Source organism: Papaver somniferum, chromosome 4 (genome assembly GCF_003573695.1).
Source record: "Papaver somniferum cultivar HN1 chromosome 4, ASM357369v1, whole genome shotgun sequence".
NCBI classification, from domain to species: domain Eukaryota; kingdom Viridiplantae; phylum Streptophyta; class Magnoliopsida; order Ranunculales; family Papaveraceae; genus Papaver; species Papaver somniferum.
In genome coordinates this window covers 20,553,173-20,625,261 of record NC_039361.1, presented here as the reverse complement: position 1 = coordinate 20,625,261, position 72,089 = coordinate 20,553,173, and the positions used below count along the sequence as shown (strand labels likewise).

The 72,089-nt window shown below is 35.5% G+C and overlaps 4 protein-coding genes and 1 long non-coding RNA gene across 6 annotated transcripts; 4 read left to right on the top strand and 1 right to left on the bottom strand.

Moving 5' to 3' along the window:
* The first annotated feature begins 23,940 nt into the window (after positions 1-23,940).
* On the top strand, positions 23,941-25,912 carry LOC113273590 (acyl-coenzyme A thioesterase 13-like). The gene is made up of 3 exons (XM_026523258.1): positions 23,941-24,325; positions 24,432-24,578; positions 25,576-25,912. Exons 1-3 carry the CDS (start codon positions 24,053-24,055, stop codon positions 25,717-25,719), a joined length of 564 nt encoding a protein of 187 aa, XP_026379043.1. The 5' UTR covers positions 23,941-24,052; the 3' UTR covers positions 25,720-25,912.
* A 147-nt stretch (positions 25,913-26,059) lies between these two features.
* On the top strand, positions 26,060-28,404 carry LOC113273589 (acyl-coenzyme A thioesterase 13-like). 2 transcript variants are annotated; one of them, XR_003322497.1, is made up of 4 exons: positions 26,060-26,335; positions 26,422-26,568; positions 26,839-27,442; positions 27,751-28,404. XR_003322497.1 is itself a non-coding variant. In XM_026523257.1 (3 exons), the coding sequence occupies exons 1-3, from the start codon at positions 26,090-26,092 to the stop codon at positions 26,980-26,982; spliced, it is 537 nt and encodes a 178-aa protein (XP_026379042.1). In that variant the 5' UTR covers positions 26,060-26,089; the 3' UTR covers positions 26,983-27,606. The 2 variants fall into 2 exon arrangements, 1 of the variants encoding a protein (XP_026379042.1); XM_026523257.1 differs by lacking the exon at positions 27,751-28,404 and having other exon boundaries at positions 26,839-27,606.
* Positions 28,405-29,874: 1,470 nt separating this feature from the next.
* Positions 29,875-30,327, top strand: LOC113272143. The gene has a single exon (XM_026522036.1). It carries the CDS (start codon positions 29,875-29,877, stop codon positions 30,325-30,327), a length of 453 nt encoding a protein of 150 aa, XP_026377821.1.
* Positions 30,328-30,358: 31 nt separating this feature from the next.
* Positions 30,359-31,213, top strand: LOC113272142. Its single transcript, XM_026522035.1, has one exon. The coding sequence runs from the start codon at positions 30,359-30,361 to the stop codon at positions 31,211-31,213; it is 855 nt and encodes a 284-aa protein (XP_026377820.1).
* Positions 31,214-61,889: 30,676 nt separating this feature from the next.
* Positions 61,890-63,622, bottom strand: LOC113273588. The gene is made up of 3 exons (XR_003322496.1): positions 63,437-63,622; positions 62,435-62,502; positions 61,890-62,238 (listed from the first exon to the last, which is right to left on the bottom strand). It is a non-coding gene; the product is annotated as an uncharacterized LOC113273588 (long non-coding RNA).
* Between the last annotated feature and the right edge of the window lie 8,467 nt (positions 63,623-72,089).

Sequence of the window (72,089 nt, the reverse complement as noted above, 5' to 3'; positions counted from 1 at the left end):
TTCATCTAACGATGAATATTGAATGCTTTGTTACAAAGGTAACTTGGATTGAAAACCCTGATTTGAAAACTATATAAAGGAGAACTCTAGCAACTGGGAAACCTAATCCCCACAACTCCTGTGTGCTACTAGTTGCATAACTAGAGTTGATTCTCCTTTAACCTTAGGTTTCTTCTCGAGACCATGTAGGTTAACGACTTGAAGACTTCATTGGGATTGTGAAGCCAGACCCAACTATTCTCTATGTAGTTGCGTGATCTCATCTTGCTGTTTCTATCGTGATTGAGTGCAATTGGCTTGAGATTTATATCTCCGATAGGCAAGATAGAAAAGTAATCACAAACACCTTCGTCTCATTATTTGTGATTCCACAATAACTTGTTTCGCTAGTCGATTAAGTTTATTGTGAGGTGATTGATAATACCAGGCTGTTCTTCGGGAATATAAGTCTGGTTTATCAATTGGTTCATGTTCACCTTGATTTATGAAAAGACGGAACAAAAAATCTTGGGTATTTCCGTGGGAGACAAATTTATTCAATCCTATAGACTTTTCTGTGTGAGACTGATTTGTTTATCAAGTCCTCGACTTTGGGTCGTAGCAACTCTTAGTTGTGGGTGAGATCATATAAGGGAATCAAGTGCGTAGTATCCTGTTGGGATCAGAGACATAAGGAGATCAAATGTACCTTGAATCAGTGCGAGATTGATTAGGGTTCAACTACATTCCAGTCCGAAGTTAATTGTTAGTAGACTAGTGTCTGTAGCGGCTTAATACAGTGTGGTGTTCAATCTGGACCAAGTCCCGGGATTTTTCTGCATTTGAGGTTTCCTCGTTAACAAAATTCTGGTGTCTGTGTTATTTATTTTCCGCATTATATTTTGCTATATAATTGAAATATCACAGGTTGTGCGTTAAGATCAATCAATTAGAATATCCAACATTTGGTTGTTGATTTACATTGATTGACACTTGAATATTGGTCTTTGGTACCATTCAAGTAATTCCTCTTATATTCAATCGGGCTCGCAGATTTCTATTTGTTGACTGCAGATTGAATTAAGAGTTAGAGATATTAAACTCTTTGATAAACTTTATTCTAGATCGTGTCTGAGTGTATAGTTGATTTTCTAGAAAGTGTATTGGAGTAAGTCCTCTCAGATTTCCAAACTAATTGCTGGGTGTGGTTGTTAGACCCCCGCATTTTCAATTGGTATTAGAGCAGGCAAACACATTAAAGACCTTACAAGTATGTGTTTGTAGCGATCTGATATGAACAAAGGTGTTATCTCTATAAACGTACCACCAGTCTTCGATGACTCAAATTACTTGTGGTGGAAAATTTCTATGCGTTCCTTTCTTCAAGCGCGTGATTTTCAGTCATGGGTCTATGTAGTTAATGGCTATGATGCTCCCGTTGTGGCAGTAGGGAATGCGACCGTTCCAAAGAACATTGGTGCATACGATGCTGCAGAGATACTTGCTGCAAAGCAAAATTCCGACGGTTTGAATGCCATCATACATGTCATTACCCATGATCTTCAGCACCATGTGACTACGTGTACTCGGTCTAAAGATGCTTGGGATATCTTAGAAACCGTATTCGAAGGAAATACCAGGGAAAAGGAAGTTAGGCTTAAAAACCTTAATTCTGATTGGGAAAACCTTCGTATGAAAGAGGAAGATTCATTTGATGAGTTTAATCACAAAGTATCTGAATTTTTTAATGCATCTTTTGCATTGGGTAAGACTATTACTGAAAAGTACATTGTAATGAAAATTCTCAGATCGCTGCCATCTAGATACGATTCTAAGAAGCATGCCATCGTTGAAGGAAATAACCTTGATGCTCTCTCCAGATATATGTTGGTTGGGAAGCTAAAGATCTTTGATCATGAGCATACATCCAAAAGTGGAAAGGATGTTGCCTTCAAAGCACAAAGGAACACTAAATTACTTGACAAAAGTAAAAGTGTTTATGTCTCTGAGAATGATCTTTCTGAGACCGATTCATCAGATGAAGATCTTGACAAATCAGTTTCCATGATCACAAGAAAGTTTAGGGATTTTCTATTGAAGAGAAGTAAACGGTTTTCAAGAGGTAAACCTAGGTCGTCAATTAAACCTCACAATCGCATTTCTCCTAAAAACAGGGATGCTGAAGAGGCTGATGACGAGGGTGTGCCATAGTGCTTTAAGTGTAAAGGTTTTGGTTATTTTGCGAATGAGTGTCCGAACCGTAGAAAATACACTGGAAACAAAGGTCTTGCTGCAACCCTTGATGAAATGTCTGATCACTATGATTCCAACGAAGACGAAAAATCAAGTGTTGCATTTCTTTGTGAAGATATTGATTTTGATAATTGTAGCAATACATACATCAATCTTGATATCTTTCCCGAAGAAGACTCAACCAATCTGGAAGAAGGAATTAACCTTTTTGTTGGAAACTCTATGTTTGATTTTTCAGGTTCCACTCTGTGCCTAGCAGCTTGCACATCTCGGCGTCTAAATCATCTTATCCAGTGAGATGTTCTTATTGTTCACTCAAGGGTCATAAACTTTCAAAGTGTTTCAAGTACAAACACAAGATGAGACATGTCAAGAGACTTCAAAGAAGAGAAAATCGCCTAGAAAACAAGCTCAAACTTGTTCAAAAAAATGCTGAGGTATGTAAGATTTTATCCTCTTCAAAGAATTTGGGTTCCAAAGATAGGTCAAGACCACTAGAGAAAAGAGTATGGTTTAAAAAAATTGACAGACATGGTTCTATGAATTCCTTTCAAAAAGGGGATGGTGGACAAATTGTTGTTCACCGCAGCACAACTTGATTGTGTTATTTTCGTGCATCTTGTCTCTTGTGCCGGATCAAAAAGAGACAAGATTATGCACATCTCAAGCTTTAAGAAAAGAAAAGTAGTTTTTCTTTTTAGTTTATTTTTGCTTTGTTTTGCAAATTTGGAATTCTTCCTTTTCAATTGATATTGGAAGAGACTTACCTGTGTATTCAATAAAAGAGGGTTATTCTCGACAATTCTACTCTCTCTAGAGTTGTGAATTGTGCGTGCGTGAACCTGTGCTGTTTAAGGTTCCGTGACCCTACATCTTTTTCCTTCTCTGAAAATATTTCCATCTGAAGACTTCCTGTTGAGTTTAAACTGTGATTTCCTCTCACAAACCCATACACGTATGGAGACTCCAAGCATCATGTGTTCTGATGGAAAAAATGTTAATATGATTGTTAAGCCATCAATCATGAAGGAAAAAGAAAAATCTACGTTACCTCAAACTTTGAAGAGAAAAAGAAGGAATGTGAGGAAGCCAAGAGCTGTTCCTTCAAATTCTCAGAAGTTTGCTGATGTTCTTGAAGAGTTGAAGAAAGCAAGGAACGAGATTCAACAAATAAAGGCTTTTATTATGAGAACTCTCAAAATTCAGAAGGCCCTGGTTCGACATCATCAGCCTAGAAGGTTTGTTGGAATTGACTCCTTTCTCCATGAACCTTATGTTCCCATGGCTGTTGACGACAAGCAGTTCGGGGACGATAAAGAATTCTTCATATGTCTCAATGTCTAGTAAATCTTCTTTTTATGTTTTAGAAGAATAACTAGGGTTTGGAATAGCCATTATTGTGAGTACACATAGCTATGTCCAACGTTTTTCATCTTCAATGTTTTTAGATTTATTTATTTAAATTCTAAGATATTTGGAAGATGATTTTTTGCAATTTTAATCTTTATGATTTTATATATTGCAAATTGTTATGGGATATGTTGTTTACGTCCGTGGGCCTGTGACTGTCCCATACTTGTTCAAAAGTTATCTCTATTATGTCGGTATGAAAGTATTGATAGAAGATACAATGAACTTTTGACATTACAAAAGTTAAAGCCTTTTATGTCATTGTTTTGATGGAAGAAAGGATAAACTTTTGTTTACAAGGATTAAGTCTATTGTATGTCATTGTGCAAATAGTGATGGAAAATAGAATGAATCCTTGTCTATTCCGCAGTATTGGTCGATCTTCGATCCATAATTTTGTGCATATACAATGTTTCTCCATAAGTTTTCTTATGTTTGAGCATGACCAATTGAATTGATCATTCTCTTATGGTCAGCTTAGTTGTTGCTCCGTAAGTTCTCTTATGACGAGCATGTCCAATTGAATTGATCACTTTCTTGTGGTTAATTTAGTTGTGTAATTCCAGTTGAATTAGTCATGGGTTTTCTTGTGGTTAATTTAGTTGTGCATTTTAATTGGATTAATCATGAATTTTTTTGTGAATAATTCAATTGTCTACTTTGGACTCAAATTCATGTTTTCATGTGATTTGGTTATGTCTAAAGAAATCCTTATTTTCTTGTGAAAGTAAGGTCCATTTTGTTGTTCTTTCGGGAATGACATTTTATGGGGGAGAGTTCTTTTTTGAACTTGTGCTTAATTGCCAAATGTTTGTGGGGAGTGTGGCTGTGGAATATTATAGGGGTTATCTTGTATCTTTATAAACTCCTTGATGAATGCATTTAGTTTCGGCTTTATGATGGCATCTAAATAAGTTGATATGGTATTCTCTTTTGCTCATGAAGTATCTCTATGAAAATTTCATGAGGATCCCACTAGTTTTCATACCTTTGCCAATTTATATTGACAAAAAAGGGGGAAAATTAATGTGTAGTGTGATACTACAAATACATATGGTTTACGGATCATTATGTAAGGGGGAGTGGTTTTCATGTCGAGATGAAGTATTGACTAAGGGGAGTGATACATATCACCATAATATTGTTGTCAAAGTTGTGATACAATTGAACTTTGATGCTGTGTAATAATACTATGACATTGTATAACAATGATTGAGAGCATTTGTTTTCTCATTGTTATCGCTACGGATCTTCAACAACTATGATGCTGACCTTACAACCTTTAGGATCATGGATTACTTGGAAGTGACGAAGATTTCGAGTCGCGTTGAAGATGCCAAGGGGATCAAACATTTGGATGAGAAGGTACAATTTTTATTTATTTTGTAATCCATATGTATTGATAGTTTTGTCACTAAAATTGAGAAAAAGGGGGAGATTGTTAGGGCACTGCTCGGTCGAACAAACATGCGTTGCTATCTCAAGCATGTTTGTCAATGTTAGTGATCAAAGCTATAAGTCTTGATTTCTAGCCTATTTATAGATGTCTCGGACTAGGAAATAGTTTGTGTTGTTGAGCTTAGACTTCACGACGCTCATCACTTTAAGACGAAGAACTACTAAGGAGAGATTGTGGAACTTCATCGACAAAAGGTATGTGGGGACTTAAACTCATCTATCACTTGGAAAGTCTATTTCTACTCTATCTCCTATATTGAGACATAAGTCGTGTTACGATATAGTTTTCTCTATACACATTTGAGATTTCGAGATGAGTATATCTCGCTTACATATTTCTCGAAATATGTGTTGGTAAGTTTTCGCTTCGACCAAGTTCATCTTATATCATGAGAAAATTTCCGAGTAACATCTTACATGGTTTGTGTGATACAATTATTTGGTATAAGACTTGGAATGTTTCGGTAATGGTTATTTCAATATCTTGAAAATTGGTTTGATGCCAATAGTGTGTGAAAACAGCTATTATCATTATAGAAGAATGTTCCAATGATTGAAATAAAGAGTTTAGAATCTTGTAACCATCTTTGGATATAAGCATAGTGTGTTTGCACATTAGTGTATAAGTCCAAAAGCGGGAGCCTAAAGTATGCATACTTGTGTGTATACAAAAAGTTTGTAGGAGACTGGGTAAGTATGCGTACACGTACGCATACTGGCGGAATTTTACGTCCGTGAATTTCTGCTGAGTTTGAAAACAAAACCAAACTCATCCGGTTACCTAAAGTACGCGTACCTGTATGCATACTGGTGGAAAGTTCACGTCCGTGAATTTCTGATGAGTTTGAAAACTAAAACAAACTCAAATTCGGTTGCTTGAGTACGCATAATTAATTGGTCGCTTTCTAAAATTGGTTTTACATGAACCTAAAACATTTATCAATAAGGAATGCAATCTTTGCAAACCGTGGCTATAATGTTCATGTATCGATTCGAGTGAATCAAACCGATTTTGTTTCAATTGTGTTCTTGTATAAATCCATGAGAATATAGCAATTGAACAACTCATTAACTAGTTTCATTTGAGTCATTTAAACTAGTTATGGTTAAGATGAATAAGGTTGATATGAGAGTAATCATAGGGCTAACCTCGGTTAACTATTTGTGAACCAACATGGTGTACACGTTTGGTACGGTTACATAAACCTAAATAAGGGTACATTTCATTAGTGTATAACAAGCTAAGTTCGATCTAACGGTTGAAAGATATTAGCTTGCTTGAATCAAGTTTTTTATCTAACGGTGAATATTGAATGCTTTGTTACCAAGGTAACTTGGATTGCAAACCCTGATTTGAAAACTATATAAAGGAGAACTCTAGCAACTGGGAAACCTAATCCCCACACCTCCCGTGTGTTACTAGTTGCATAACTAGAGTTGATTCTCCTTTAACCTTAGGTTTCTTCTCGAGAACCTGTAGGTTAACGACTTGAAGACTTCATTGGGGTTGTGAAGCGAGACCCAACTATTCTCTATGTAGTTGCGTGATCTGATCTTGCTGTTCGATTGTAAAATTGGCTTGAGATTTATATCTCCGATAGGCAAGATAGAAAAGTAATCACAAACACCTTCGTCTCATCGTTTCTGATTCCACAATAACTTGTTTCGCTAGTCGATTAAGTTTATTGTGAGATGATTGATAATACTAGGATGTTTGATAGACACATTTATGTGTCTAATATGTCTCAATTGTAAGTATTGTTAGTGCTCGATTTTGTATTTATTTTGTTATTTTATGTCTTTGTAGGTATTTATAGAGAAATAAGCTCTTGCGGCGAAATTGGCTTGAAAAGTGGTGTTTTACACCCCATGATAAAGTACTAAAGGCACCCCAAAAAATTACTAAAGGCACCCCATGGGAATGTGTTATTCGGACTCCAGCAACGGATAAGGGGCTACCACTGGATAAGGGGTGTCCTTCTTCTAAAATTCAAATTTCATTTTTGGCGGGAAAATTTTCTTCTTCACTGGCAGATTTTTGATCGAAGTTTTGAACGTGTTCTAGGGAGATTCAATGGATGCTTTTTGGTAGGAAGTTGTGATATGGCCTAGCAAACACGTTGTGGGCTTTTGGTTCGATCAGAATTAGCTAGAATCGGCTAGGAAATCCACGAGTTTCAAACAGGGAAAACACGTACAGGGAGAAGATATCCACGGGTTCTGGAATAATTTGTACGTGTTCTGATGATGTGTAATGACTTGAACGACTTGTTGGAGCGTGACAAAGATAAATAGGGATAGTTTTCACGTAATTGACAGCTGCAGATACGTGATCGAGATAAAAAAAGGAAAGAAAAATATATCGTTTACTGCCGAGTAATGGGAGAATATTTGGAGTGATTGAGCAAGATTTTATGAGGCTGTTGGGTATAAAAAGGATTCTCGAGAGTCAGAGAAGGGTATCGAGATTTTGGGGTTGAGAGGAGAGCTCAGGAAGCAGAAATCACGAGTTGCAGAAACTCGGTTCCTGCTGCTGCTGCTGAAGAACGCGAAGAACATGAATACCGATGTCCAGGAACCGTCGTTCTTCAACAGTGACAATGACAGGTCAGCGTGGGTCATAGGTGTGGGTCTTAGAACCACAACGACAATAGCACTTCTCTTTTATCGTTCTTTTGTGACGCTTCCTTTGGGTCGCACATTAGCTGTTTACACCATTTTCTCTTCTTCTCTTCATTGTAAACACCATTTGAGCAATAAATAAATATTTTAAGCGTTATTTTATCATGATGAGCTAAACCCAACACTGGGACGACGGAGGAGGGTGAATTTCATACACGGGTAAATTTATTTTATTATTTTCTATGACTTTTGCATTAATTTAAAATTGAAATATGATTTGAATTAATTGGTTGTTATTTAATTTGATGATGTATGCTTAGCTTAGGTGTTTTGATACATCATGCTTAGGACTTACAATCGATGTTTTGAGAATCTATCTTGGCAAAATCAGAGTCCATGTTAATTTTATTGAGTTTTAAATTGTCAAAGAATATATGAATGAATTCTGTGTAGTGAATTCGGACAAATCCTTAGTCCCAGTCACTCTCGCCCATTGTTAATATTTTTGTATATATAGTTTTATTAAATCTAAAATTCCATTTCCTTCACAAGTCTGAAACGAATCTTTTTACCGCTATCACTACAATTTGAAAATTCCATCAATGTTCTTCGGGAATATAAGTCTGGTTTATTAATTAGTTCGTGTTCACCTTGATTTATCAAAAGACGGAATAAAAACTCTTGGGTATTTCTGTGGGAGACAGATTTATTCAATCCTATAGACTTTTCTGTGTGAGACAGATTTGTTTATCAAGTCTTCGACTTTGGGTCATAGAAACTCTTAGTTGTGGGTGAGATCATCTAAGGGAAACAAGTGCGTAGTATCCTGCTGGGATCAGAGACGTAAGGAGCGCAACTGTACCTTGAATCAGTGTGAGATTGATTAGGGTTCAACTACAATCCAGTCCGAAGTTAATTGGTAGTAGGCTAGTGTCTGTAGCGGCTTAATACAGTGTGGGGTTCAATATGGACTAAGTCCCGGGGTTTTTCTGCATCTGCGGTTTCCTCGTTAACAAAATTCTGGTGTCTGTGTTATTTCTTTTCCGCATTATGTTTTGTTATATAATTGAAATATAACAGGTTGTGCATTAAGATCAATCAATTAGAATATCCAACCTTTGGTTGTTGATTTACATTGATTGACACTTGAACATTGGTCTTTGGTACCGTTCAAGTAATTTCTCTTATATTCAATGGAGCTCGCAGATTTCTATTTGTTGATTGCGGATTAAATTAAGGGCTAGAGATATTAAATTCTTTGATATACTTTATTCTAGATTGAGTCTGACTATCTAGTTGATTCTCTAGAAAGTGTATTGGAGTAAGTCCTCTCAGATTGCCAAACGAATTATTGGGTGTGGTTGTTAGGAATTTTCAGCTCCCATTTCAATCACTAAAACATTCTTAGAAGACGACAATAGATGTCTCACACAAATTACTAGCTTCAAATCAATCTTCAAGTGATCGAATGATCAATACGAAACATTCCGAGTCTACATCAAATAACTGTCTCACACAAATCATGTAAGATGTTACAAGGCGATTTTCACATGATCATCTTTTGACTTTTGTTAAGAATATAAAATGAACTTTGTTAAAGCGAAAGCTTACCAACACATATTTCGAGAAATATGTAAGCGAGTTATACTCAGCTCGAAATATCAAATGTGTATAATCGAAGTCTATATAGCTATATGACTTTTGTCCCAAATAGGAGATATAGTAGATAGACTTTTGAGTGATAGATGAGTTAAAGTCTCCACATACCTTTAGTTGATGAAGTTCCACAAGCTCCCCTTAGTAGTTCTTTGTCTTCAATCGATGAACGCCGTGAATCTAAAGCTCAACTACACTTTCTATTGTAACCCGAGACTTAGCTACAAGTAGACTAGAAATCAAGACTTATAGTTTTGGCAACTAAACTTGACAAACAAGCTTGAGATAGCAACGCTTGCGAGTTCGACCGAGTAGTATTCTAACAATCTTAGGGTTTACATAGTTATCATAAATGTAGTTTGGTTAATATGGAAAGTTCATAAGATGTCCACATAATATATTTAAATATTTGCTAAAAACTTATTACTTAATGTTCAATATTTTACTTGATACTCAAGGTGAGATCCCGAAATCGAAATATCTTTTGATATTCCAAATTTACATGATTTTATATCCCAATGAATAAGTATATCTCTGATTTCTATATTAGTAAAGTATACGTTATACGCTAGTAATATTAGTTTTCATCCAAGAGAGATTTCGGTACATGAGTTGGATTACAGTTAGAATTTTAAAAAAACCGAAAAAAACATTTATTGAATATCTTTAGTATTTTTGGATTTGGTAATTTCTGATTGCCCAAACTACTTTTGGTCATTATAAATAGCGAAGCTCGTAATTCTTACAAACTTATCCCTTTGACGCACTAAACTAACCATTTGTGTGGGAAGCCCACTGGAATACTCTTGTAATACTCGTTCAACAAGAGCATATCCTACTTAGGTAAAATTTCTTATGTGCGCTTCATTTAAAGACTTCTTCAGGATCAAAGAAGCTTTAGTAGTACTGTTGGTGGGAAACTAAGAATCTTATTGTTGTTTTAGTTTTCTTGGTTATTTATTTGATTGACTAACAATAAATTTGAATCTTGATATATCTAAGTTTATTCCGTGATCCTTATCTTCTGATATAAGGTCACTCGAACTAGTTCAAGGATGAACAATTTCAGATATGTTTTTTTACATCTAGATCTAAAGATAGAAATTTGATCATCCATTGTTAATAGACTCCATTTGGTGTGTTATCGATCATTCATGGAGTCAAGTTGTATGTACATGTACTTTGAAGACTGGAGATTGAAGATTGAAGACTTAAAGATTTTTTTTTTGGTATTCTGATCTTCGTGATAACCTCGCGCATACTTGATTGAATAGGATCTGACAAATTGTTGATCTCGAATAGACTATAAAGCTTGTTGTATCGATCAGAAATCTATATTTATGTTTCTCTTTAAGATCTACTTTGATAGTCGGTAAACTAAGATTGATTATTTCAATAATCTTGATTTAGTTGATATGACCGAACAAATGAGTCCATATTGATTAAACGGAATAACCCTGGTACTTAATTACATCTCTGATTAACTTGTTGACATAGGAGATTGATAGAGAGGTTACTGAAATAGTCTATCCCTTTACTTGTTCTAATTACGATCTAAAGGAGTTGAGTAGCTGAAGTATTCACAGCATGTGAAACAACTTGAGATAGTGGACTATATCTTGAGATTCACGTGTGTAAACCAGATTGCTTGTAGGCGCAGAGATACCGAAGGAACTGAGTAGTATATGAATTTGTTGTAGTCAACTTGTATAGCGGCTTAATTCTGAGAGTATTTAAGACTACATTAGGTCTCAGGGGTTTTCTGCTTTGCAATTTTTCCCGTTCTTGTGTGTTGTGGGATTTACTTGTACTTCCGCATTATATTGCTTTGTCTTTATAATGAAAGTATAAATAAACTCGTAAATTAATAAACACTTGTTTTGATCCCAAAGATTGGTTCGGAGTCAAACTTTTGTTATATACCAGGTGTAAATCTTGCTTAAGTAATCTCCTTGACATTTCGTGTCTGTATTAGATTATACAACACATCTCTCGCATAGGTTGATATCGAAACGACTGTGGTGTACTTGGTACCATCGTCATTTAGGTTTCAAATGAGGATCATAATGAACTATGAATTAAGAGATTATCAATACTGTAGTTGCAGGAAATCCTACACTACACCCCTCATATTATTTCATTATTGATCAGCTCATTTTAGGTTTACACTCTTAATTTTATTGATTAATTTTTGAATGTTCTTACAAGAAAGATAAAGAAGTCAAGAATGATCTCTACTCTGAACTTTCTCTCTCCTATTTACTTGTTTCTTACTCAAGAAAGATCTCTCTCTCCTTTACAACTCGAATGACTATTTATAAGGAAATACATAGTGGATGACATCTAATCTGTCCATTATTTTTGTATATGGTTTGCGACATTCTCGCAACCTTACAAATGTTAACTTCGCAAGCTCTCTAATTTTCGCAAGACTATCACATCTTTCTCATGATCCTTGCTGACGTTGTTTCTGAAATTGTTCTGCGACGCTATTGTGCAATACCATTGATAATTTCGCTGAGATATAATTGTTGCGAGAATATGATCCTACATCTTGCCTCTCTCATATCTTCTCTGCAAAGTAGAGAATGATGTGAGAAATGTCGCAACTGCTTATATTTTCATATTCCACATTTATCACACGTACTCTCTCTCTTCAATTTATTTCTTGACACGTCTTCTGTAACCGCTACTTTTCAATCGCTCACGTCTCTTCGTCTTAATGGTGTTTATTTCTTCGAGAATTAAATTTTCTTTATATACTCTTATCCCTCCCTCTTTCCACTTTTCTTTTTACTTTCTCTTCTATTTTTATTCTCTCATCTCTGCAACTCTGTCATTCTTCTGCAAATTCTGCTGCTGTAATTTTTTCATCCTTCAATTCTTTTACTTTCCATACATTCCCATACCCTTTATTCAATCATGGATCCAAGTGGTCATAGATATGAGAAGAATCTACAAGATGTCCAAAAAGATCTTGCTAATAAAAGTCTTACACTCTCCCCCATTCCTGGTGTGAATGCCAAATCAATTCTTTCTGTCAAGCTTTTCTCCAATCAAAATTGTGATGATCAATCAATCATAATTTTGCTAGGTCAAATTCTCGCAGGTCTCCCTATTCCTCTTTATAACCCAGACATTCCTTTATTTTATGAAATTCTCGCTCATCCGGGATTTTCGCGAGCCATTTTCCAACTAAGTGGGGATTGCATCCGTCTGATGCTAGAGTTCGCTAATCGTGGTGCTGGTAGAGGATCTCTTTACTCCAGAACTTAGGGATCCAAAATTCGCAACCTAGAGATAGTTGCTGAGAAGTATACAGTGGCGAATTTCTTTGAAAACTACGAACTTATCTCCATGAAGAAAGAGAATACTCGCTGGGGTATTCGATTAAGAAGAAAGATAACATTGATGAAGCCAAAATTCTTATGCAAGATATTGACTGGCATTCTGGTAAAAACACAACTCCTCGCCAATCCAAAGATGACAAATGGTGTGTTCCTTTAATGCTAAAGGGTCCTACATTGCTGGATCAAACGTTCTTCCTGCGAATCTCGCTGCATATCAACCTTGGGTTTTCTCCTGGCCGAGAGGATAAGAGGTATACTTCTCCCCTTTAACTCATTTTATACTTTTTATTGATTTTCTATTCTGTTCGCTAACTCTTGCGATATTCCGCAGATCCAAAAACTAAAAGATAGTTATAACAGGACTGGAAATCTGTACTCTGTTAGCTCTTCTCTCATACACAATGAGGTAAGAAATTTTCTTTTATGACTTTAAATAGTACTGTTACTTCCATGCTTCCATTTCTTTTATTCTATCTGTGTGTGAAGGTTATTGCTGAAGTAGAAGAATCTGTTGATGCTGCGAAGATTGGTGATAAAGGGTACTCTTCTCAGGAAAAATCAACTGGTCCTCCAAAGAAAAGAAAGTTTTCTCCTTCTCCTTCAAATGTTCTTCCTAACGAAAGTTATGAAATGATAAGGGTGATGAAGATAACGATGATCTTGCTGCAACTGAAGATTCTCCACCTGAATCTTCTATGGCTAAGCTTTCTGGCCTCTTTTCTGATTCTCTACAAGGGATGGGAGATAGCCAATTCGCAAATACCTGCAAAGCTCTCGCTACCCTTTGTGATGTCCCTTTACTGATGGTGATAACTCTCTTCACGAGTTTCTAGATCAGTGACTCCCGACTTCTTGCATTCTCTCAATAGTTGGTATACTTTTATCTTTTTACTTCTTCATTGTTATAACTCAAATCTCTTTCTATATTAATATTTTTTATTTTTTTCGCAGGCTGGAAAAGCTTCTTTTGCGTTGCCTCAGATCTAGAGAGAAGACGCGAAAATCTTGAAAAGAAGAATCTTCAATTTCGCAAAAGAATGAAGAATTGGAAGTTGAAGTTAAAGGTCTTCGCGAGAAAATAGACAATTAGAAATTGATTCTTCCTCTTATAAGAACAAAATTTCTAGTCTTCAACAAGCTAATAATCAGCTTTACGGTATACTTTTCTTTTCTCTTTATTCATTCATCGTTGTCTTATTTAAATGATCCTTTTTGCAGACATTTATGGTCTTTCTGATGAAGCTACCCTTCTTCGTTCATTTCCTAATGCCTTGGATAATGATACCCTTCTTGAACGTCTTAACAATTCCTTAAATAGCTTTTCAAATGATAGAATTTCATCTCTTTCTCTAAATGAACTTAGATCGAAATTTCGCCTCTTAGAAATTGATCATAGATCCAGTTTAGGCTTAGCCAACAGATTTAAGCGTCTCCTTATTGATTCCAAAGAGAAAACCAATGAGTTAAGAACCAAATTAGCGGTCTCATAGATGATAAGGATCGTATCTCTGATCAAGGTGCCAAGGCTTTGGCGAAATTCCAAGAGGCTCTCCTTGAAGTTCAACTTGAGCGAGATGAAGCTAACCGCAAGAATATTGAACTCTGCGAAAGGGAAAATCAAATTCGTTCTCGTCTTCTCATAAGTAGTGAGGATGAATTTGTCTGGGCTGCGAAAATTTTAGATGATGCTAGAAAAGATTTAGGCGTAAATGTTAGTCTCCAAGTTGAACATACAGCCTTGATTAGAGACATGATTTCTGACAGAGAAGGTTGCTAATTGCTCTTCTTTACTAATCTTTTGCTTCTTATGATTTTCATCAAGTTAATAATTGGTTGTCTTTTGTTCGCAGATTCTGAAAATAATATCGTGAAAAGATTGAAGAACTTGAAGCTGAAAAGGAGGAACTCGCAAAGAATCTTTCTTCTCGCAACGACAAGTATTCTAGATTGAAGAATCAAATCAAATCACCATTGAGAATTTTAAGAATGACGCTATGCATTTTCGCAATCAAACCATCCAATGGTTTGTGATGATCATAATATCCCACATTCTGATCCTTGTCTTTTAGAAGAAATCCCACAGAATACTCCCAGTTTGATTATCTCTGATAGTGAAGCTGACGATGAAGACTGATAGTGATGGAAGTTCTGATGGTGATGAAGATTCTGACGCAGATGAAGAAGGAAATAAGTCTGATGAAGATAATGAAGGATTAACCAAGAAATAGTCTTTATTTCTTCTTTGATTCTTTGTAATACTTGTACATTTATTTCTTCTTTCTGTATATTTGTGTTTCTTTCATTTTGACCTGCGTAAATTAAAACAATTCTTCTTTGCAATACAGTTAATCAATATAATCATTAATTCTTGAATTTTTGAGTAAATCTCTCATATGGAGACAAATAACATTTTCTAATTTCATACATTCCCATACTTGCCTCTGTTATTTGAATCCAAATGAGAGATTTCATAAACTTTTCTTATTGTATAATTTCGCAACCTTTTGCGAAGTGAATTTTGTTTCTTTTCAAAATCTCATTCCTGTGTGGTCTTATTTTGCCTTCCTAATTAAAGGTCTTATTATGCCACCTCTTGTCATTGCGACAAAATCGCAGGACGTCCTTGCACTTTCATGCAAAACCCATTGATCTTGCCTTAACTTTTTCTTTGTATTATGGCCTCTTCAGGAATATTGCGACAATATGACAGGCCTAAATATTCTTGCGAAAAAAACCCATGACATTGCCGTCTTGCGACGAAATCGCAGGACGTCTTCGCACTTTCATGCGAAAACCCATTGATCTCGTCTTATCTTTTTCTTTTGTATTATTGCCTCTTCAGGATTGTTGCACAAATATGACAAGCCTTAATATCCTTGCGAATAAAAGCCTCATGACATTTGCGTCTTAAGACACTTATCAGCTCCCTAATGGAGGGTGCCGCCCTTATCTCCCCCTGGTTGCCCCTTCAAGGAGGCGTACTTCTACCATACAAGGTTAGCTCCTCCCATCCAGTCTTAACAACAACCAGTTGTTTTCGCAGCCTCTTATCCCTTTTACCTATAGGGCTTATGGTTACGAGACTGCACCCTAAGTGGGGTTTTCTTCGGCCGAGTGCAGTATAAGCCAAGACTTGTCAAGAATGGCAAGGACGCTTCAAACGCCCTGGCACTCTTGACTCAACCGTGTACCTCGGCGCCTTGATCAGATCTGCACTCCTTGGGAGAGTCCTTATTACCTTAGTCGCCCAACCTAAGTCATATGCTTAAGTTGAGAATCCAAGGTGCCTCTCCCGGATGGGCTTTATTGACCCCAAATCTCCATGACTCAGGTTCCGGTGGCGGTGTAGCCTTTCCCTGAGCATGTAACAGGTACCCCCTAATATGACGTACTTTAGGTCTTACATTTGCCTCTTGCGAAATTTATTCGCGAACTAGGGTGTACGCCATAAAGGTTCGCCTCTTTCTCTTTTGTCATTCTTTCTGATTATTTTCTGTAAAATTCATTATCTCTGCGAGAGTCTCGCAATTCATATATTGTATCTGAATTTCGCAATCTCAATTTTGTTGTTCAATCAAATGTATTTTTGAGAATTTTACTTATTGCGAGATTATCGCAACAACTTAATCATTCATACATTTCTTGTTTTTATTACTTTTGCCCCCTCTGCTTCTTTATGATTTTCTGCTACTCTGCTTCCTTGGTAATGGTATGTTCATCCTTTTTATCCTGAGCTAGCATTATTTTGCAACATCTCTTCTCCTTTCTTTTCGATTGTATCCACCATCAACTTCTCACTGCTTTGTACATCCTGATTTGGTCGCCAGTTTCTCTTTGTTGATCTTCCTCGCAAGATTCTATCTCAGTTCAACATTTCTTTCCTTCAACCCAATCTCCCCTTTATGATTCCTACACCAACGTTGGGGTGAGGGAATTTGATGCATTGGATGGAAATTTGAAGCTACACCTAGAATCCCATGTAGCCAAGGTCGACCAATTAATGCATTGTAGGGTGATTCTACATCAACGACACAGAATGAGATTTCAGAAGATATTCCCTTCAATGGAATTTGCATAGTAACCTCCCCTTTAGGCTTGTTAGCAGTACCATTAAAACCATATATCTTATATGTTGATGGTATAAGATCATCATCTCTTCCACCCATGGTTTTATAAGTATGATAAAATAAGATGTTCACAGAGCTTCCAGTATCGACTAGATTCTATTGATTGCCCATGAATCTTCAGCTTCATCATCCTCATCTTCTTTTGTTTTGGATTAATTTCTAATTTTATTACCAATGGATTGTCATGCACCTCTTCTCCTTCGGGAATTCTTCTGCGGTATAGGAAATTATCTGTTTCTGCCATTCCTCTAGTGCGAAATTTTCGCAATTTCATAATTTCTCTTCCATTATTACTCTTGCGAACACTCTCTTAAAACATTATCATGAAAACTTCAATTGTTATATGAATGTACGATAGAGTGACAAAATAGATTTTTTGATTTTGCACCAACTTCTATGAAGAATGTTTCTTTCTTTTTCATCGTATTCACTTTGTGATGTTCTGGCGGTGGTGGTAATGGTTGAGATTGCGGATGCCCTACCAGAAATAACTCATGAAAATAATTCTCTTTACATTTCTGCAATCGTTTGTGGTATGTCCATGAAAATGATGATAAGAACAAAATTCATGACTTCTGTGATTTGGAGGTGGTTCCGTTCCCATGTTCCACGGTGTTGGTATATTTTCCATCAAGATTATAGCTTCCCATATCTTCTCCACACTTGCATTTATAGGTGGAATCTTGATTTCTTCCCATACTACCTTGTGACCTCCTTGTCCTCTATTAAAGTTTGGTTTTTGACCTCCATAAGCTTCTTGCGGTTGATCGAGTCTTTGAATCTTGTTATTTCCTCCACGACCGTAGAAATTTCTTTCTCTTTCATACTCTTCTTGATCTCGACTTCCCATAGCTACCAACTTCTACTGATTGTTACATGTCACCTTTTCTTGTTGTACTTGCGAAGTATTCGCCACTGTATTTATTAGCTTGGGTAATAAGCTTGCATTCGCTGCTTGTGAGCTGGTGTTCTCAACTGGATATGATTCCATTTCATTTTGTCTTTCCTCTAAAGCAATGTATTCTTCTTGAAGTTCTCGCAATTCAGTCATTGTAATCGTATTCTTGACTCTGAAAATTTGAACATACAACAGGTTTGTTGCAAACATAGCATTGATAAATGATAATATGAGATATCTCTCATCTACACGGCCAACCATTTCGCTACACATAGTTCTCCATCTTTTAGTCAAGTGTTTCAAACATTCACCAATCCTTTGTTTGAATCCAAACACATCTTCTATACCAGGTCGTGAGGGATTATTACTTATATATGCTCCCAAGAATGTGGTCTGCAAATGATTGAAGGAGGTTATTGTATTCTTTGGTAAACCTTCAAACCATTTTAACGCCTCTCCTGTTAAGCTGGATGCGAAATATTTGCACAATACCGCATCATGATTTTCCCATTGTAACATGCACCTCACATAAGCTTTAATGTGTTGAATTGCACAAGTTGTTTCATCGAAAATGCTGGTTAATGCAGGCAAATTGCATTTCGGTGGTATTCCTCCTAATTGTACTTCCCTTGTAAATTGAGTTTTCGCAACTTCTTCTATTGCTTCATCCAAATGTCTTCTACCTACTTCTCCTCTGTTATTTAGCATTCCTCTCATTTCTTCTAATTCTTTCAAGATTTGTTTTTTTACTCCTGAATCTTGACCCATTGGTCTCTTTAATTTTGCTTCTCTTCTTCTGCGTTTACGTCTATCTTCTCTTGCGAAATTTTGTATCTCTTCTTCATTATCCTCATCTCGTCTTATTCTGCGATTCACTTCTTCATCCCTATCTTGAATTCTCAAATGATGATGTCGTTCATTTTCCCCTCCATGATTTTGTTCATTTCTTATCAACTCAATTCGCTGTCTTTCAACCATTCTCTTCACTCTATCATACTCCTCATTGAGATTATCATTATTCCGGTTTTGTATACGCCTTCTTTCTCGATTGTCATGATTGTTCTGGCGAATTGTCTCCTGAAGCTCTTGCTCTTCCATTTCCGCTCTCAACCTTTCACGTTCGCAGATTAAACGTGCTTGTTCAGCATATTTCTTTCAATTTCTTCTTCAATTGTCTGTTGATTTCTTTGATTTTCTCTCACATGTAAAATTATTCTTCCCTCCTCTTGATTTCCTTCGCCATCTTGGTTATTTTGTCTCTGAATTTGCCCGTTCTCTTGATTTCCTCCAATTTGCCTATCATCAAAAGTTTCATTTTTTGGAATGTAACAATCATCAATTCTTTCTCTATTTTCGCGATATTCTTCATTAGGATTTGACATTTCTTCTTGAATATTGTTTCCAACATCGATCGTAGGTGAATTTTGCCTCATTTCTCTTCTAGTTGATCTGGAATATGATTTTGTAATACTTCTCGATCTTCTATTCTGCAATCTGATATTCTCCATCCTTAATTCGTGATTTTGTCTTGTTAAATTTGCACGTTCTTCTGCCTCAGCTCTTCTTTCTTCATGTTTTCTTCGTCTCAATGTTTCTAACGCTCCAATTTCTTCACCTCCATGAATCATTCCTTCATCTGCTTCTTGATTTCTCTCTTCCTGTCTGTAATTTCTATTTTGTTGCTCTTCTTCTATTTCTTCTGCTGAATTTGATCGCCTAGTGTGTACGCTCACTCTGTCATAATCTGTATTCCTCTCTTGAACTAGTGTTTTTTGAATTGGCGATTGAATTAGATTTTCTCTATTAGTTCTCATTCTAGTAGATTCTCCCATTTCACTTCTTTCTCTTCCAGCAATTCTTTTGCTTCTTCTAATAGTAGTCGGTTGTTCGGATGTATTTCTTCTTCTAGCCATTTCTTCAATGTTAACAGTATTTTCAAAAAATTATGAAAAATTCTTAATCAGTTACTTTAAATTTTCACAAATCTCAATATCAATCTTTAGCTTTTTCTAGAATAATCTTCTACTCGTCCCTGTTTCTAGCGCCATTATGTAGTTGCAGGAAATCCTACACTACACCCCTCATATGATTTCATTATTGATCAGCTCATTTTAGGTTTACACTCTTAATTTTATTGATTAATTTTTGAATGTTCTTAAAAGAAAGATAAAGAAGTCAAGAATGATCTCTACTCTGAACTTTCTCTCTCCTATTTACTTGTTTCTTACTCAAGAAAGATCTCTCTCTCCTTTACAACTCGAGTGACTATTTATAAGGAAATACATAATGGATGACAGCTAATTTGTCCTTTATTTTCGGATATGGTTTGCGACATTCTTGCAACCTTACAAATGTTAACTTCGCAAGCTCTCTAATTTTCGCAAGACTATCACTTCTTTCTCATGATCCTTGCTGACGTTGTTTCTGAAACTGTTCTGCGATGCTATTGTGTAATACCATTGATAATTTCGCTGAGACATAATTGTTGCGAGAATCTGATCCGACAAAGACTAAAGATAACATACCATCATCTTTTAAAGATGATTCCACTAAGTTTCGCAACTTAGCATCTTCACCCAGAAGAGATTTTATAAGTACAGTTCTTTCCTAAGATTTAACAACTGCACTACCCACGAAAATATAACAATTAAGCACACGTTCAAATCTGCATTTTCTCGCATCTAATGTCATTCTCAAAGAAAACAACATGAGCGACATTTTCAACGAAAAGAGTGTTTCTTGGACATTAACAAATTTTACAAGTACATTTGTATCCAATATTATCAGATACCCCCTTCTAATCAACTACTAACTGAGTAGTTAACATCAAACTTTTTGGAACTAACCAGTTACGAACAAAAAAAATCAAAGTATTATAACTTAAAAGAAATCATCAAAAGTTTACTCATATTTTAATCAATTACAAACAAAGAGAGTAAAGAGTGTAACTTAAGAGAAATCATAATATCATGTTCTAATCGCAAAACTATGATAAACAAAAAACTGTCTCATGAGAAATAGACAATACATAAAAATAATCCGCAAAGATCAAGTATTGAAATCATCATCAAATAAAATTTAACTAAATAAACTTCAATAATTAATAGGTGATGGATACAAAGTAGTAATGTAAAGGGAAAATTAACAACTTCAAAATACTAGTTTTTCCTAGGAATAAATCCTTAAAAGGAGTAAATTAGGAACATAACTTTTTGAGCAATTCTTCATCTTCACCAAATTCCTTATCTGTCAACGACATATAAACATATGATTCCTGACGTTTGTCCATAAGGCGTCCAATCATAATTTCCTACTGCTTGACAAGTACTTCTTGAACTTTGAGAGTTTTCAGGAAAATATCTCTAAGAGTTTTCAGTTGTAACTTACTCTTCTTACATTCTTCAAACATAGTGCAAATATTTGATGATTAGAACCGTTTGATATTGACTTCTTCACATTCTTCTTCTTCTTCTACTTAAAATAAGAATTTTTCTCCTTAGGATAAAGTTTCACATCTTCCTTGATAGTTGTATAAATCCCAACAAGCATAGGGACACATTTTTCGTCGAAAGAGATATCCTTTTGGAAGCCCTATGACAGGTTTTCAGACATATATGATTAGATTTCTCAAAAGTCACATATAAATAGTCAATCTAAGAACAAATTTTTAGAATACCAAAAATAATAGAACCAAGAAAAATGAAAGATGTTCATCCAATAGCAGTTTCAAAACGTATGGGATTCTTTTCTTTTAGAAAAAACCAATAATCCATTCACGAATTAGTATCCCAAAATTGAATATATATTTCAAAAAAAGTCATTCTTCAAAAAGGAATATCCAAATCTGTAATATCATGCAAGAATATTAGTTTCCCCTTAACAACTTTACATCAATCTAAAATATGTTGATTGAGGTGATAGACGGGTCCCAAAATATATCTTTAGACCAGATAGTTTAAAGTTAAGGTAAAAGGATGAATCTGCTCTTAGGAATCATTAAATCCCGTAAATAATTATTTATGAGAATTTCTTTTATAAAACATCAGTCTCAAAATAAATTAAGTTTAACTATCAACAATATGATTATAAATATATATATATATTAGCTCGTTATATTCAAATTCACATGGATTAAGTTCTTATCTCTTGTTAGGATTCAGATAGGCAGGGAGAGCTTCTACAAAGAGCATAAGGTATGGTGATACGCACATCAAGTCATTACATTGGACTTACTATATCATGTGGTAAAACCTTGAGTTGAATTTAAAATAACTCTTTTGAAACATGTATATACAAGATAATAATAAATTTTGACAACCACTTGGGATTTTATAGTCAATGAGCCAAGTAAAAAGGTCAAGTAACCTTTTGATCATAGACTCATCTCTATGGAGCAGACATGGCTCAAAAAGAACAGATGAATATTATTATCACTTAAAAAAATCATAAAATTGACAAAATGAATTGTCATAATAATTATACTAGAACCTCAACAAATCACTAAAAAGGACACAAAAAGTATTTCATGTAGTTTTAATTAAAATACTAAACATAATTTGCGTAAGCTCTTATCATGCATATTTCAGATTTCTTAATAGACATAAGTAATAGGGATGTACTTTTCAACATAATCAGGATGTGTTGAGGTGAGCAAATTTCGGCTCACCATTAGATTAATCCTGTATGAATTCATCAGTCTCTTGAGTTTTTGTACGTTTGATCTTGTTCTCCTCACATATTCATATTTTCTTTAGGATTGTCGTAATTCAAACTTGGAGAATAAAAGAATTTAGCTTACTAACCTTAGACTGATTTGGCTCTTGGAAGAGCTGAAGTACATTTGTTTGTTTAACATCCCTCATCTGTAGTTTGTTGACATATATCACTTTCTTCTTGTATTTGAAGCAACGTTTAAGATCATGTCCTTCCAAGGTACATAAAGTACATTTACGAATTGAATGTGTTTTCTTTGGTGCATGAATTATGTTAGTTTCTCCAAGTAAAGACACTATGATGATCTTGAAATATCAAAAATAGGGTTTTCAACAATGGGTGATATATCCTTCACATCATTTAGAGAATTCGATGGCGCATCATCTCGATTGTTGTCAAGTTTGAAGTAGGTATTACTACATTCATCAAAGTAACAACTTCTGTTATAAGAGCAGCAGTAGCAATTTCATTCTCTCGTGAATCATAGTAGTTGGATGCTTCATAAAAATTCGCTACAAGAGCCTTGCTACGAGTGTATTTTCTTGAATTAGGAAATTCATTGTCCAAGTGACTAAAACCTTGGTAAGAGGCACGTCTTCATCACCACTATCTTAGAGGTCCCTGTTTTTTTGGAGAGACATAATTGTGAGGCATGTTTGATGAAGGTGGAGGTTCTTTAAAGAATTGTTTATTTATCGTCTTTAGAAGATTTCTGAATTGTCGTGTGACCAGGGACACAAGTTTCAGGATCTTCTTAAGGTTCTTCGTTGTCATTTTCACGACATTTCTCTGGCACAAAATCACTTTAACCCTTCTCAAGATTACTCGTGTTTTTTGTGGCTTTAAAGGCAATACCTTGCTCAGTTTTCACGCACTGTTCATGATCAACTATCTTTAACTTTCTAACAAGATCACTTCTTGAAAGTTTTGAAAGATCATTTCCTTATGTGATGACATGTTTCTTAGACTTGTATCGAGCTGGTAAAGATCTCAGAATTTTTAGCCTAATAAACTTTTGAGAAATTCGTAACGCATGTGAGACACTCACTATTTCAGAAAGTTTGTGATTGAATTTTTCAAACGAATCTTCACTAGTCATATAAAAATCTTCCCAGTTAGAAGTTAGGTTTTCAAGCCTTACTTTCATTTCATAATTTTCTATAGAAAATGTTTGGTGTACCGGGAGCACCGTGATTTTGGTGTGAGAGAAAAAAAGATGGTGGACCCCACCTTTTACCCCCCTGTAAATCTCCCCCAGGACTGCCCTTACAGCCCTTGGATGTCTTCACGGTGCAGATCGCGGGACACACCTTTGGTGTGTGTATCATAGCTGATTTTCTATTTTGGTTCACGCGTAAATTTCAAGCCTTCCTTTCGTAGGAACTGCTCTAAAAGCTACCTCAGTCCTCCCAGTGTAAGCGAAGTGTAAGAACACCGTACATAGATTTCCATGAAAACCTCCCCAATTGGAATTTTTTTTTTCCCAATTTCATTGGGAAAGCTTACCAATTTCATTGAATTTGATTCAGGAGAGAGAGAGAGAGAGAGAGCAGGGTGATGAAACCATAGATTAATTCTCAAATCAAATGGCCTCAACATCTACTTCTTCTTCTTCTTCTTCTTCTTCTTCTTCTTCTTCTTCTTCACTAATTAGGTCCTCTGCAAGCAATACAGACGAATGGAACTTGAGGAAGAAATATGTCGAGGGATTCTTACAAAGACTTGGAGCTTCCAAAGATCTTCCTGAAACTCATCAGAAAAAGGGTTTTGTCTCTGATATGATGAGAAATCTACTCAAGGTCGATCGTATTGGACGTGGTCGTATCGTTTGTCACCTCACTGTCAAGCGTCTAGTCACTGTAAAAATCGAATCTTTTTCATTTTTCTGGCTTACCTATGAAAAATTGTATCTGGGTTATGAATTTTAACTAAGTTTATTAATGGGTTTTGATTTTGGATTTGTAGAATGCTTATGGTACGTTTCATGGAGGTACAGTTGCTGGAGTTGCTGAATTGATAGCAATAGCTTGTGCTAGAACTGTTGTTGATGAAGATAGGAAGTTGTTTCTTGGAGAAATGAGTCTGTCTTATCTCTCTGCTTCTGCTATAAATGTAAGTTGTAAACAAATTTCTGCGCCGTTCTTGCTTCTTGGTTGTGAATGAATGTTTTATGTGACTATATAGGATTTTCAATTTTTGTCATTTTGATATCATATATTAGATTAGAAATCAACAATTGTCATAGATCACAATAGAGATTCACAACTTAGAAATTGTTACATGGAAACCTGTGGTCTGCTTGAGCACCTGAAAATTCTTTTTCCCCTGGCCCTGGAGAAAGGGTTTGGGTTTTGCTAGTATGCACACACATTTGGTGCACGCCTCCCCTGTGGATGCTCTTTTCGGTGTTTAAATGAGCAGCCGACTGGGGTAAATGCCTGGCAACTACTGTGAATATGACAGCAGGTGCACCGAATGCGGTAGCATTTTAACATTTTTGAGACGTTCTTTGTTATTTTAATAAGCTGGTTTTCAATCATGGACTCGCTGTTCGTATGTTCTAAACTTCTGGTTCAGTGGTTCTGCTTGGACCTCGGTTAGTATGGTATGATCTTTTATCCATATAGTATCTATAGTTGTGATCTTGAAGAAGTTTTTCAGATGATCCTGATTACTGCATACATTATGTATCTTTTTATTCTAGTATGTGTTTGGTATTTGGATTGCAACAGCAATTGGGGTTGGGAATAGTTATTGGTTGGTATTTTATAAGAGAATGTTACTTCGTCAAATGGGATCCATTCAGCTTGTTGTGCCTATAGTTATTGCTTGAAAGGATCTTTTAGCAATTTTCGATGATGATGAATGAATCGAATGATTGACGAGAATCCTTCTTACTTGAACACAAGCCTTTGTATACTTCGTGCATCAGCTTTATACATTTGGATACGAAATTTTTACTGCAAATTTCCTTTTTAAGGATACCTGCCGACAACGTGTTTTTAGGGATTTTGGGTCTAGTGTTGGAGAAAATGTAACCGTTTTATTACGCTTTCTGATGTTTTAGTCTTTGCTCTTTCTTATCCTGTTTTTTCTTTTTGTGGTTCAGGTAGAATTGGAAATTGATGGATGCATAGTGAAGAGTGGCAGGAATGTAACTACAACATCTGTTGAGTTCAGAGTCAGGGGAACAAAGAAAGTTGTTTATACTGCTCGTGCTACCTTCTTTACGGCACCGGTTTCAAAAGTATGAGAAGACATTGTAACATACAAAAAAGAAGAGAAACCATTCTTTTTTGTTCATTGTAGACTTGTAGTGTGTTGTATTTACTACTTAATAGGAGATCTATGACATTATACTTCAGCATATCACTGAAAATATGTATCATCGATGATGATTATACGGGTCATTATTTAGTTAACTTGATTGAAAGTGTTCTCTCTTAGTTCAACTGTTAATCTTTAGCCTAGACAGTGAAAATGTTTGGTCTTTGGGAGTGTAGATTGGGTATAATTTTGTGACAAACCTCCACCACTGAATTAGAGGGAAATTGTGGACTCCAATCATTGAATATGATCTAGGAAGAAAGACAAAAAAATAGTGAAACATAGATTGATTCCCAATGGCCTCACTATCAAGATTTTCTTCACTAATTTCCTGCCCTGCTAGCAATACAGATGAAACTCATTCATGGAACTCAAAAGAGAACACATACAACTTCTTGCACGGACGTGGAGCCTTCGGAAAACCAAACGAAGCTTCTGAGAGAAAGGGTTTGTTCTCTGATAGAATACTAGATCTTCTAAAGGTCGATCAAATTGAACCTGGTCGTATCATTTGCAGTCTCACTGTCAACCCTCATGTCACTGTAAGAGAAACAATCTTTATCACTCTCTTTCAATTATGAAACTTCTCTCTGGGTCTGGGTTTAATGAAACGTTTTTGAATTTGCAGAATCCTTATGGTACACTTCATGGAGGTGCTGTTGCTGCTGTTGCAAAATTGGTCGCAATGGCTTGTGCTAGAACTGTTGTGGATGAAGATAAGGAATTATATCTTGGGGAGTTGAATATGTCGTACCACTCGGCTTCTGCTGTAAATGTGAGCTTCGAACAAATATTTGCATCGGAATGCAAATAGTAAAGATTAGACATGCTAGTGAGAAATGAATGATGATGTTACTACTTGCACAATAATAATAGGAAATTCGACAGAGCTTTAGATTTCATGAATCTAGATTGAAGAAATTGTTGGGAGTCATGCAAGGGCATTGACCATTTTGCTAGCAAGAATGTAAACTTTTATTTTGCTTTCTCATGTTTTCGCTCTGCCATTTCTTATATATCCTCTTTTTTCATGTTTCTATTTCAGGTGGAACTGGAAGTTGATGGATGCATACTAAAGCGTGGCAGGAATGTAACTACAGCGGCAGTTGAGTTTAGAGTGAAGGGAACAAAGAAAGTCGCTTATACTGCTCGGGCTACCTTCTTTACCACTTCGGTTTCGAAATTGTGAGAAGATATTGTAATGTACAAAAATGAAGAAATCATTCAGAGCAAGTCTAATGGTGGAATACAGAAAACGCAAATAAAAATAGCGTAAAACGCTATTCATAATACCGCCAGGGAAACGCTATTAATAATAGCGCTAGACTTTAGTCAACGGTCAAAACGCCAATCTTAATAGCACCAAACGCTAATCTTATTAGTGCCAAACGCTATTGTTAATAGCGCTAAGCGCTAATCTTATTAGCGCTTTTTCGTTCATATATCCAGTAACACCGTCGACCCTTCTTCTTCTTCCCCTCACAGTTCATCTTCTCTGAAAAAAAGAAGAAAAACAACCTAAAACCCACTTTCTTGATTCTCATAGCCCAACTCAAATAAATCAAATTGCTTCAAAGGGTTTGTTCTATGCTGTATAAGGAATCGAATCAAACTTAAATTTCTCAATTTGATTGAGAATCCAAAGAGAGGTTAGTTGAATTATAATTTGAGTTTATTTTATAGTTTGATGAAATGTTAGGAATTTAGATGATATTATTGTTGATTGTATGCATGATACTCGATTGTATGATGAATGATAACAATTTTGATTCACAATGACGAATTTGACATGTAAATTAGGATTTTAGATGATGAATATTGTGTTATTTAGGGTTTTAGATGATGAACATTGTGAAATTGCCATGAGATAATGAATTAACATGTGTTAGTTACATTACGTAAACAATTTAAGTGCATTGTGTGACTATATTGATTTTAATTTGATGATTTTGTATAGATTGTGGATATGGATGTGTTTATGACCTTGAGTTCAAAAGAACCGGATGCGAAACATATTTCTACAAGTATAGACCCACTTGATACACAACATGATATCACGTTTAGAAGTAATCTAGAAGACCTTGAGGATTTATATGACCGTGTGGTGGTTCATGAAAGTGCTAGTCAAGTTCTTCAAAATTCCGGCCTTGCTAGATATTTTGAAATTAGAATTAAGAGAGCTGATCAACAACTAGCTTATGCAATCATAGAGAGGTGGTGGTATAGTACCAATTCGTTTCATTTCCCAAACTTTGAAATTGGTTTCACCCCTTTGGATTTTGTTCACTTAAATGGAGTTCCTATTGGAAATGGTCGTAGAAGATTGGAACACGCCGCTACAAGTAAATGGAAAAGTAGAGAAAACCAACAACTAGAGGATACCTACTTTGGACCTTTGCATGGGTATGCAAAGTACAACAAGAACTCACATGAATTTCCTATTAGTTGCCTCGCAAACTATATCAAGGACAATCCAATTAATGATGAAAATTGGGAGATTGTGACTCGATACTTCTTATTATGGGTGATTTCAAAAGTTTTATTGGCACGTACCACTACAAGAGCAAGCAAAGGTTGGATCGCTTCCTTGCGTGATTTGAATGCGATTGATAATTATGATTGGGGTTCGGCTTGTTTTAGTCACTTGTATAGTAACATGAGTGCGGTTGCTAGAGGTGGAAAAAACATGTGTGGATTGGCGATGGTTTTAGAATATTGTTTTTACATATATTTTCGTACTTTGACGTCTTTTCTCCAAGAAGGTGTACCGACTGATGTATGGCCTGCAATTATGATATTTAAGAAAGATAGTCTAGTGAAGTTGCAAAGGGGTACTTCCAAACACTCTCTTAATACACCTCGCCAACAAATTGAGTTGAGGAAAATTGTTGGAAGGGAATGGAAACCATGGTCTACTAGTATGTATAGAGATCATCCTGATATAGTGCATGCTCGTGAAATCTCCGATCAAAGAGTGGCTTTCTATAATCCGGAAAGCGATACTAGTATCATGTATCTTGGTGAACGGTTTTTAAGGCAAACAAAGGGATTTATAACAATTCCAAGAAGTCCACGTGAACGTTTGGAAGACCTTGCTACCCCCCATGATCCTATTGATGTGGTTGAAGGACGAGACTATAAGCATGTTGATGAGAGCATGTATGTGTGGTGGTGGAAGCAACAATCTATTGGATTTTTGCTCCCAGAAATATATCGTCAAGAAAAAGAGATGAAGTTGGAGCTGCAAGCACTCAAGATCCGACATTTCTATTAAATCAGGTCCCCCCAATACATCCATCACGGTATAAGTATGACAACGTCTCACAAGCTTCACATCAATTTCCAAGAGTTTCTTTCTGTACCGTACGTTCAGACAGTGAAGGCAACCGTGTTGAAGTGCCTTTGCAAGCACCCGATCCTCCTCCATTCACGTATGATGCTAATTGGGGAACAAGGGTTAGTAATTTTTGATTTAACTCCTTCAATTATTTTTTTTGCCACATTATTATGATTTTCTTTACACATTAGAAGTTCCTTAATATATTTGCTATCTTGGTGTTTCCTTTCAGGAGCAATGGAAAGATTTAGCACATACGTTAAATCTCGCAAAGGACGAGTATTGGTTTGAAATAGATCGTGCACGTGCTCTTGGGGAAGGATCGACGTCAACCCAATCATGTTATGATCTTGGAGACAACTCTCAAAGGTCAAGCCATAAAAGACCAGCCACAAGTCAATCAGATGATGCACATGGTCATTATGTTCCACAAGATGAAGTAGTTCCAGAGTCACAATTAACTCAAGTCTTGAATAGTGGCGGGGTTGGTTTAAGTGAAGACGAAATGGCAAGGATGTTAGGATTAAGTTATGGGGGAACATATATGTGTTTTCTTTAATGAATGTATATGAAACTTGGATGTCTTTTCTTTTGTATGAAACTTGGATGTCTTTTCTTTAATGAATGTGTGCATGAATGTCTTCTCTTTTGTATGGATTCAAAAATCTTGGAATGCTTACATTATTTAAGTTTTTTTTATAGGTGAAATATGGACGATGAAATCCGCTAAGGAGGTATGTACTAATGACGTATGGTATCGATCTTAGCATTGGTGATGATAGAGAGGAGAGAGAAATTGTGTTGTACCAGTATATGACTCAAAGAATGCATAGGCTCTTCCAACCGGTGCCTCAAGAAGTATTGACGCGACAAATGGTAGACATGAAACGAGAGGATGGAGATGCAAGGATGATGCATGAATACTTTAGACCTAACTGTACTTGGGGCCCTAAGAAGTTCCACCAACGTTTGGGTATGTATCAACCTCTTTTCTTACGTATTCTAAGTGAAACAGTTGTCGCGGATCCTGCTTTTGATTTCCATGTTGATTGCACCGAAAAACTTGGCCACTCTCCCCACATGAAGATGTATGCCGTAATGAAATGTTTGTGTAAAGGCATAGCCGTTGATAGCACAGATGATTATGTCCGTATGGGAGCGCCGACCGTCTATATTGTATGTGAAGAGGTTTACTAGGGTAATTGTTCGGCACTTTGGTCCAAGTTATATGCGACTTCCTACAAGAGAAGACACGAAAAGATTATTGGCAGAAAATGCAGCTAGAGGGTTTCCTGGAATGCTTGGAAGTGTTGATTGTATGCATTTTCAGTGGAAGAATTGTCCAACAACATGGGCAGGTACGTTCCGTGGACATGAGAAAAAACCTACCATCATCTTAGAAGTTGTGGAATCATATGATCGGTGGTTTTGGCATGGTTTCTTTGGAACGCCAGGGTCGAACAACGACTTGAACATCTTGGCTCAATCTCCACTTTTTGATATGATGGTTAATGGTTTAGAAGCTCCTTGTAATTACCGCATCAATGGCCACAACTACGACAAGGGTTACTACTTGGCGGATAATATATATCCACGATTGTCTTGTATTGTGCAGTCATTCAAAATTCTTCTTCCAAATCAGCCAGCCAATACGTTGTTCAATAGATACCAACAAGCGAAGAGAAAGGATGTTGAAAGGGCTTTTGGAACTCTCCAAAACAAGTTCCAAATAACAAAAAAGCCAGCAATATATTGGGATAAGGAGGATATAAACTTTATTATCAAGGATTGTTTGATTTTGCATAACATGGTCATTGAGAATGAAATACGTAACTTAGATTGGGGTCAAGTCGTGAACGAACCAATACGACAGGTTACTGGAATACCGAGGTCATACCACGAGTTAAGGAATGATGAGGCATATCTCCAACTCCGCAATGATCTTGTTCAACATATTTGGATACGACATGGAATAGGTCTCAGAGACGGTGAAATGCCACCAGAATCTCCCCCTCCGCCACCAGATGATCTTGACGGTTCGGATGGTGAATTCGATCCTACCGATGTTTACCCACCAGAATAACAACTTTAGTCTTTTTTCGTAAGATTTCGAAGAACATCTTTAGTCTTTTTTCGTAAGATTTCGAATGAACTTGGTTTTAAATTTTCGTAAAATTTAAAATTTTAATTCTAAATTTTAAAATTAAGAAATATTAAGATTTTCATTGTATTATTTATGGTTTTCATTGTTTTCAATTTATGGTTTTCATTGTTTTCAAAAGAGAAGAAATTATGGGGTTTCAAAAGAGAAGAAAAAAACTAAGTATGGAACTTGAGGAATTGGCGTAGGTTCTGGATGTTTTTCAAGAAAAGCGCAAATAAGAATAGCGCCAAACGTTATTAAGAATTGCATTTCATTCCTAACCATTAGATCTGTAACGGCTCCTTCTAATCAACGACTCACAAAAAAACGCCATTAACAATAGCGTTTCAACGGCTATTTTTTTGAATTCGAAATTTTCCCTATAAATTGATCACTTCTCAGCTCAGACCAAAACTATTCAATCTCTAGATTTTTCTCCATCTTCTCTAGATTTTTCTCCATCTTCTTAAAATTCATTGCAATTCAGACTTTTTTTTTAACCATGAAAAAATATCTTACACCCGAAGATATTGCAATCACCAAAGCTTGGATAAGCATCACACTTGATGGTGTTGTCGGAGTTGATCAAAAATCAAACCAGTTTTGGGAGCGGGTATTCGATACCTATGTAAGCAGCTTTGGGAATAAAAATGACAGAACTGTTCATAAGTTGCAAAATAGATTTGGTACCTTGAAAAAATATGTCAAAAAATGGGTTGGTATCTTAAGAAATTTGCATAGAAACAATGCAAGCGGATGCGGAATTGATGATCTTGTAAGTTTTATTAAGATTTCTTAATGTATATCATTTTATTTTATTGAAGGATTTCTAACTTGGATTTTTGTTTGTTTTTTCTAGGAGAGAAAAGCTAGATTGGAATATAGTAAGGTTAGCAAGGGAAAACCTTTTCAAAATGAAGAGGTGTACCGACTTTTCAAAGCCCATGTTCTCGGATTCAATCCCGAAGAAATTGATCCTAATCAAAATGTGGGAGATGAATCGGATGCTCCTAGTGTTAATGCTTCAACAAGTAGTTCTCCTGCAAGAAGCGATCCAAGATGGCATGAATAGGATGGCCCTCGTCGACCAACGGGGAAAAGGGCTCAACAAAGGGAAGCTTCAGAGCTATCGGTCATCAACGACGGAACTGAGCATATTTTGAAACATTTTAGTGAAGAGAATGCAAAGAAGATGGCAAGATTGGATGAACAAGAAGAATATTTATTAACTATTGCAGAGACAAAAAAGAAATCCGTGGATTTGGCTTTGGAGAAACATGAACTCGAAGTGTTGGATGTGGTGGTTGAGACCTTGCCGGAATGGAAGCAGCAATTTATGTTGGATAAACAAAATAAGATTTTGGAAAAACATGGTTATCCTCCTAGAACACTTGGTTATCCTAGCACTAGCAATGTTCGTCATTTCAATATATGAAACCATGTAGCTTATGGAATTATTTAGCTTCAATTATGTTTTTTTTTTTTTTTTTTTTTGCAATTTGATATGGAATCAATGTAGTTGAAGTATTTTTAGTATCAATCAATTTTGTCTTCTTTTTGATTTGATTTGATTCAATATATGAAACCAAAAAACTAGTTTGTTCAAGAGGAAAAAAATGAGAGAGTAGAAAAAAAAACTAAGTATAGGATTGGAGAAGTGGAGTGACTCCTGGATGTTTTTTGTGGTTAGCGCAATTAAGATTGGCGCTGAAAAACGCTATTGTTAATAGCGCTGAACGCCATTCTTTTTAGCGCTTGACTTATGCTATTTTGATTAGCGTTCAGCGCCATTCATATTGGCGTTTCTTGTCCTCTACTGCGCCAATCTTATTGGCGTTTAGATGGATTCCACGAACCCTTCCACCAAATTATGGAACGTTGCTTGGATTTTCTATGGAAAACCCCAACTTGGAAGCCACTAGACTTGATGAATTTTCCACACTTGGAATAGGTTGGATTCCATCATAAGACTTGCTCTCATTAAGACATGAACGTGTACGTACTATCGATAATGAGCAAACGGGTCATTGTTTACTTTACTTGATAAAAGATATCTTGATTCTTGCCTACGTCTCTTCTTCGTCTTAAATAATGAAAAGTGGTTTTCCTTTTTAATTTGATTCCACTGCATTTTGGGTAATTTCAGTTCTCAAGTACAAATTGGAATAGTTTTGCATACACACACACGCACTACATATTTAAGAAAATTTAATGACTGTAATTATAGAATTTGTATAGGGGATAATAGTGAAGCACTAGATCGTGTGTGTGCCTAAAACTTAAAGGCTAGAACTCTACTTTATGAAATGTGGCATGGTTAGCTGCTACGGTGGGTACCAATTTACGGGAGGTTACCAAATGGTAAAGGATTTGGAAGGGGTGGCTTTGTAGTCCCCGTGATTTGGTACCCCTGTAGCAGCCTTGAAATGTCTCCCCTTCGATCTAATTCTAGCACTTTCTGTAATAAGAGCAATAAAAATCATACCCCTCTTCTCGGACTGCTATAGATGAAGGAGTTGAGTAAACGTGAGCTTCCAAAAAATATTTCCCAGAAAGAAAATTTGTTCTCTCTTTGGAAGGTCACGGACCCACAAGTAACACGTGTACGGCCCAAATAAATCATGACGTACAGTGTGATGTTTGATTTATAAAAAGAATGCGGTTTGGAGTCCAAAGTTTTTATTGAACACCATATTAGGGGATACATGAAATAAATAGGAGATATATGCCGGCATGGTTTTTTTGATGCTGCCGGCATTGAAAAACCATGCCGGCATATATCCCCAATTATTCCATGTATCCCCAAGTTGGTCATCTTTTCATTTTCCGTCATGATTATTTTCTTTTTGTTTGTTTTTCAACGAAAACTAGAATGAAAACAACAACCTCCTGACCAGAAGTATTGGGAGAGTACAGTTCACTGATAACATCAATGCTCATATTGAGATGATTAATTAGATCAGATAATTGTTCATTTTGCCATCTTTTCGTAGTGATAGCTTTGTCACAAAACACTGAAATGTTTGCAACAAGAGAGTTGTTCAGTCTATTAACTAAAATGAAAGACATTACTTTAAAATTTACTAGCTTGTTGTTTGAGTTTCCAAAGAAAGTGTTCTTCTTGAATCTTTCCGTTTTGGCCTTTGCATACACTCCAACAAGCAACAACAAGACAGGTTCCGAGTCGTATTGGAATTATATATTGTGTCCATGTAGTTCTGTTGTCCACTGAAAAGCCGCTTGAGCTCCATTCAGTTCAAGTAATTCTCTGGAATTCCAGTCTGTCGATTCCTTCTAGCCTCTTTGCATTTCCCTGCATCACCAATGAGTGTCAGGCCAATCACAGAATTACAAGTGTCATTTGTAATGGATATTCCTATGCTTATACGGTATCTCATGAATCTCGGATAAGATTCTATCGATTGCTTCTGGAATCCATTTTTTTATTATAAAATCAATAATTAAAATAAACAAAAATCAAAATAAATAAAGAAGATACACAAATTCAACACCAACATAATTTGAATAAATCTCAATTTCGTCATCTCAGGGTTTGACGAAATATTCATTATCAATGTACACATGGACATATTATTTGTAAATAAAATTCTCTCAACATTAGGGCCAAATTACTTCAGGAACCATAGATAGAGACATGATATCACTCTGTTATGGGTCACTTCAGGGACCGACCGATTAACCGAGTGAATTTTTTTTTGTACGTAATGAGTCACCTTGAGTACCAACTTCAGGTGGAACAATTTCAAATTTAGGAGATTACGAGCGTGGAGGTAAATATAAAGTTACGATATACAACCATTCCTCGCTTACATGATGTGATCCACAATCTTTAGTACCATAATAAAGATAAAATAAAAATTTATAAACTTTTGGAGTCATAGTTCTTGATTTTTGTTAGAGGGAGAGCAAAAAGCAACCCAAGGAGAGCAAAACTCGTGTTAACTCGCTGACTAGGGATGATTCAATATATTTTTAAGCTAGACTGAATTACCCTTACTGAATACAATGGTTCTCCAACCAATTCCACCACCACCATCGTCGCCTCCACCACCCGTACACCTTGTTTTTCTTATAAAATAAATTTTATAAAATCTGATAAAAGGAAAGAACTCCAGTTACTCCACTATTATCCAATCGATTGTTCCATCCATCATCTTCGGTAATTATTTTCCATTCAAAATCATCTACTCTATCATTCAATCAACTGATCTTTTATAATTTTGTTGAATATTTCTTCTTTTTTTCTAACATGGATCAAATTTTTTTAGTTTGTGTTTTTTGAATGTTAGGGTTTTTCATGACATGCTCTTTTGTTTTTGCAACTACATCGATTTATTCATGAGATTCCAATATAGATTTTTGATGGAGATGTCTATCATGTTTTGGTTGTTCGTGAGTCGCGAATATTAATGGATTTCATCAAACTCTGCAACATTACAGAGAAAATCAAGTTTTATAAGCAAAACCCATTGTTAGTGCAGTTTATACTTTCTAGGAATGGTTTTGATTGCTTTGAGTTTGAGCAGTGACTAGGGTATATTTTGAGTCAGTCCTAATATATATATGAGTTGACTACAATTTTTGTAATCCTCGAATCAATCTTAGCTCTCCCTCTAACAAAAATCTAGTTCTTTACCTTTACATTATTATGAATAAAACAAATGATAATAATTCATCGAGAAAATAAAACAACCACATATATTGTTAGAGTATTGCTCGGTCGAACTCGCATGCATTGCTATCTCAAGCATGTTTGTCAATGTTAGTGATCAAAACTATAAGTCTTGATTTCTAGCCTATTTGTAGATGCCTCGGACTAGGACATATATAGTGTAGTTGAGCTTAAATCTCTCGACGTTCATCTCTTGAAGACGAAGAACTACTAAGGGGAACTTGTGGAACTTCTTCGACAAAAGGTATGTGGAGACTTGAACTTATCTATCACTTGGAAAGTCTATTTATACTATCTCCTATATTGAGACATAAGTCGTGTTACGATATAGTTTTCTCTATACACATTTGATATTTTGAGCTGAGTATATCTCGCTTACATATTTCTCGAAATATGTGTTGGTAAGCTTTCGCTTTGACCAAGTTCATCTTATATCATGAGAAAATTGCCGAGTAACATCTTACATGGTTTGTGTGATACAATCATTTGGTGTAAGACTTGGAAGGTTTCAATAATGATTATTTCAATATCTTGAAAATTGCTTTGATGTTAATAGTGTGTGAAAACGACTACTGACATTATAGAAGAATGTTTCAATGATTGAAATAAAGAGTTGATGATGTAACCATCTTTGGATATAAGCATATATAGTGTGTTCGCACATTAGTGTATAAGTCCATAAACCGGGAGCCAAGAGTATGCATATGTGTGTATACAGAATTGGTGAAGGAGATAGGTTAAGTATGCGTACTCGTACGCATACTTGCGGAAGTTCTCGAGCCGAGAATTTCTGCTGAGTTTGGTTTTGGCAAAACTCTTAACTAGTTACCTTAAGTATGCGTACCCGTACGCAACTGGCGGGAGTTTTTGAACCAAAAATTTCTTTTGAGTTTGGAAACTTTACAAACTCAAATACGGTTGCTTAAGTACGCATACCCGTACGCATACTGAAAAAGCGGGGGTGTAACAACACCACCCAATATTTCGCTTAGCAATCTGTATGAACTAACTCCGAAATTCTTTGCTAGAGAATCAACTAGATAGTCAGACTCAATATAGATAAAAAGTATCTCTAGGAGTTATTATCTCAATCTCTTAATTTGATTTCTACTCAAGATAAAATCAATAGCGAGTCTTTATCAAAGAGAGATAACTTGGACGGTACCAAAGACCAATTTCCAAGGATCAATCAACTACAATCAACAACCAAAAGTTGGATTAGAGAAGTTGATGATCAAGAACGCACAACCTGTATTATTTCTATTATATAAATAATGTGGAAAAGAAATAACACAGAAACCAGAAGTTTTGTTAACGAGGAGACCGCAAATGCAGAAAAACCCCGGGACCTAGTCCAAATTGAATACACACTGTATTAAGCCGCTACAGACACTAGCCTACTCCAAGCTAACTTCGGACTGATCTATAGTTGAACCCCTACCAATCTCCCACTGATACAAGGTACAGTTATACTCCTACGCCTGTGATCCCAGCAGGACACTGCGTACTTGATTCCCTTTGCTGATCTCACCCACAACAAAGAGTTGCTGCAACCCAAAATCACAGACTTGATAATAAACGAATCTGTCTCACACAGAAAAGTCTATCGAAAGGATAAATCTGTATCCACAGATAAACCCTAGGTTTTGTTCCGTCTTTAGATATAAAATCAAGGTAACATGAACCAATTGATAATCCGGACTTATATTCCCAAAGAACAGCCTAGATTAATCAATCACCTATCTACAATCCTTCCTGACTACACAAGAGGATTGTCGAGGAATCACACACAGTGAGACTAAGATGTTTGTGACTTATTTATCTTGCCTATCGGAGAACTCTCGCGATCTGAAGCCAATCAATCGATTGTACTCGTACGATAGAAGATGCAAGATCAGATCACACAACTACGATAAAAGTATTATCAGTATGGCTTCACAATTCCAATGAAGTCGTTAACTCGAGTTTAGAGAAGAAACTCAAGATTTAATGGAGATCGACTCTAGCGAGAGCACTAGTAGCACACATACGTGTGGGGATTGGGTTTGCTTAATGCTAGATGTCTCCTTTATATAACCTTCAAATCAGGGTTTTTCCTTAGGTACAAAGCAAACTCTATTCACCAATTAGATGAAAACCTGATTTAAATTCAAGACAATATCTCTCAACCGTTAGATCGAAAGACGTAGCTTGTCACACACACTTGGGTACACGTTTACTGGGTTTGAGAAAAACCATGCCCAAACGAGTACACGTATGTTGGTTCAACATGATAACCCAAAAGGTCAACCATATGAGCATCTCATATTCATCATGTTCTTCTTCACCATAACTAGTTCAATTGACTCAAATGAACTAGTTAAGAGTTGTTCAATTGCTATTAGATCTTATGTAACTACACAAGACACAATTGAAACAAATATGATTCGATTCGATTAGAATCGGCTTATGAACATTATAGCCACGGTTTACATAAAGCATTCCTTAATAATTCATGTTTCATGTTCAGAGAACATCTTTAGATCATAGATCATAACCTCTTAAGCTCACAAACAAGTTCGCGGACTTAAGTTAATCGGTTGAGTTTTCCAAACTCAGCAGAAATTCTCGGGTCGAGAACTTCCGCCAGTTCGCGGACTTAGCACACAAACGAGTTTTGGAAATCCCAGCAGAAATTCTCGGTCGAGAACTTCCGTCAGTTCGCGGACTTGGCAAGCCAATTCCACAATCCTACCGATTTCTCTTGATCAACAAAGTTCGAAAACTTCGGTTCAAGGAATACATGGTTATATAATCTAAACTCTCATTTCAATCATTGAAACATTCTCAGAGGGCGATATTCAGTCGTGAAGAACAACAAACCTTTCTCGTCAGAGCAATTTCCAAAGTGATTGAAACTTTCATGACTTTCGTCACTAGGTGAAGATAAACCTGATCAAAGCGAAACGCTTTACCAACACAAGATTTCGAGTAAAAGATAAGCAATGAATACTCAGCTTGAAATATCAAGTGTATATGATCTAGTCTATATAGCATACGACTTTTGTCTCATAAGAAGTAGGAGAAGAATAGATAGACTTTCGAGTGATAGATAAGTTCAAGTCTTCACATACCTTTTTGTTGATGAAGTTCCACGGTTCCTTGGTGTAGATCTTCGTCGTTGTCGTTGAATCACCATGAAGTCCTTGAGCTAAACTACACTTTTCCTATCCTAGTCCGAGACTTAGCTAATAGGCTAGAAATCATGACTTTATAGTTTTGATCACTAACATTGACAAACATGCTTGATATAGCAACGCATGCGAGGTTGACCGAGCTATGCTCTAACAATCTTCCCCTTTGTCAATTTTAGTGACAAAACTATTAGTACATATGGAATACAAAAAAGATAAACTTTAGTGGCTCCTATTCCATAGTCCAATCTTCAACGTTCCTTGAAATCTTCGTCCTTCCAAGTACTCCAATGATCCCAAAGGTTGTAAGTTTAGTATCACCGTTGTTGAAGATCCATAGCTATAACAATGAGAGAAATCGAGATTTTCGATCATTATTATACAGTGTCATAGTATTATTATGAACATCAAATTCCAATTGCATCACGACTTTAACAATAATACTATGGTGATATATATCACTCCCCCTTAGTCAATACTCCATCTCGATCATGGAAACCACTCCCCCTTACACAATGATCCGAAAACCATATGTATTTGTAGTGTGACCTACAATATTTCTCCCCCTTTTTGTCAATAAAATTGGAAAAGGTACAAGAACGGGTTCATAATGAAATTTCCACAAGAGATATTTCATGACCAAAAGAAAGACAACATATCATCTTAATTTAGATGCAATCTTATAGCCGAAGCTAACAACATTAATCAAGGAGTTTTAAGACGCAAGATAACTCCTATAAAATTCCACAGCCGCACTCCCCGCAAGATATTACCATTAAGCACAAGTTCAAAAGAACTCTCTCCCATTTGATGTCATTCCCAAAGGAACAAAAAGAGCGACCTTAGTTTCGAAAGAAAAGTTTTTATTTGGACACCAAAAACCATGTGAATGATTTTTTATATCCAAAACTCAACCAAAATACTCGCAAGTAAACCCATGAATATTCTAATTGGAATACACAATTAAATCAAAACTACAAAAGTGATCAATTTAATTGAAAGTGCTCAACATAAGTAAACTCACGAAGCAACAGGCTACGACAGAGTTAATCATATGAAGGTGACTAACTTAACCATTCAAGTACTCAACATAAGGAAAACCTTACGGAATACGTGACTACATTAACCAATAAAACATGATAGTGTAGCCGTTCATATACTCAATACAAGAACTTGTGGAATATATGAAAACACAATTAGATTAATTAAAATAGAACCTATAATTAATCTAATCGGAATACAAACAAATAACCAAACTAATCACCGAGGTAATCAATTTAATTATTTTGGGCTCAACATAAGAGATTATGGAACCCCGACTAAGATTATCATGGAACATGACCATCTTAACCGCACATGTACTCAACATAGGAAAGAAAACTCATGGAGTACAAAACTAAATAACCAAGGATGATTAATTTAGTTCATAACACTCAACATATAGCATCTTACGGAACAACCAACAAAGCCAAGGTTAATCGACTTAGTTGTAAGGTGCTCAACATAAGACACACAATGGAGCCTTCACGGTAAAACATAACAAGATGGATCAATGAAGATCAATACCGTGGATAACATACAAGGATCTATTCTATCTTTGCATCATTATATGCATAACAACGTAATAGACTTTATCCTTATCATACAAAAGATTTAATCCTATTTTCCATCAAATACATGATTGCATAGGCATAGCTTTTGTATATGTCAAAAGTCCATTCGTCCTTTCATCAATACGAATATCAATTCATGAACGACTTTACTTTTGACCGCAATATGGGACCTTCAAGTTCACGGACGCAAACAATACATATCCCATAAAAATATTGCAATATAACAAACCAAGAAAATACTGCAATAATCATCATCCTCCAAATATTTTTAGAATTTAATACCAATAAACCTAAAAAATAACATAAGAAGATAAAAACAAAAATAGCTATGTGTAGTCACAATCATCGCTATTCAAAGCACTAGTTATTCTTCCAACTAATCCAAAAAGAAGACATCCTAGGCATCTAAACTTAGTTTTCCTTGATGATTTCATACCTCTGAAATGGTCCATCAAAGTAGGAGTCACTGATATCCTTGACTCTGTTGACCGTAGAGACACCATGTTCAAAGGTTAGAACGTTGACTTTTTGATCAATAGTGCGAGCATAATGACGAGCCTTTGCACAATCAAGGATAACTTTCTTCTGATTTCTGATCAAGATATTTTGAGTACCAAGGATTTTCGCCTGTCCATCAATAAGATGGTTTATCTGCAGTTGAAGGTTAGCCAGTTCGTTCTTAACTTCTTTCTGAACAGAATCAGATCCTTGACAGATTCACCAATCCAAGTGTTATACTCTTTTCTTTCAAGCATCTTCTTCCGTATAAACTCTTGACCAGAATCACACCCTTTGAGATCATCCTCAACCATAGGGTTAACTTCTTCTTTGGGAACAGTTTCCATAAGGCTCCTTTCTGAAGAAAAATGAACCACATATAAGATAAGATTTATATATGTTCGTGAATACCCTGGCTAGAAACCCTAAATATCCTTGAGGAGATACGGGCGTTCTTGGGCTGACAAACCAAAAAAAGGCCCTAAAGAGGTATATTGTACAGCTTCCAAAACTTCCACCATAAAAATATCAAAGTGACAATGAGAAGATCATTACAACAGGGGATATACAAACTAGAGACAAAATAGCACAAAACTTGAGCATCTCTAAAATTCTCATCCTTGTATCTCTCAAGTTAAACACAAGGATAAACCATTCTGTTGTTAGGTAGCAGAGGGAGACATAGTCTCACCATCGGTTTTGAGAGAATAGTTGTAATTTCCTCTAGGATATCTTTTCTCAACACTTTTTGTCCTTTCACCGTAGCTTCCAGGAAAGAGGGTGTGACTAGCAGTCCTTCTGGGAATCACAGGAGAGAAACCTTTCTGATAATAAAGTCCAGGACCTCTAGAGATAGGTTCTAGGGGATTTTCCTAAATTTGTCTCCACACACTAGACTTTTGTTTACAAGGATTAAGTATATTATATGTCATTGTGCAAATAGTGATGAAAAATAGAATGAATCCTTGTTTATTCCGCAGTATTTGGTCGATCTCTGATCCACAATCTTTGTGCATATACTGTGTTGTTCCATAAGGTTTCTTATGTTGAGCACAATCGACTGAGTTGAGTATTCTTTTATGATTAAATTAGTTGTTTCTCCATGAGGTTCCATATGTCGAACATCTTCAACTAAATTAATCATTCTCTTTTAATTATTTTAGTTGTTGCTCCGTAAGTTCGCTTATGTCGAGCATGACCAATTAAATTGATCACTTTTTCTGGTTAATTTGGTTGTGTATTCCATTGAATTAATCATGGGTTCTCTTGTGATTAATTTGGTTCTATTTTTCGATTGAACTAATCATGGGTTCTCTTATGGTTATTTCAATTGAATTTTGTGGATACAAATTCATGTTTTCATGTGATTTGATTTTCCAAAAGAAATCGTTCTTTTTTTGTGAAAGTAAGCTCGCCTTTGTTGTTCCTTCGGGGATGACATTTTATGGGGGAGAGTTAATTTTGAACTTGTGCTTAATAGCCAAATCTTTGTGGGGAGTGCAGCTGTGGAATTTTTAGGGGTTATCTTGTATCTTCATAAACTCCTTGATGAATGCATTTAGCTTCGCTTTATGATTGCATCTAAATTTGTTGGTATGTTAATACACCTTTTGGTCATGATGTATCTCCGTGGAAATTTCATTAGGATCCCACTAATTTTCGTAACTTTGCCAATTTTGTTGACAAAAAGGGGGAGAATTAATGTGTAGTTCACACTACAAATACATATGGTTTACGGATCATCATGTAAGGGGGAGTGGTTTTCATGTTGAGATATGTATTGACTAAGGGGGAGTTATGCATATCACCATACTTTTATTGTCAAAGTTGTGATACAATTGAACTTTGAAGCTGTATAATAATACTATGACACTGTATAAAAATGATTGAGAGCATTTTGTTTTCTCATTGTTATAGCTATGGATCTTCAACAACTGTGATGTTGAACTTACAACCTTTAGGATCATGGAGTACATGGAAGTGAAGAAAATTTCGAGTCGCGTTGAAGATGCCAAGGAGATCAAGCATGTGGATAAGAGGCTTATTTTTTTTATCTTTTTTGTAACCCATATGTATTGATAGTTTTGTCACTAAAATTGACAAAGAGGGAGATTGTTAGAGCATTGATCGGTCAAACTCGCATGCGTTGCTATCTCTAGCATGTTTGTCAATGTTAGTGATCAAAACTATAAGTCTTGATTTCTAGCCTATTTGTAGATGTCTCGGACTAGGACATAGATAGTGTAGTTGAGATTAGATCTCTCGAAGTTCATCTCTAGAAGACGAAGAACTACTTAGGGGAGCTTGTGGAACTTCTTCGACAAAAGGTATGTGGAGACTTGAACTTATCTATCACTTGGAAAGTATGTTTCTACTATCTCCTATATTGAGACAAAAGTCGTGTTACGATATAGTTTTCCCTATACACATTTGAGATTTCGAGCTGAGTATATCTCGCTTACATATTTCTCGAAATATGTGTTGGTAAGCTTTCGCTTCGACCAAGTTCATCTTATATCATGAGAAAATTGCCGAGTAACATCTTACATGGTTTGTGTGATACAATCATTTGGTGTAAGACTTGGAAGGTTTCAATAGTGATTATTTCAATATCTTGAAAATTGCTTTGATGCTAATAGTGTGTGAAAACGGCTATTGACATTATAGAAGAATGTTTCAATGATTGAAATAAAGAGTTGATGATGTAACCATCTTTGGATATAAGCATATATAGTGTGTTCGCACATTAGTGTATAATTCCATAAACCGGGAGCCAAGAGTATGCATATGTGTGTATACGGAATTGGTGAAGGAGACAAGTTAAGTATGCGTACCCGTACGCATACTGGCGGAAGTTCTCGAACCGAAAATTTCTGCTGAGTTTGGTTTTGGCAAAACTCTTTACTAGCCACGTTAAGTATGCGTACCCGTACGCATACTGTCGGAAGTTTTTGAATAGAAAATTTCTGCTGAGTTTGGAAACTTTACAAACTCAAATATGATTGCTTAAGTACGCATACCCGTACGTATACTTAAGCTGGTTAATTTGTCAAATCGGCCAGGTCCATGAACTTAAACATTTAAATCATAAGGAGTGCAATCTTTGCAAAATGTGTGGCTATAATGTTCATGATTGATTCGAGTAAATCAACCTTATTTGATTTCTATTTTGTTTTCTAAACAATTGAACAACTCTTTAACTAGTTTTATTTGAGTCATTTGAACTAGTTATGGTTGAGATAAATAAGGTTGATATGAGAGTAATCATATGGCTAACCTCGGTTAACTATTTGTGAACCAACATGGTGTACACGTTTAGGTACGGCTACATAAACCTAAATGAGGGTACATTTCATTTGTGAGTAACAAGCTAAGTTTGATATAACTGTTGAAAGATATTAGCTTCGTTGAATCAGGTTTTTCATCTAACGGTGAATATTGAATGCTTTGTCCAAGGTAACTTGGATTCCAAACCATGATTTGAAACCTATATAAAGGAGAACTCTAGCAACTGGGAAACCTAATCCCCACACCTCTTGTGTGTTACTAGTTGCATAACTAGAGTTGATTCTCCTTTAACCTTAGGTTTCTTCTCGAGACCCTATAGGTTAACGACTTGAAGACTTTATTGGGATTGTGAAGCCAAACCCAACTATTATCTTTGTAGTTGCGTGATCTGATCTTGAAGTTTCTATCGTGTTGAGTGCAATTGAAATAATTGGCTCGAGATTTTATATCTCCGATAGGCAAGATAGAAAAGTAATCACAAACAAACTTCGTCTCATCGTTTGTGATTCCACAATAACTTGTTTCGCTAGTCGATTAAGTTTATTGTGAGGTGATTGATAACACTAGGATGTTCTTCGGGAATATAAGTCCGGTATATCAATTGGTTCATGTTCACCTTGATTTATCAAAAGACGGAAAAAAAACTCTTGGGTATTTCTGTGGGAGACAGATTTATTCAATCCTATAGACTTTTCTGTATGAGACAGATTTGTATATCAAGTCTTCGATTTTGGGTCGTAGCAACTCTTAGTTGTAGGTGAGATCATCTAAGGGAATCAAGTGCGTAGTATCCTGTTGGGATCAGAGACGTAAGGAGCGCAACTGTACCTTGAATCATTGTGAAGTTAATTGGTAGTAGGATAGTGTCTGTAGCGGCTTAATACAGTGTGGTGTTCAATCTGGACTAGGTCACGCGGTTTTTCTGCATTTGCTATTTCCTCGTTAACAAAATTCTGGTGTCTGTGTTATTTATTTTCCGCATTATATTTTGTTATATAATTGAAATATCACAGGTTGTGCGTTAAGATCAATCAATTAGAATATCCAACCTTTGGTTGTTGATTTACATTGATTGACACCTGAACATTGGTCTTTGGTACCGTTCAAGTAATTCCTCTTATATTCAATCGAGCTCATAGATTTCTATTTGCTGATTGCGGATTGAATTAAGAGTTAGAGATATTAAACTCTTTGATATAATTTAATCTAGATTGAGTCTGACTGTCTAGTTGATTCTCTAGAAAGTGTATTGGAGTAAGTCCCCTCAGATTTCCAAACGAATAGTTGGGTGTGGTTGTTATACCCTCGCATTTTCAATTGGTATCAGAGCAGGAAAACACATTAAAGTCCTTATAATTCTGTCTTTGTGGCGATCTGATATGGACAGTAGTGCTATCTCAATAAATGCACCACCAGATCCGGGGATTCCAGAATTTTCTTACATGACTGATTTAATAAAATCTGTAGAAGAAATTCTATCTAAACCTCCACCAGGTTTAAAATCCCTTGAAGTTTTTCAGAGCTTGAAAATAAACTTGAAAGCTTATCTTCTGATGTTGATTTATTTCTCCATAATGAACAAGACTCTCTTGACAGGCTAAATCAAGTTATGATGAATAATCTTCATGTTGAGGTTGACATTGATTTACTAATCAATGGGAGCAATGATCTTCCTCTGTGTAATCCAATTGGTTGTATCAAACTAAACGTATTGCAAGAAAAGTTTAAGTCTAAGTCATATGACTGCATCACCTCTATGCATGGATCAATTCATCAGTCAAGCCCTAATACATCTTCTCAAGATAATGTTATTGCCATCTTTTGTGACAAAGTCATGATGTCTCTTTTCATCAAAAGAGTTTCCCTGTGCAATACTAAATATTATCTGCAAACACTGTGGGTTATAAGTTGTGAACGAAGAAATCAGGAACACAAATTATCTTGTGCTCTTTTTATGTTCTTTGAAAAACTTATAAAAACAGTCCCTTGGGTTTCTTTCAATACTGTAAGATGTAAGAGTAGTTGGAAAGAAACTCTTTCTTGGTGCCATGGTGAGAAAGACATTGTTCACCTCAACACAAAAATGTGTTGGAAGTGCATCCTCACCAAGAAATGACCTGCTATGTATACGATGAGAGAAGCACAAGAACTGGGGCGCACAGATTATGTTCGGTAAGGCTGTAGAATTCGATTGGATTCTTCTAAAAAGGTATGTCTATAAACTTGAGCAATTTTATCTGCTTAGAGTACTTATAATGATCCATGTACCTTGCTTATCTTTCATTTATACCTAACTTGATCTGTGTTTAATGTTCTTAAATGTTTAGGTATGAAAATAGTAGTTCGAGATGTTTGGAATTCATGGTAGACATACCAAGTATGCATACCATCATTTAAAATCAAAATCCAGGGGTTTTAGTACGCATACCAGTTTGCATACTACCCCAGGTGATGAAAATGCATACTTGACTGTAGACGTCGTATTCGGTAAACCTGTTTTGGACGTATCTTTTTCATCCGAACTTGGGAATGGCCTCATTCTTTTTGCATGCTCTTCCTATTTGAATTCTCTTCAAAATGGAGATGAGAATTATTGAATTTGGATGAGTTAAGACTGGTCATTGTCCCGTCTCTTGTTTTTGAGTGTTGTGCTCCGTTTCGTCGCACTTGTTCCACTTATCTTGGACTTGGGCACTTGGATTCTTGGAGTACCAATCTTCTAAGCTCATTTGTAGCTTTTACAAGAATATTGTTGGTGAATCACAAAGAAGGAAGTTCTAGAATGGGCAGTAGTACGCATTGATATCTTCTTGAATGTTCACAATCATCTTGTGTAAACTATGATGCATGGTCAATAGTGGCTTTGTATGTTCCTATTTGAAAATCTTTTTATACGCCTTCAATAACTACTCTTTGTAGTTGCAGGAAATCCTACAACACACCCCTTGTACTATCATGACTATAATTTCTAGATCTAAACTTATTTGATATGAAAATAAAGATAAAGATAATGAAAATAGAAACTAACACACAAGATTTACGTGGTTCGATCAATTTGATCTACATCCACGGGGTTAGGTTTCACTATGATCATTGAATTACATATGAATTACATTGAGACTCCATTAATGAGTATTTGGAGCTCTCTCTCTCTCTCTAGTTTTTGGGGAATAATAAGAAGATAATAATAATACAAGTTACTTTTCCCTCTCCTACATTTCTCTTTATATAGGATGCTACCTAGTGGATGACACCTCATATTTCCTTTTATTTCATATTTCCTTTTATTTCCTATTTTCTTTTATTTTCTATCCTCCGTGCGACATTATCACACAGCCTTTTATGAATCTCGCACACTTACAAATACTTGTGCGATATTTGGATCCTACATCTTGCCTCTTTTTTCTTGAATATTGCTTGAAGAGCGATCTTCAGGAAAAAATCCGTTGTTGTAGTTGTTGGAGCGACATACGTGTTGTTGGAGTAGTCTTTGATCTTTGTTAATGAAGGAACGAGTGAAAGAATACTGGAATTGAAAAGTACGTACTTGCCTCTATTCTTTTGTGAAGTTCCGAAGCGTTGCGAAGTAAATACGAAGTATCAACCCTTGAAGTATGCGAAGTATGAAGTATCCTTGAAGAAGTATAAGAAGTACTCAATATTCAAAATATAAGAAGTATCCGTCCTTGAATGAGAATAACAAGTATTGCCTCTATTCATGCGAAATTATCACTCCATTTTTGGTGAGGATTCTTGTTGTTCATTAGTGAACGTCCACTTTGGAAATGATTCTTGCCGAGGAGATAAAGAACATAAAATATTTTCTTGATAATCCATAGTTGCATCTGTGCTTTATCTATGAGGGTAGAATCCTTGAGAAAATGTTGAATGTACGAGTTGTTTCTTCATTCTTATCTTGCCTCTGTCTCATGTTTTGTGCTCATGCGATAGTATAATATCTTCAAGTTGCTTATAATTGTGCGAAATAATTGAGCGATATAATCACGTCATTCGGAAGAATCACATTCTGCGAAATTCTGACACATTCTACGAAATTTCGAATCATTCTGCAAAATTCTGAATCATTCTGTGAAGTTCTGAATAATCTTGCGAAATTCTTGAATAATCCTGTGAAATTCTGAATAATCCTGAATAATTCTGCTAAATTCTGTGATATTATTGTGAAATTCTGCAATATTATTCCGTACAGTTCTGTAAAGTACTTATGCGAACATAATGCTTATGTGATGATTATGTTATGAAATGTGTATGCGATGTTTATGCCATGAAATGCTTATGCAATGCTTTTATGATGCGAGTATGATGCTTGTATGATGAGAATGCTTATCTATTGCAGTGTATAGTTAAGGTTTGTGTTACTTAGCTCATTTTGCCGTCTAAAATTGATGTAGCTTTAAATTGCTTCCATTCTTCATTTCTCTGCCTTTTTCTTTAGTGTATGCATTATTCTTCGTGTAGTTATTGTTCTTCACAAGTTCTTACTTGTGTTTCATCTTCCCTCTTTCATGCACTATTAGTATCTCATAACAGTATGATCATAATATCAAGTCTGCAGCATTTTGACTGCCTCAGTTTCATTTCCATGTACATATTCGCAAGCTTGTTTGCTTACATATAATCATTCTCGCAAGCTTACTTGCTTACTCATTTTCTTATGTGGTCTTATTTTGCCTTCCTAGTTAAAGGTTTCCACCTCTTGTCATTGCGACAAAATCGCAGGACGTTTTTGCACTTTCATGCAAAAACCCATTGATCTTGCCTTAACCTTTTCTTTTGTATTATTGCCTCTTCAGGATTGTTGCGACAATATGACAGGCCTAAATATTCTTGCGAAAATAAATCCCCATGACATTGCCGTCTTGCGGCGAAATCGCAGGACGTCTTCACACTTTCATGTAATGACCAATTGATCTCGTCTTATATTTTTCTCTAGTATTATTGCCTCTTCATGATTGTCGCACAAATATGACAAGCCTTAATACCCTTGCGAGTAAAAAGCCTCATGACATTTGCGTCTTAAGACACTTATCAGCTCCCTAATGGAGGGTGCCGCCCTTATCTCCCCATGGTTTCCCCTTCAAGGAGGCGTACTTCTACCATACAAGGTTAGATCCTCTCATCCGGTCTTAACAACAACCAGTTGTTTTCGCATCCTCTTGTCCCTTTTACCTATAGGGCCTATGGTTACGAGACTGCACCCTAAGTGGGGTTTGCTTCGGGCCGAGTGCAGTATAAGCCAAGACTTGTCAAGAATGGCAAGGTACGCTCCAGATGCTCCTGGCACTCTTGACTCAACCGTGTACCTCGGCGCCTTGATCAGATTCTGCACTCCTTAGAAGAAACCCCTAGTCATCCAACCTAAAGCAAAAGCTTAGGTTGAAAATCCAAGGTACCTCTCCTGGATGGGCTTTATTGACCCCAAATCTCCATGACTCAGGTTCCAGGGGCGGTGTAACCTTTTCGCTGAGTCATGCAACAGGTATCCCCTTCTATGACGTACTTTAGGTCTTACATTTTCCTCTTGCGAAATTTTATTCGCGAACTAGGGTGTACGCCATAAAGGTTCGCCCCATTCTAATCTTAGATTTTTATGGATCTTAGATTGTATCTTGTGAAATTTTCGCGTTTCTTTACTCTTTCATTCATTCTTTCATTTCTGTCATTTCTTTCATCCATTCTTTCATTCTCATAATATCATATCATTTGAAGCAAAGTAAATATTCAAGAGAAATTCTAATACATTATAATTCTGAAATCTTTATAATTCTGCGATTGTTTCGCATTTTGTAAATCAAATCAAAAATCATTTTATTCTCTGCAAAAGAAATATTCTAGAGAAACATATAAATTGAATTTTCTCAGTTTTCTGTAATTTTGAAATCTCGCAATCTTTGTAATTTTGAAGTCTTTGTAATCTTGAAATCTTAGTAATATTTATAATCTTTGAGATCTTGAAATCTTTGTAATCGTGCGATTGAATCGCTTTTTGTAAATCAAATCAAAATTTTTTTTATTCGTTCTTAGTATAAAGTAAAATGTTCAAGGAAGCGGTACTTATCTTTCATGTGAGTCGCTGTTGTTGTCAAAGAAGTGAATAAATGTCTTGAAATGTATGAATTTCGCGCAGCAAAAAGAAGTGTGAGAAGTGAACCCTTGACCTGCTTCTTGGATTTTCTCGCACCATACCAACTGTGCTAAGCCTCTCTTGCGAATTAATCAAAGTTCTTACGAAGTAATCAAATTCCAACTGTGTGAGAGGCACTTCTGTATAAATTTCGCGTAACAAAAATAAACATGCAAGAAGCAAGAATTGATCCTGCGACCTGCTTCTTGCATTCATGCCTCCTGACCAACTGTGCAAGCTTCTTCTTTGCGAAATATCTCTGCGAAATTATCATCAACTCTCTTCTGTGCGAAATAATCAAAGAAATATCTGTGCGAAAAAATACAAGGTGTTGGGACTTGATCACAAGGCCATGAGCTCATTAACTTCGCAGATGACTAATTGTGCTACCTTTTGTTTGCGAAATAATGAAATAATATTGCGAAATTATTCAATTTTCGCTCTCTGTAAAAAAGAAGAAAACTATGTTCGCAGGAGAATTCGAACTTGCGACCACGAACGCACATACTGCTCTCTGGACCAATTTTGCAAAAACCTCTCTGCGAAATTAACGCATAACTTTTTTCCTTATTCTTTTATTCTCCCATGCAAATGAGAAGAAAATGAAAAATATGTGTCTCTTCGAATTCGAACCCGTGACCTATTTGTTGTTCGCTCAGCCTTGAACCATCTATGCGAATTTATGTTTGTGATAGAAATTGCAGCATCTGCCTCTTATCTTTTCTTCGTCCTTCCTTAACTTCTTTCACATTTGCCTTCTTCTCCTGAACATGAAAATCTTCCACTGAAACTTCCATTTTTTCCTTAAATTTCACCATAAAAACTAATTTTTTCTCTCACTCTTTTCATGTCTTTGAATTATTGATGATGTTTACTCCCTGAAAGTGTGATTTCTTCCATAAAATTTCCATTTTTGAACCTAAACTTTGTAGATCTAGAAAAATATGAACAATAGATAATCTTCATGGAAATTCCTTGAACCAACAAGCTACATGAGGGATAAATCCTTTACTCCTCCCTGTTTCTAGCGCCAAAATGTAGTTGCAGGAAATCCTACAACACACCCCTTGTACTATCATGACTATAATTTCTAGATCTAAACTTATTTGATATGAAAATAAAGATAAACATAATTAAAATAGAAAATAAGACACAAGATTTACGTGGTTCGATCAATTTGATCTACATCCACGGGGTTAGGTTTCACTATGATCATTGAATTACATATGAATTACATGAGACTCCATTAATGAGTATTTGAAGCTCTCTCTCTCTGGTTTTTGGGGAAGAATAAGAAGATAATAATAATACAAGTTACTTTTCTCTCTCCTACCTTTCTCTTTATATAGGATGCTACCTAGTGGATGACAGCTCATATTTCCTTTTATTTCATATTTCCTTTTATTTCCTATCCTCCGTGCGACATTATCGCACATCCTTTTATGAATCTCGCACACTTACAAATACTTGTGCGATATTTGGATCCTACACTCTTGGTGTAAGTCCGTGCGAAAAAGATTGATTCTACCCTGTAAGGACAAATCATCTTATATGTGCATTACGAGTTTGATTTTGTCTAGTAAATATTCCTTTTTATGTTTTTTAGAAGAATAACTAGGGTTTGGAATAGCCATTATTGTGAGTACACATAGCTATGTACAACGATTTTTATCTTCATTTTTTTTAGATTTATTTATTTAAATTCTAAAGTACTTTTTGGAAGATGATTTTTTGCAATTTTCATCTTTATGATTTTATATATTGCAAATGGTTATGGGATATGTTGTTTACGTCCGTGAACCTGTGACTGTCCCATACTTGTTCAAAAGTTATCTCTATTATGTCGATATGAATGTATTGATGGAAGATAGAATGAACTTTTGACATTACAAAAGTTAAAGCCTTTTATGTCATGTTTTTGATAAAAAGAAAGGATAAAACTTTTGTTTACAAGGATTAAGTCTATTATATGTCATTGTGCAAATAGTGATGAAAAATAGAATGAATCCTTGTTTATTCTGTAGTATTTGGTCGATCTCTGATCCACAATCTTTGTGCATATACTATGTTTTTCCATAAGGTTTCTTATGTTGAGCCCAATTGACTAAGTTGATTATTCTTTTATGATTAACTTAAATTGCTCCATGAGGTTCCCTATGTCGAACATGTTCAACTAAATTAATCATTCTCTTTTCATTATTTTAGTTGTTGCTCCGTAAGTTCGCTTATGTCGAGCATGACCAATTAAATTGATCACTTTTTGTGCTTAATTTGGTTGTGTATTCCAATTGAATTAATCATGGGTTCTCTTGTGATTAATTTGGTTGTATTTTCGATTGAACTAATCATGGGTTCTATTGTGGTTATTTCAATTAAATTTTGTGGATACAAATTCATGTTTTCATGTGATTTGTTTGTCCAAAAGAAATCTTTCTTTTCTTGTGAAAGTAAGGTCGCCTTTGTTGTTCCTTCGGGGATGACATTTTATGGGGGAGAGTTAATTTTGAACTTGTGCTTAATAGCCAAATCTTTGTGGGGAGCGCAGCTGTGGAATTTTTAGGGGTTATCTTGTATCTTCATAAACTCCTTGATGAATACATTTAGCTCCGCTTTATGATTGCATCTAAATTTGTTGGTATGTTAATACACCTTTTGGTCATGATGTATCTCCGTGGAAATTTCATTAGGATCCCACTAATTTTCGTACCTTTGCCAATTTTGTTGACAAAAAGGAGGATAATTAATGTGTAGTTCACACTACAAATACATATGGTTTACGGATCATCATGTAAGGGGGAGTGGTTTTCATGTTGAGATATGTATTGACTAAGGGGGAGTTATGCATATCACCATACTTTTATTGTCAAAGTTGTGATACAATTGAACTTTGATGCTATAATAATACTATGACACTATATAAAAATGATTGAGAGCATTTTGTTTTCTCATTGTTATAGCTACGGATCTTCAACAACTGTGATGCTGAACTTACAAACATCAGGATCATGGAGTACATGGAAGTGACGAAGATTTCGAGTCGCGTTGAAGATGCCAAGGAGATCAAGCATGTGGATAAGAGGCTTATTTTTTTTTATCTTTTTTTTAATCCATATGTATTGATAGTTTTGTCATTAAAATTGACAAAGAGGGATATTGTTAGAGCATTGCTCGGTCAAACTCGCATGCGTTGCTATCTCAAGCATGTTTGTCAATGTTAGTGATCAAAACTATAAGTCTTGATTTCTAGCCTATTTGTAGATGTATCGGACTAGGACATAGATAGTGTAGTTGAGATTAGATCTCTCGAAGTTCATCTCTTGAAGACGAAGAACTACTTAGGGGAGCTTGTGGAACTTCTTCGAAAAAAGGTATGTGGAGACTTGGACTTATCTATCAATTGGAAAGTATGTTTCTACTATCTTCTATATTGAGACATAAGTCGTGTTACGATATAGTTTTCTCTATACACATTTGAGATTTCGAGCCGAGTATATCTCACTTACATATTTCTCGAAATATGTGTTGGTAAGCTTTCGCTTCGTTCAAGTTCATCTTATATCATGAGAAAATTGCCGAGTAACATCTTACATGGTTTGTGTGATGCAATCATTTGGTGTAAGACTGGGAAGGTTTCAATAGTGATTATTTCAATATCTTGAAAATTTCTTTGATGCTAATAGTGTGTGAAAACGGCTATTGAAATTATAGAAGAATGTTTCAATGATTGAAATAAAGAGTTGATGATGTAACCATCTTTGGATATAAGCATATATAGTGTGTTCGCACATTAGTGTATAAGTCCATAAACCGGGAGCCAAGAGTATGCATATGGGTGTATACGGAATTGGTGATGGAGACAGGTTAAGTATGCGTACCCGTACGCATACTGGCGGAAGTTCTCGAACCGAGAATTTCTGCTGAGCTTGGTTTTGGCAAAACTCTTAACTAGTCACCTTAAGTATGCATACCCGTACGCATACTGGCGGGAGTTTTTGAACCGAAAATTTATGCTGAGTTTGGAAACTTTACAAACTCAAATCTGGTTGCTTAAGTACGCATACCCGTACGCATACTTAAGATGGTTACTTTGTCAAATCGGTCAAGTCCATGAACTTAAACATTTAAATCATAAGGAGTGCAATCTTTACAAATTGTGTGGCTATAATGTTCATGATTGATTCGAGTTAATCAAGCCGTTTTGATTTCAATTTTGTTTTCTAAACAATTGAACAACTCTTTAACTAGTTTCATTTGAGTCATTTGAACTAGTTATGGTTGAGATGAATAAGGTTGATATGAGAGTAATCATATGGCTAACCTCGGTTAACTATTTGTGAACCAACATGGTGTACACGTTTAGGTACGGCTACATAAACCAAAATGAGGGTACATTTCATTTTGTGTAACAAGCTAAGTTCGATCTAACGGTTGAAAGATATTAGCTTGGTTGAATCAGGTTTTTCATCTAACGGTGAATATTGAATGCTTTGTTACCAAGGTAACTTGCATTGCAAACCCTGATTTCAAAAATATATAAAGGAGAACTCTAGCAACTGGGAAACCTAATCCGCATACCTCCTGTGTGTTACTAGTTGCATAACTAGAGTTGATTCTCCTTTAACCTTAGGTTTCTTCTCGAGACCCTATAGGTTAACGACTTGAAGACTTTATTGGGATTGTGAAGCTAGACCCAACTATTATTTTTATAGTTATGTGATCTGATCTTGATGTTTCTATCGTGTTGAGTGCAATTGAAATAATTGGCTCGAGATTTTATATCTCTGATAGGCAAGATAGAAAAGTAATCACAAACAAACTTCGTCTCATCGTTTGTGATTCCACAATAACTTGTTTCACTAGTCGATTAAGTTTATTGTGAGGTGATTGATAATACTAGGTTGTTCTTCGGGAATATAAGTCCGGTTTATCAATTGGTTCATGTTCACCTTCATTTATCAAAATACGGAACCAAAACTCTTGGGTATTTCTGTGGGAGACAGATGTATTCAATCCTATAGACTTTTCTGTGTGAGACAGATTTGTCTATCAAGTCTTCGATTTTGGGTCGTAGCAACTCTTAGTTGTGGGTGAGATCAGCTAAGGAATCAAGTGCGTAGTATCCTACTGGGATCAGAGACGTAAGGAGCGCAACTGTACCTTGAATCAGTGTGAGATTGATTAGGGTTCAAATACAGTCCAGTCCGAAGTTAATTGGTAGTAAGCTAGTGTCTGTAGCGGCTTAATACAGTGTGGTGTTCAATCTGGACTAGGTCCCGCGGTTTTTCTGCATTTGCGATTTCCTCGTTAACAAAATTCTGGTGTCTGTGTTATTTCTTTTCCGCATTATATTTTGTTATATAATTGAAATATCAGAGGTTGTGCGTTAAGATCAATCAATTAGAATATCCAACCTTTGGTTGTTGATTTACATTGATTGACACTTGAACATTGGTCTTTGGTACCGTTCAAGTAATTTCTCTTATATTCAATCGGGCTCGCAAATTTCTATTTGTTGATTGCGGATTGAATTAAGAGTTAGAGATATTAAACTCTTTGATATACTTTAATCTAGATTTAGTCTGACTATCTAGTTGATTCTATAGAAAGTATATTGGAGTAAGTCCTCTCAGATTGCCAAACAAATTGTTGGGTGTGGTTGTTAGACCCCCGCATTTTCAATATATGAATATTGTTAAGGCATAGCTCGGTTGAACCCACCAAGCGTTGGTATGTCAAGTTTGGTTGTCATATTTTAGTGAACCAAAACTAATTTAAAGAGTCGCAAGATTATATACTAGAGTCAAATTCGTATAGGTTAGCTTGAAAGTATTAGGATATGAGACACTACAAGTATTATGTGAAGAATTGAAGAATGTGAAGAAGTAAGGAGCTACAACGACGACATCATCCTTCCACTTGAGGTTAGTAATATTTGACTTGAACTATTTCATTCCCTAACGTATTTTTCAAGTCGTGCATATTGAAAACATAACTGCGAAGATATGAATGATTATACTCTAGTTAGACGTAGTATTAAGGAATACAATACGAAGTATAACACTTATCTTTTGAACTTAGTATATAAGACATCGACATAATCGTTTGAATTCTATTGTGATTATGTATGGGTATAAGGTGAATATTTCATCCTAGGAAACAATGTTTTACATTCATTTAAAGGAAGTAATTTCATGAACTTGTTTTGTGAATCTAAAGGGAAATCGCTAGGCTTATTGGTATTGTTATTCATTGCAAATCTTTTGAATTACCAATATGTGTGATTAGTATAACCGCTCATGACTTGCTTATGTTCTTGGTAAAACTATTCACAAGGCCTGACTTTTGTATTGGTATGAATTTTATTAGTGAAACCGATCTTAAGTAATCACCTGAGATGGTATGATCGATTTGTTGTAATTGGTATGACCAACTCTAAGAAAAGGGGAACCGATCCTAGAAAGAGGTGCAACCGATCACAAAAGGGGAATCGATCCTTGTAAGAGGTGCAGCAAGTTTCTAGTTACTGGGAACCGATCCTATGAACATGTGCAACACGTTTTTAGTTATTGGGAACTGATCCTATGGACATGTGCAACAAATACAAGTTAGATACCATATATATGTGGGAACCGATCTTAGTACCTAGTCAACCAAGTTTTGGTAACTAGCGTGACTAAGTCTAGTACCCACATGGAGGTAGAACCGAAACTTGTTTTGGTAGAACCGTGAAACCCATGTTTGGTGATTTGATAGGATAATCAATCACATAGTTCTTGGAAGTCATATGAACCAATTATAAACTTTTTTGGAAGTGTGGCAAATCTATTCCAAGATTGTCAGTATGAAAAAGGACTTACAAAGTAAAGATGTCGACATACTTTGAACATGTGCAGTAACGCTTATCTTTTATTGTTCAAAGATATTCCTTAATATCTAAAGGAGAATCTCGGATCAAAATAAATTGAGAATCTTTTAATTAAGGTTTTTAGTTTTATATGCTTTTAATTTCCAGCAATTAAAATGCATATCTTTACAAAATAAAAATTGGTAATGTGCATTTACTAATTGGAGATTTTCTAATGAGATTTTCGGTCAATATTTGGACAAAGCATTTCCAGGAATTATGGAAACCGAATTTGGAAATATATCGCATATCTTGAGAATATTTTCGGTTTTGGAAATCCCTTGGTGTCCAAACTTCCTTGGTCTATAAATATCAAAGTTTGCATTTCAAGCAAACTAATCCTCAGAGCCAACAAAACTATCTAGTTGTGTTGTTACTGGTGGAGCCGCCTACTCGGAGAGGAATGTAACCTAATTAGGCGAAAAATCTTGCGGCCGCTCAGTTTAAAGACTTCTTTGGGATTGAGAAGGTCTATTAGTACCGTTGGTGGGAAACTAGATAATTGTTGTTTATTATTAGTTTTTGATTGGTTTGATTGACTAACGGTTGTTGACTTTGATTGCACCTAGTTTGTTTATGCTTGAGAATCTTTTAGAATGTTTGTAGATCTATAGATGTCTTGTGATAATCCATTGTTAACAGACTCCGTTTTGTGTGTGATTAATCATAAGAGATTCAAGTTGATTGTGTGCAGGTGTTTATTGAAGATCTAAGAAGATATGAAGACGAAGAAGATTTCTGATTGGGGTTCATAATCTTTGGTGTGCAACATACTTGTTTCGGATGGAAAAGAATCCAACTATAATCGGTTTATCTTTGTGATAGATTTGATTGATTAGTTGAGTAGATCGACATCAATACAATTCTTTGTGATTCGCAAAATCTTGACAATTACTTTGGTAGTTGTTATTGGATAGATCTAAGGACCTGACAAAGGAGTTTATTGGGATAAACGGAAGAGCATTTTGTCGAACTCATATCACTTGATTGAAAAGAGTTGTTACCGAACAGATTTGTTGTTCCTTTACTGTTTGGAATACGAACCAAAGGAATTGTTCCAAGTGCGTGACTTATCTACAAGTTGGAGGCGCAGGGATACAGACGGAAGTAGGTGAACTATAGGTTTAGTTGCTTGGTCTCAACTATACGAAGTTGGTTTAGATTTTGTATAACGGCTTAATCCTGAGAGTATTCAATTCTGGACAAGGTCCCGGGGTTTTTCTACATTTGCGGTTTCCTCGTTAACAAAATCTTGTTGTGTCTTTTACTTTTCTATTTTCGCAATTATAATTATTTTTATTATAATTATAAGTAAAATACACAAACTTGAATTCATATTTACTTGATAGTAATCCTATTGTGTTTGGTTAAGTCCGAACCATTTGTCAAGTAAACATACTTCGTTGTTGTATTGTCTCGATCTTGTATCCATAGTCAATCACGCAAGTTATCTTGTTGTCGTATTGTCTCGATCTTGTATCCATAGACGATCATACGAAGTGTGAACCGATTAGTTGTATTGTCTCGACTCAGTCCATAGACAATCACTTTCGGAGAGAGTACTTATAGGTGGAATTTTTTTAGATTAAGGTATATTTGGGTACCCTCGTCTTTTCAAATATAATTCACAAATGGGCAAAATTTAATTAATACACTGCATATATATGTGTGTGCCCCCGCGCGCGTGTGTATATGCATGAATCAATTATTTGTCTAATCAAATGGTAAACTGTGAATTATCATATGAAAATATTAGTAATATTGCAATCAAAATAACCCACAAAAGGAAAAAAAATGATGCAAGGCTTTAAACCCAATATAGTAAATTACATAATAAAGTAAATCTTCACTTTATGAAAACTAGAAGTTTTTCAAAGCATGAATATATTATTTTTTTTAATATAAAAGATCTTGATTTTTTCGTTTTCTTAAAAAAAAAACTGAAAGATAGGTTCTTACCTTATTATATAAAATGATCATCATCGTGGTTAATTGACAACCTTTAAAAAAATAGGGAATTTTTATCTTACTAGATTATTTGAAAAAAAAATTTAGTTGATAACGTGTTATTAACTAAATCAAAAGATGAACTATTGCACAAAAGAAATACAAAGAAAGGAAGAGAGAATTTCTCATTATTAAATACTGATATCTATTACAAAGGAATGAGCCCCAATTTACAGTGTAATACAAGAAAGGATAATAAAGGTAGCATTAACATTAGGAAGTTATGGAATGCATTCTTATGAGTAAGGCATTAAACATAAGTTATTACACTAATTGTGGGGGTTACCAAGAAGTGGAGGATGTCAAAAGGTTGAAGGAGAGATCATAAGGTGGTGGAGATCCACTTGCAACACTTTTTGTTTTTTCAGTAATTCACATGTGTATTATCAATAATGAGTGAAACAGTCAGTGTTTACGTTACTTGATAAATACCCAGCCCATGTTCAACTATTCTTTAATGTAACAGTAAAACTGTGGTCCTCTTGATATGATTCCACAATATTTTGGGTAGTTTTAGTTTTCATATTTCTATTTTGTGTAAGGAAGTGTCCATAGTTCACACAACATATTTAGAGGAAAGTTTAATAACTCCATTCGTAGAAATTTTCCAGGGAAGAGAATTGTCGAAGAATTATAGTGAAGGCTTCGATTGATTTCCAAAATGGCCTTAACATCAAGAACTTCTTCACTAACTTTCTCATGTACAATCAATACTGGTGAAAATCATCTAAGGAACTCAATAGAGAACGTTGCCTATGGATTCTTACAGAGGGGGCAGCCTTCGAAAATCCTCTTGAAGTTTTGAGAAAAATGGTTTGATCTCTGAAATGATGAAGGATCTTCTCAAGGCTGGTCGAATTGAGCACGGTCATATCATTTGTTATCTCACTGTCATCACTCGTGCCATTGTAAAACAAATATCTTTCTCTTTTTTCTCTTAAATTATGAAAATTGTCTCTGATGTTGAATTTCAACTTGTTTAATGAAGGTTTCTCATTTTGCAGAATCCATATGGTACGCTTCAAGGGGGTGCAGTTGTTATGGTTGCAAAGATGGTGGCTTATGGCTTGTGCTAGAACTGGTGTTAGTGGAGATAAGGAGTTACTTCTTGGAAAGTTGAATATCTCTCATCTCTCTGCTTCTGGTATCAATGTGAGCGTCCCATATTCTCTCTGTGTAAATTATCCGTAAAGATACGCCTCACAACTTACATCTTGTTTATTTGCAGCTGACTCGGTGTCTGGATCTGAGTCAATCTCTGACTCGAACCGAGTCAGCAGTCAGACCGTTTGTTTTACATTTTGAGTCAGATCTGACTCGACCTATGACTCAGACATAACCCCTGACTCGGACCCATTTGAGTCAGGTAACAAAATATCCCTAACTCACGGGACCAAACCACTGACTCACGTTTTTTGAGTCAGATGAGTCAGATCTGACTCAAAACAAACATATTGTGTCAGATCCAAATGAGTCAGATGATTTCACTCAGATCCAGATGACTCAGATCCAGACGACTCAGATGAGTCCGGAGTAAACAAACATAGTGTTAATCTTACCCCTTATTCTCTGAGTGTTGTTAGATGAGTTAGTTGAAATCTTAATCAACCTTGTTAAACATGTATAAATCACCTCAGCATTGCGTCATGTAAACTTATTAATAATGTGCATCAAGTTACCAATTACAAGGGGATTTATATAAAGTTGATCTTTTTTGCTGCTCCGAATTGGAAATTATGAAAAGATGGTAAAGAAACCATTCATTTACTTTTTGTATTTTTAATTTTAGTGTGTTTTTTTTTTGAAGAAATTTTTAGTGTGTTTTTAATGCTGAATTAAAGATCTAATGCATTAAGTATACTAGTTGGAAATGTAATAATTCAACTAATTCAGTCAGTCACTAGTAATATATATGTATCATTGATCTATGAACTAGCCAACATGTTCTGAATACTCCACATGGCAGAACCTACGCGCAATAAAAGGTTAGAAAGTATGTGAATGTGGATACATATGTAAGAGATAATACGTTTTGTATCTCCAAGACCTATTCCGATGCACAAAGTTAGAAAAACTTGTTTGACATACCAAGTGGCACGGTTCGGCTCGGTTCTTGGCGAGACCGAGTACCTGTACCTCCCTAGTCTCGGTTCCAAAATTTTGGACCGGTACATGTACCTTGGTTCCGGTACCATTCGGTACACATACGGTACCAGGTACGGTTCCGGTTCTAATCGGTTCTTTTCTGTCAGAATTCCAGACAGATTTCCCTGTCAGTTTTTCAGACAAATGAAGTACATGTTTTACCTGTTTTTCAATATATTAAGCAATATCTCAATCAAAGAACAAAGTAACAACCCAAAAGTAGCAATAATACTAGCAAACCAAAGTGCCAAACAATCAGAGTCTTGACAAGTAACAGTAACACACGAACTGACAAACAACCAAAGTCTTAACAAAATAACAAGTGCTCAAGTAGCAGTAGCACACAAACACACACAGTGATGACTGACCAACAACTAATAGAAAGTTCACAACTAATAGAAAATTAGTTGAAGTTGTAGCATTGGTGGTGAAGTGGTTGTGGAGAGCTATTCCATGGCTGCACTGGTGGTGACATTATTTTTGATAGGACCCAGTAAAGCTGCAATAAAAAGTAACAGCAAGTTAGGCAGTTAGTAATAGTAACTACACAGTGCCAAACTAGCTGGAATTGATGCATCCATCACTGACAAACAATTTACAATTCCATATAACCTCAGTAAACTACACAGTGCCAAACTAGTAAACTACACACATGAGTGACATGACACAACACAACAAAAAAGTAAAATGCTAACCTCAGTAAGAGCAACTAGTTGTCCTGTCTCTAGTCCAATAACAGGCTTCAGCGACTAATCAAGATAACCTGCAACAATACACTTGATCAAGTCAGATAAACAAAGCAATCAAAATGAAATTTTAAAAACAAGACAAGAGACTTTTAGAAACATTGATCACAATTCAATCTTAGAGTCAATTTCAGTGTCCCAACATGTTTAACAATCAAAATAGATGACTAAGGGTTCTTGATGCTGAGTACAGACTGTCCAGCGTCACTCAAGAAACTTTGTACAATTATGTGCCCACACAATCAAAAGAAATTGAAGAACACTATGCAATTCTATATGATTCAATCACATATACTAGTAACCTTCAGCACAATTAGATGCCCAATAGGAAAAAAATCTAAAGAACACTACAATTGTGAAAGATTCAAATTATTCAATCACATAATCTAGTAAATTTCAGCACAATAGAACTCTTGTGAAGACAACCAAAGTTTAATAATAACTATGCACTGCATTTAACTAAAAGAAATTAACAAAGCAAACATAGCTAGAGATCCAACAGTGTTCAGTGAACTAATAAAGCAAACATAGCTTGTGCATCGTAATGATTTGAGCAAACAACCATTTTCCAGACTTTCAAAACCATCAATACACATTTAATTACAATATTATCAATCTTAATCATATCAAATGTAGTTCACAATCGCGCACATAGATTAATTCGATTGAGTACGAATCTGCTAAAATGGCTCATTTTTGCTTGCGAAATGGATATTATAACTTGATTATATACCAAATCTACAAATGATACTCATCGAGAACATTAACTTAACAGCAATTACTACCAAAATCCACAAATTAAGTAAAACCCATATCTGGGGTTTCAAATTCGAAAAATGAAAAAAAAAATTGAACCCTAAAATTGAAAATAAATAAATCAATCTTTAACGATAATTGATACATGAATTAAGATTTTAAATCTAAGATACACAGAGATAGCGGAAAACTTACAGTGATGATCTCGAAGAGATTGGATTTTAAGATGAAGAGAAGTTGCAGGTGTTGTTAGTTGAAGAGGATGAAGAAGAAGAAGAAGAAGAAGAAGAAGTAAAAAAAAAAACAACAAAACAAGCTCTCGTTAACTAAATCTAATGGAGTTCCTGTTCTTCTTCTCTTTCTCAGAGAGAAGACGGGAAAAAAAAGAGACCCAATGAGAAATCCTAACTAAAATTATCTCTATATACCAGCCCTAGATCTAACGGCTATCAGTAATCTACTACCCCTAAATCCTATGGATATAATTATTCGGTACTTTCGGTCTGGTACGACACGGGACTAGGACAGGACCAACATGTCCCAAAATCAGGTACGGTTCTACCGGTTCCGGGACGGTCCGGTTTTTCAGGTCGGTTCCTGTGCAGCCTTACTATCGGCAGTTATTAATTACAGCGCTGGCATCACTTTGTCCAATGCTCGTTCTTTACAATATCGCTCATTAAACACTATCATTAATCAATAACTATTTTTAACGTTTATCTCTCCTTGCCTAGTTTCTATATATACGCCCCTGTATATCTTCAAATTACTCACACCTACTTCAATATATTTTACCAATTTCTTTATTTGTATTCTCAATTTCAAATTTCGTAATCATCAATGGCGAGATCCAATGAAGAGAGGAATGTTACTATGAACCGGTTTATATTACAACAAAAAATACATCAATGGAGATTGCAACAACTTGATGATGAGGAAGATGAAGATAAAAAAAACTAATCGATACTCTGATACTCGTACATTCGGGACAAATACATAGAGCTCTAGGGACAAAACAAGTATTCTTAAGAAGATATACGTATTTCGGGAGGGAATTTTACCACTAGAAGATGACACATGATTATCTTCTTCCCAATTGTGTATACTCTGATCAAGATTTCCAACGTCGATTCTGCATGCCTCAACACTTGGTGAAAAAGACTATTGATGAGCTTTTTCGAATAAAACCTCAATTTAATTATCAGTTTGATATGCAATAAATATTAGAGGTCATAGTCCTAAACAAAAATTTACTTCGGTTCTAAGAATTCTAGGGTATGGAAAAACAACAGATGTGAAAGATGAGTACCTTTGTATGGGCAAAAAAACTTCATTTACTTATCTTTCATTGTTTTTCCAAGTAATAATTAATTATTTTGGTCCTACATATTTACGAAAACCAACCGAAAAAGGTGTTCGACAAATATTAAGGGAGAATGAGGATAATAGATTCCCTGGAATGCTAGGTAATCTTGTCTGTATGCATTGGGTATGGTAGAGATACCATGTTTATTGGGCCGGTCAATATAAGGGTCACTGAAGCTGTTGATTCTTATGATTGTTGGATATGAAACTTTTTTTTGGTCTTCTAGGTTCACAAAATGTTATTAATGTTTTGCACAAATCGCCTCTGTTTGAAGATACAAAGTATGCGATTTATTGTTAATTTTTTTTATAGTTTGTTTATTCATTATCGAGTTAATGAGTAAAACTTAAGTAGAATGCAACAACATTTCAAATTAAGCAACTTTTCATTTCAAATTAATATTAATATTAAGTAATATTGACAAGCTTATAATTCTAAAACTGACAAGCTTAAAATATTAAGTAAACTATTCTAAAATCAGATTGGTTGGGGTCGGTGACACTCCATATCTGGAATCTTGGGCAAACATGCTTGACAAGCTACCAATTCTATACTTAGGCCTACCTATGGGAACTAAGTCCACATCTAAAGAAATATGAGATCCAGTAATCGAGAGATTTGATATCAAGATAGTTGTTTGGAATATAGTGAAGCTAACAAAAGGGGGTAAAGTTGCTCTTATAAAAACTGTTTTATCTAGTCTTCCTCTTTAATTATTACTTTAGCATTTTTAAAGCACCAAGTTCAATAATTAAGATACTGAAAAAGAAGATTGAAGACTTTCTCTGGAATGGAAGTAAAGATGAAAACAAAAAATATCTTGTAAACTAGGATTTGGTGCGTCCACCCACCGAAAAAGGTGGTCTTGGACTGAGATACCTACAACATTTCAATCAGTCCATGCTAGCTACATGGAGTTGGAGGTTTGACTTGGAAAAAAATTCTCTGTGGTATTCAATGGTAACTGAAAAACATAGAAAATCATCATCCAAGTGGGTTCATGACAAAGTTACTGCCACTGTTCATCATGTTGGAAAGCCATTGCGAATCATGCAGACAAGGTATGTTCTCATTCTTCATTAGTCATACCAAATGGAAAAATAATTTCTTTTTGGTTTGACGTATGGGTTGGAAATCAACTTTTAAATCTACTCCCATCCTTGTTCAAGTTGAGTAAAACCAAAAAAAGATCCCTTTCTAGTCATATAAATTCATATGGAAACCAATTGAGATGAAATTTTCACTTGAGAAGATGTCTTACTGATGAAGAGGCAGATGAACTAATGTCACTGTTTGATATTATTGGAAATGAACCCTCACAACTTTGTAGTCTAAAAGACAGAAGAACATGGTCTCTTTCGAATTCTAGCACCTTCTCTGCAAGCTCTCTATATTCAGCTCTACATTAAGGTAATGATCCTCAATTCCATCATAAGGCAATACAGAACAAGAAGGTACCCATCAAAATCATTTTTTTTCTTTTGGCTACCTGCTCATGATAAAATCATTACCATTGATAAATTTTTAGAATGAGTTTATTATCATGTGAGTAAATGTTTACTTTGTGGCAATGCTGAGGAGAATGTAAGACATCTACCATTTGGATGTTATTTTCAATGAGAGTTTGGTCTGCAGTCCTTTGATTCCATGGCATACATGGTATATAGCCTTCTACAGTTCTCAATCTTATGCAAACATGGCACACACTCAGATACCCGGAAGATAACCAGAAAATATCACCTGTAGTCCTTGCTGCACCATTATGGTGCATTTGGAAGGAAAGAAATGCAAGGACGTTCAAGGAATACTCATTAAAGATTGATCAAGTATGTCAGAATGCCAGGGCTTTAATGCTTTCATGGATTTCAATTTTCAAGATCAGTCTAAGAGGGAACCAAAACAATGCCGTCGTTAATTGGGATGTAATTTTCATGTAATTTGACTTTTCTTCTTATGTTTCTTACTTCTTGTAAGAAACATATCTTTGTAAATTCCTTTCTTTATATTTTTTTTTAATATGAAGCAGTATGTAAGAAAATGTAAAGTTAAAATTCAATATTTCAAATTAAAACTAAAATTAATACATCAATTATCTATAGGAACTACTACATCAAACTTATCATCCTCATCATCGGCATCAGCTTGGTTGTTATTAAATTCATGTTGTTGTTCAATCTGTGCTTTAAGCTTGTCAAATTCGATTTGCCACACATGTTTGTGCTATGGGTTGATAGTTCAAGTGTCAACATGAAGAATGTAATGCTTGTTATAGTTATTCACAAATTTTTCTTGAGAAAGGAGACTGTTTTTAGTCTCCATGTGTCGAAATTTCCTATCAACCGCTCTATGCTTCTCGACGGTCTTATGATATTCCATAAACTCCTCCATGTTAAATCCATCGGAACTTCCTCCTTTTTGAGATAATTTTCTAGCCAGTTTTGCATTGTTTCTCCTTAGCCAGTTATGAGAACCAGGCTAGAATTTGGGTTTGTTGCGATATCTGGTGAAGAATATGGATTCGATGGACCTACTAAAAATTGTGAAAAATTTGGTATTGAGGGAGAAGAATTGTACGGTGACCTTTCAGGTATCTGTTGATTAGCTGCTAACACGTCAGGATTGTATTTGTTCAACACCTTCAAAATATGATAACAACTTTCGAATTGGAAATTTCTACCATTTTTATGCTGTCATTCTGTACAAACCGTATTTTAACATCACCATCCACAATACCACTCTCCCGACCTCTCTTGGCTTGCATTATCAAAGCAACATAAGAGGTGCATTCCTTATTGATCGTAATGAAGAGTTATGCTGATCGGATTTTAATAGTGGTAAGAAAGGTTGTCGTTCACTCAGACTTTTCGAATTGATTTTAAGTTTTAATAAAAGAAAATACTAAAAATAAGAAAATATATATATATACAAAATAAAATCATAGGATGAAGAGGGACCGGGACTCGGGATTCCACTGCTTTTCATATTCATGGGATTCATAAATTTATCCTAGACATTTATAGCTCAAAACAAAAGAAACAATGACTTTATTCTTTGCCAAAGTAGATTTCGTAAAACATCAATTGTAAATTACAAGCATAGTGTATCTAAAGCACCTAAGACTAAGCATACACTATCTAACAAGATAACAATTGATTAATAGAAATCATAAATCATTTAAAATCGGTGCAAAAAGTAAATAAGGAATTAATAAAATTACTCCAAGGATGAAATCCAGCTTCCTCCGTTGTCCCAGTGATGGGTTCTAGCTTCGCATGGTGAAAACACATTCAAAGGAATTTTATATTGCTCATTAGGTGTTTGCAAGAGCAAAGAGTATAAATCAGTGTGTTTGTAACAGATATAACTGTTACAGAACCCACTGTTACAAAGACACACTAACAGACTGTTGCGAACTCGAAATAAATGTTACAGAAAATGTTACAAAGTTATTGGATTTGAATGTATAGGCAACGGTTTCTGCGACTGTCTGGATATGTTGTTTTGTGTTCTTCTTCTTCTTCGCCTGAAAGTGCAGAACTCGTCTGCAACTGCTTCTACGGACCAGAACTTCACCCCTAACTCTCCATCCCTTTCTATGAACCCCGAAGCACCTTTATATATCCCACAGACTCCACATTAATTCTCAAATCTTCTGAAAATCTCTCCCGTAACTTCAACAGTAAAGAAAATAATCTCGAAGATATTTTCTTCCCCTTCTTGCTTTTCACGGTTCTGCAGGCATCTAACACCCTCCAAACGCGTGTGATATGAGTCTCGGAGGAAATTAAACTCTCTATCCACACGAAATCTTGCCAAATATAACAAAGAGAATCCGAGAATAATACACTTCCCCTGTTTCATCGTGACACGAAGTTTCCTTCCTTTTTTACGTTGAAAAGGTCATTAACTTCCCTGTTTCATCGAAACAGGTTATTACCAAATACATCCCATCAAAAATCCTGTCGCAATCTCGTCTAAAAATGTTTATTTCCCAAAAAATGCCTGCAAACACATAAAACATCAAAATTAGTACAAAATCGAGTGCCAAAAATATATAGTATTGAGATCTAATTAGACACAAAAATGTATCTATCAAATACCCCCAAACTTATTATTTGCTAGTCCTCGAGCAAAACTAATAAAAAATAAAACCGAGTTAATCTCGGGAGGGTTTACCAGAGGTGTACCCACAAAACCATGACTTTTAATTGGTCACAAGTATCCAAAGAGGTATGAGGACATACATATTCTCAACCTATCTCCAAGTAACTAGAATGCCAGAGAAATTAAAGGTGCCAGCTCTAAAGCTGACTGAAGAAAAGGGGACACACATCTGCAACACTGCTAGCTAAAGAGATATACGCTACACAGCTAGATAAACATTGTAACATGCATCCGCCTTACAGCTAGATAAGATTAGGAGAGAGATAAAGATGAGAGGGACATCTGCTACACAACGCTGGACTAATTACGTGTGATGAGTTGAACCAGTGCTAGAAAGATCTTGTGCCATATGGAAAGTGGACTAACAAAGCAACCAATATGCATCTCTCTTCGACTCTCTCATAGTACTCAGTAGAAACAACGTCTTCTTCGGCTTCAAATGTTGATTATAAACTCTCGAACCTCGTAGAACCTTGACAATTTAACTTTCTCCTTAATTTCATGCTTGAAACTTCCTTATAGATTTCTACTTCCCTATGGCCTTATTGAACAAAACGTAACGATGATTTTTTTCATTTTTCAATTTTTTTTTCTTTCATTTTTTTTTTCCACACAAAAATAACAAGACAAAAATTTAAATGGCCATGAGAGAAGGACTTTAGAACTTGGATCTTCGCAACTTGTGATGTCTTGGTATCATGAACTTCAACAATTTATATCATTTGCTCTTATAACTTTTTGTAACTAAGTCTTCAGCTTTGATTTTTGAATTATTCTTTTCTATTGTTGCTTCTAAACCTTAAACGTCTTCAACTTTCTTCATAGATTTTGATGTCGCCCCGCTTGTTGATGATAATAAGTTTCTACTGAGAGAGTCGTAATCCAGTAACTAAGACTACATTGTGAGGTTGCTTTGTCTTTCTAGCATTTCCTTCTGACTTACTTGCCTTTCTATCATGGATGGTTAGGTCCATCACGGTTACCCTCTAAAAGGAACAAGTTATCTCCCGGATTTCAAAGATCTCAATGTCTTTTTCTCTAATGTCTCAGTAGAATGTTATCCCTAGCAATTCCAATTTCTATCTTTTCGGTGAGAAACAATATGTAAACTTAGCTAATCAGATACTATGTGACGCTAGAAGTTTCTCCCTTACCCCCAAACTTAAATCTAACATTGTCCTCAATGTTCTAAAGATAAATTGAAAACATGAACAAGGAGAGACTATTACCACTTGAGGGAAAAGAAATAAGGAAAAATATTACTGTGTCGCATGAAAATGGGTTACCTCCCAAGAAGTGCTAAGTTTAAAGTATTAATCCAGACATTGGAAGAATTAGTCACCTCGTAGAATCATATAGCAGTAGCCGGAATAATTGTGGGTCATCTGGATCAAAAAGTATTACCCACAAGAAGAGGAAACTGCAACAGACCAAGAAGATACCGAACATACCCTTGATTAAGACAACTACATCTAGTTGTGGTCAGGTTCAGGCTCTATAAAAGGGTCTAAATAAAAATCTTTCATTGGTTGGATTTCCTCAAAGCTAAGATCTGGTTCAGGTATTAGAGTCTGGAAAAACTCAACTATGAGCTTAGAAGCACATAACAACAACCTGAATAATTGGGGATCCTCTAAGTCAATCAGATTTGACTCACAAAGTTGACCATAATAATGGTCATTCTTAAGAAAATGTGTCGACCCTAATATCCTAAAGTAATTAGGTTTAGTCTCAAAACTTAATAACCGACACATCTGAAAATCATATGTTCCCACAATTGAAAGAAAAGTTTTTGGTGGGAAAATAAAGTCAATCTTGGTATCATAGCCTGGGTTAACCACATCAACCAGAGGATGGGTTTCTAACAACTGAGCTTCTTTCTGGACATCATTAGGTTCGGTAAAATGTGTATGAAGATAATCTTGTAAGATGGTTGAGGCACAAATGTAAAGTCCTACACGAGGGAACTTTCTAATAGTTAAAGCACACGGAGAATGATAATTACCCCCAAACTTAGAGTTTTCTGTGTCTCTAGAAAGACTAGTCACAATTTCCCTAATTTCTAGGTCATCAGATTCCTAAAAATGGTCAATTGATTCTTCTAAGTCTGGTTCATCCTCACTCATCTCTACGAGTTTATGGTCTTCTAAGATTAGTGTTTCTACATCGCTAGACTCTAAAACATTATTCTCAGGATAAACTATTTCCTCTAAACCATCATCACAATCATATAAAGGATTACCGGCGAAAGTTTATAGTAAAGGCTCATTAACTAAGGTGTTAATCATAGTTACTTCCTCCGATTCACTGATAGGAACATCAAATAATGGATTATCCAACATACTGCAGGCTAAAGGATCATGAACTACATCGTCTAAAACGATGGTATCTCTAGTCAAATCCTCATCGTTTTGAATAGGTGAATAATTATTAAAATTATTTGGATTTGTACTAGAAACAACACTATCATTATAAATCTCAATCGGAGTAACAAATTCCTGATCACTATGCCTACATATTTCATGTTCTTCATCAATACTATCCTCATCATAATCATTATAATAACATGATAATGATTGAACTTCATCTAAACAAGTAGTGTTACCAATTCTAACCTCGTCATCTTTATTATGTGAATAAAAGCTATCCTTATTTTCAAGGGTGGTATTGGGAACACTATATTGGAAATTAAGACTATCATGAGCAAGTTTTTCCACAATCCTATTTGCACTCTCAGTAAATTGCTTGAGGGAATCTTCTAGAGAAATCTTAGTTGACTGCTCTACGGACTCTTCTGGGAGAAGAATATTATAAGTCTCTTTCATAAATAACTTCCATGTTGACTCATTGAAACTCTTGAGAGACTCTTCTAGAGAAATAGAAGGATTGTTTTGCTCGTATGACCTGTGGGTATGTGCATAGTAATTGGGATCACAATGGTATGTACCATAACCTTCAAAAGTTTCGCGTTCCCAATCACTATTCACACTATGGTCATAAAAAGCATAATGTCCAAGATGCTCAGTCGGATACTCATTTTATTGGCTATTATAATATCAGTTCGACATCCTAACTGCAAGGGAATTCTAAACAAACACAAAGAAGGCTGACTCGACCACAATGAACCTATTTTATCTAGCAAACAAAAAGCATGATGACTCCACTTAGATTGTTTCTAGACCAGCTTCTAATTCTTCGAAAGGGAATTCGTTACAATTTAAACAAACCCCTATGGAATCAATCTGAGTCAAAGTAAGTTTAATAGAGGCGAGGGAAGCTCGGTGGAGCTTTGATACCCAAGGCCTCACCGGTATTACA

Excerpts from the sequence above, each read along its gene's own strand:
- LOC113273590 (XM_026523258.1), top strand. The coding sequence starts at position 24,053 with ATGGCCTCAACATCTACTTCTTCTTCTTCTTCTTCTTCTTCTTCTTCT. Across the intron at positions 24,326-24,431 it reads CTGTCAAGCGTCTAGTCACT|AATGCTTATGGTACGTTTCA; the intron begins GTAAAAATCGAA and ends TTGGATTTGTAG. Across the intron at positions 24,579-25,575 it reads TCTCTGCTTCTGCTATAAAT|GTAGAATTGGAAATTGATGG; the intron begins GTAAGTTGTAAA and ends TTTGTGGTTCAG.
- LOC113272143 (XM_026522036.1), top strand. The coding sequence starts at position 29,875 with ATGACGTATGGTATCGATCTTAGCATTGGTGATGATAGAGAGGAGAGA.
- LOC113273589 (XM_026523257.1), top strand. The coding sequence starts at position 26,090 with ATGGCCTCACTATCAAGATTTTCTTCACTAATTTCCTGCCCTGCTAGC. Across the intron at positions 26,336-26,421 it reads CTGTCAACCCTCATGTCACT|AATCCTTATGGTACACTTCA; the intron begins GTAAGAGAAACA and ends TTGAATTTGCAG. Across the intron at positions 26,569-26,838 it reads ACTCGGCTTCTGCTGTAAAT|GTGGAACTGGAAGTTGATGG; the intron begins GTGAGCTTCGAA and ends TTTCTATTTCAG.
- LOC113272142 (XM_026522035.1), top strand. The coding sequence starts at position 30,359 with ATGCGACTTCCTACAAGAGAAGACACGAAAAGATTATTGGCAGAAAAT.